This window comes from Rhinoderma darwinii, chromosome 6 (genome assembly GCF_050947455.1).
Source record: "Rhinoderma darwinii isolate aRhiDar2 chromosome 6, aRhiDar2.hap1, whole genome shotgun sequence".
In the NCBI taxonomy this organism is placed as follows: Eukaryota; Metazoa; Chordata; class Amphibia; order Anura; family Rhinodermatidae; genus Rhinoderma; species Rhinoderma darwinii.
The window spans coordinates 124,986,934-125,059,022 of record NC_134692.1 but is presented as its reverse complement, the minus strand read 5'-3'; positions in this window follow the sequence as shown (position 1 = coordinate 125,059,022).

Genomic DNA, 72,089 nt, shown 5'->3' with positions numbered 1-72,089 from the left:
TTTATATCCTCAAGGCCAAAGGATTCAGTAGTTCTGAGTCATAGGAAGACAGATTCCATCTGCAGTGATAAAGTCTCTTTAAACTTCTTTTATGATGTTGGATTTGTATAATGTGAAATGACCAACAAGGTAAGTTTTCTAGACTAATTATCAGGACATGTCCAATATTTCACTAGAGAAAATCGGTCATGAAATGAAACTCGACAAAAGAGGAAGCAAATAGCAATTAGAAACTTGTCGATAGTGTACAGGAAAATCAATTCATCATCTAACCCAGTAATGACCTCACCGGATTGCAAGCTCTTGAGGTCATGAATGATTTAAGAAAGTATCAATCAGTATTATATTGCAGCTTATATGGTAAAGGATTGGGATGGAAACAAAATTACAGGTATTTTACTGCCCTTTATTTCAAAAAGACCTTTTCAAAAAGAACTAATTTTATTGACTAAAACAGAAAACTAGGAATTTTTGAAGGTCAGAGCTTGAATCAAATAAAAGGAGAATTCTGTGTTTCTGTTCAATATGACACCACACTTCCCTGGATGCCAGAAAATAGTCAAGGTAAACATATTCAGTTGCAACCTACTGGATTGTGTGCATGGAAGTTCTTCAATCTACAGATGCGTTCTTCTTTACCTTTTCTCATATCGCAACATATCGTGAGATGTGTGGCCACAAGATGATCAGCTTTAAAAAAACAACATGATTCTCACGATACTCTGTCACGAGATGTCTATGTAGTGACCGGGGGGTAGGGAAACGGACAAGTGAGCCCTAATCTACCCGCCACTCTGTCCCTGCCTACTTGCAACGACCCGCCCTAGGCGACGGGGTACAACTGGGCGGCGGCTGGAGTCAGTCTCAGGGATGTAGATTCAGGTGCTGACTGATTAATTAAGGGAGTTAACCCCGAAGCTGTGCCTGGCAGATCCTTTACAGTACCCCCCCTTTTATGAGGGGCCACCGGACCCTTTCTAAGTGGACCTGGCTTACTGGGGAAACGCAGGTGGAACCTCCTGACCAATACCCCAGCGTGAACATCCCGGGCGGGTACCCAAGTCCTCGGGCCCGTAACCTCTCCAATGGACCAGGTACTGGAGGGAGCCTTGGACCATCTTGCTGTCCACAATCCTGGCCACCTCGAATTCCACCCCCTCAGGGGTGAGGACGGGAACAGGAGGTCTCCTCGAGGGAGCCACGGACGGGGAGCAGCGTTTAAGGAGGGAGGCATGAAACACGTCGTGTATACAAAAAGACGGGGGTAACTCCAGCCGGAAGGAGACAGGATTGAGGACCTCAATGACCTTATACGGCCCAATAAACCGGGGAGCAAACTTCTTGGACGGAACCTTGAGACGCAAGTTCCTAGACGACAACCACACCAGATCCCCGACCATAAACAGGGGGTTAGCAGAACGTTTTCTATCAGCCTGAGTTTTTTGTACGCTCTGGGACGCCTCTAGGTTCTTCTGAACCTGGGCCCAGACTGTGCACAGTTCCCGATGAACGACCTCTACCTCGGGATTGTTGGAACTACCAGGTGAAACGGAGGAGAACCGTGGATTAAACCCAAAATTACAGAAAAAGGGAGAGACCCCTGACGAGTTACTGACCCGGTTATTAAGGGAAAATTCGGCGAGGGGAATGAATGAGACCCAATCATATTGACAGTCAGAGACAAAACACCTTAAGTATTGTTCTAGAGATTGATTAGTCCTCTCCGTTTGACCATTGGTTTCAGGATGGAAGGCAGAGGAGAAGGACAGATCAATCCCCAACTTCATACAGAAGGCTCTCCAAAACAATGAAACAAATTGTACCCCTCTGTCCGAAACAATATTGACAGGGACCCCATGGAGACGCAGGATGTGTTTGACAAACAAGGTAGCCAACGTCTTGGCGTTGGGTAGTTTCTTGGGATGGAGGCAAATCGGTGATAAAATCCATGGAGATATGTGTCCAAGGTCTCTGGGGAATGGGCAACGAACGCAGTAAGCCCGCTGGTCGGGACCTGGGAGTCTTGGACCTAGCACAAACCTCACACGCGGCGACGTAGGCCTTAACGTCTTTAGGCAACCCAGGCCACCAATAATTTCTGGTAATGAGGTGTTTGGTACCCAGGATGCCTGGATGACCAGATAGTGCGGAGTCATGATTTTCCCTAAGTACCCTTAGCCGGAATTGCAGGGCAACAAACAGCTTGTTCTCAGGAAGGTTCCCGGGAGCTGAACCTTGAGCAGCAGCAATTTCAGAGACTAAATCAGAATCGATCGAGGAAATGATTATACCTGGAGGCAAAATACAAGCAGGATCTTCCTCCGAAGGAGGGCTGGCCATGAAGCTACGCGACAGTGCATCAGCCTTAATATTTTTAGACCCAGCCCTATAGGTAACCAAAAAATTGAATCTGGTAAAAAATAACGCCCATCGAGCTTGTCTCGGGTTTAGCCTCCGGGCAGATTCTAGGAAAACCAGATTCTTGTGGTTGGTAAGGACCGTTACCTGGTGTCTAGCCCCCTCCAGGAAGTGGCGCCACTCTTCAAATGCCCATTTAATGGCTAAGAGTTCGCGGTTGCCAATATCATAGTTACTCTCAGTTGGCGAAAACTTCCTGGAGAAGTAGGCACAGGGGCGGAGATGGGTGAGGGACCTGGTACCCTGGGACAAGACAGCCCCCACTCCCACCTCAGATGCGTCAACTTCCACGATAAATGGCTCCATTTGGTTGGGCTGAACCAGCACCGGGGCCGAGATAAAGCACTTCTTAAGGACCTCAAAAGCCTGGACAGCCTCAGGAGGCCAGTGGAGGAGATCAGCACCTTTGCGAGTGAGGTCCGTAAGAGGCTTAGCGATGACCGAGAAGTTAGCAATAAATCTCCTGTAATAATTAGCGAACCCCAAAAAACACTGTAACGCCTTCAGGGAGGCAGGTTGGACCCATTCCGCCACAGCCTGAACCTTGGCGGGGTCCATGCGGAATTCATGAGGAGTGAGGATTTGACCCAAAAATGGTATCTCCTGTACCCCAAACACACATTTTTCGGTTTTGGCAAACAGTTTGTTTTCCCGAAGGACCTGGAGCACCTTCCTGACATGCTCCATGTGGGAGGACCAGTCCTTGGAAAACACCAGTATGTCATCAAGGTACACTACAAGAAATATCCCCAGGTAATTTCTCAAAATCTCATTTATGAAATTCTGGAAGACCGCAGGGGCATTACACAACCCAAAGGGCATGACGAGGTATTCGAAATGGCCTTCGGGCGTGTTAAACGCAGTCTTCCACTCATCCCCCTCTTTGATGCGAATAAGGTTATACGCCCCCCGTAGATCCAATTTAGAGAACCATTGGGCCCCCTGAACCTGATTAAAGAGATCAGGAATCAAAGGAAGGGGATACTGGTTCCTTACCGTGACCTTATTCAGGCTACGGTAGTCAATGCATGGCCTAAGACCACCATCCTTCTTCCCCACGAAGAAGAAGCCAGCACCTACCGGAGAAGAAGAGGGACGAATGTAACCCTTGGCCAGGGATTCCTGGATATACTCTCTCATGGCTTCAAGAAAGATTAAATATCCTACCCTTAGGAAGCTTAGCTCCTGGTACCAATTCAATAGCGCAATCGTATACTCTATGAGGAGGTAACACTTCGGAGGCCTCCCTAGAGAAAACATCAGCGAAGTCCTGAACAAACTCGGGTAGCGTATTCGCCTCCTCAGGGGGAGAAATAGAATTAACAGAAAAACATGACGTACAACATTCAATACCCCATTTGGTTAGCTCCCCAGTATTCCAGTCAAACGTGGGATTATGCAACTGCAACCAGGGAAGGCCTAGAATCAAATCGTACGATAATCCCTGCATCAACAGTACAGAGCATTGCTACAAATGCATGGAGCCAACAAGGAGTTCAAAAACAGGGGTATGCTGTGTAAAATAACCATTAGCAAGAGGAGTGGAGTCGATACCCACTACCGGGACAAGTTTAGGCAAATCAATCAGAGGCATAGCAAGAGACATAGCAAATTCCACAGACATAATATTAGTAGAGGACCCTGAATCCACGAAGGCACTGCCGGTAGCAGACCTACCACCAAAAGAGACCTGAAAGGGAAGCAAGATCTTAGTACGTTTCCTATTTACTGGAAATACCTGTGCGCCCAAGTGACCTCCCCGATGATCACTTAGGCGCGGAAGTTCTCTGGCTGCATTCTTACGCTTAGGACAGTTGTTCACTTGATGCTTGTCATCCCCACAGTAGAAGCAGAGACCATTCTTCCTGTGGAATTCTCTACGTTGTTGGGGGGACACGGAGGCCCCGAGTTGCATAGGTATCTCTGAGTCTTTCCTGGAGGAACGAAGCAACGGAACTTCGGGAGGCATCATGGGGGAGTCGGAGGAGAAAACACATAAACGTTTATGTTGTCGTTCCCTGAGATGTCGGTCAAGTCGTACCGCTAAAGCCATAGCCTGGTCTAGGGAGTCAGAAGAGGGATAGCTAACTAGCAGGTCTTTCAGGGCATTCGACAGACCCAACCTAAACTGGCACCTTAAGGCAGGGTCATTCCACCGAGAAGCTACGCACCACTTCCTAAAGTCAGAGCAATACTCCTCAACAGGTCTCTTACCCTGACGTAAGGTCACCAGCTGACTCTCGGCAAAGGCAGTCCTGTCAGTCTCGTCATAAATAAGTCCGAGAGCAGAAAAGAAACAATCAACGGAGGAAAGTTCAGGGGCGTCAGGAGCCAAGGAGAAGGCCCACTCTTGGGGCCCTTCCTGGAGCCGGGACATAATTATACCCACCCGCTGGCTCTCAGAACCTGAGGAATGAGGCTTTAAACGAAAGTAAAGCCTACAACTCTCCCGAAAGGAGAGAAAAGCCCTCCGGTCCCCTGAGAACCGGTCGGGCAACTTGAGGTGGGGTTCAAGAGGTGCGGTGAGGGGAACTACCAAGGTAGCATCAGGCTCTTTGACCCTCTGAGCCAGGGCCTGGACCTGTAGGGAGAGACCCTGCATTTGCTGAGCCAGGGTCTCACGGGGGTCCATAGTGGTGTCAGGACCAGGGTAGACTAGGTAGGGGCTTGTTATTATGTAGTGACCGGGGGGTAGGGAAACGGACAAGTGAGCCCTAATCTACCCGCCACTCTGTCCCTGCCTACTTGCAACGACCCGCCCTAGACGACGGGGTACAACTGGGCGGCGGTCCCTGCACTCAGTAAGTGCACGACAAACACGACAAACATACAAGGGAATACAAGCAAGGGAAAGGGGCAGTTGCCCACGGCAACACCGTGAGCAACCAGAGTGGTGAACGAGCCGAGTCAAGCCAGGAGTGTGCGAGGTACCAAACGAAGAGCAGAAGAGTAGTCAGTAAGCCAGGGTCAGTATGGAGCAGGATCAAATAGTCAGGAGCTGTAGCTGGGCCAGGAAACCACACGAAAAAGAATAACAAGCAAGGAGGAACAGGAAATGCAGGTATAAATAGACAGAGGGTGGGAGCTAGCTGAGTCTGGCCAGGCTGCGATAGGCTCTCCCACTCCTAAGCCTGCCAGCCTGAGTGGTGGAAGCTGGAGTCAGTCTCAGGGATGTAGATTCAGGTGCTGACTGATTAATTAAGGGAGTTAACCCCGAAGCTGTGCCTGGCAGATCCTTTACAGTCTATGCCATATATCAACTTTTCTATGCCAGCTTGCAACAAGACGCAAACAACACAAAAGTTGCAATTTGAGGTATAAATTGCTACTTTTGTGCCGTTTCTTCCACTCACACTACTTTTTTTAAAACATAGTGGAGCTTAGCAGAAGGGGCGGGCCACACACGGCCTGACAAATTTATTATAATTTATGAGAGAAACTGTCGTCATTTATGACGCAAATCTAACCTAGCTCATGGCTTGTTTAGATTTTACTTGTTTTAGATTTTTTCAATACCTCTTCAATAAAAAAGGGGAATTTTATTTATACTAAGGCTGACATATGAAACACCAGTCTTAATTAATTTTCCCTTGTGTCTATGTGTGGCCACCTAGTTGTTGTCATGTAAGTTGCAGCCTGGCAAGGGTTTTGATAGCATGCTACGATATTGCATTGAATTGGCATCATGAGAAATTGGAGTGCTTAAAGGAGTTGTCCAGTCATAAGAAATTGATAGCCTATCCTCAGTATAGGCCATCAATAGCTGATTATTGGGGGTCCGATTACAGCAACCCGCCGATCAGCTGTTGTGAAGAGGTTGCGGCACTCGTGCAAGTGCTGATCCCCCTTCATTACTGCTCGTACTGTGAAACACCAACACACTTGTAGCGGTGGTTCACAGTATTACATATTTTGAAAGAGCATACAGAGCCCTAAAGCAACTATCATATACACCCACATAATGCTTCTAAAGTCACACAGTGCCTAAATATTTGTGCCATAAGCTATACAATAAGCAGATAAGTGGGCATATGTTGCCCAGATAAACATTGCCATACAGTGCCCATATACTGACAAGCAGTATTTAGATTTATAGGTCCATGTAGCACCAAGACACTAAAGAACATATCAGGAACATGATTTGCAAAAAAATAAAAGTAACGAAATAGAAAAATAGACTTTAGAAATGTGGCAAACAATCAGCAGTAATTGGACAATCACACCAAACATGTCTTCAGTCATCCTAAAAATGATAGGATAAATAACAGCTAATATGTATGTATGTATGTATGTATAAATGTATGTATGTATGTATGAATGTATGTATGTATGTATGAATGTACGTATGACTGTATGTATGTATGAATGTATGTATGTATGTAATACGTATGTATGTATGTATGTATGCATGAACGTATGTATGTATGAATGTATGTATGTATGTATGTATGAATGTATGTATGTATTCATGTATGTATGCATGTATGTATGAATGTATGTATGTATGCATGTATGTATGAATGTATGTATGTATGAATGTATGTATAAATGAATGAATGTATGTATGAATGTATGTATGAATGTATGTATGTATGTATGTATGTATGTATGCATGAACATATGTATGTATGTATGTATGTATGAATGTATGTATGTAGGAATGTATTAATGTATGTATGTACGAATCTATGCATGAATGTTTGTGTATATATATATATATATATGTATGTATGTATGAATCTATGTATGTATGTATGAATGTGTATGTATGAATGTATGTATGTATGTATGTATGTATGTATAAATGAATGTATGTATGAATTTATGTATAAATGTATGTATGTATGTATGAATGTATAAATGAATGTATGTATGTATAAATGTATGTATGTATGTATGAATGAATGAATGTATGTATGCATGTATGTATGTACGGCTAGCTTTATTTATTCTCATCTATACTTTATGATTGTTCTGGATTTCCACATGGAGAAAATTTTGTTTCCAAACAGCCACATTAACACAATTATAAAATATGTTGTCACCATGAAATGGGCTTGAATATAGTTACATAGTTACATAGTTACATAGTTAGTACGGCTGAAAAAAGACACATGTCCATCAAGTTCAACCAAGGGACGGGAAAAGGGAAGGAAAAATTTCTACACATAGGAGCTAATACTTTTTTTAAAGCCATCTACTGTCCCTGCTGTGACGGCTCCTGCGGTGACTATTCCATAGATTCACAGTTCTCACGGTAAAGAAGGCTTGTCGCCTCTGCAGCTTGAACCTTTTTTTCTCCAGACGGAGGGAGTACTCCTTTATTTCTTTTTTAATCCTGTCATTCTAATTATCAGTCATACTTTTATGAGAAATAATGTCCAGTCAAGCATTTGTAATAATTGTGTTCATTTATATTGAGAGCTTATTGCTTTCCGAATCTTAATTAATTTTGATTAACGTTAATGCATTTTAAACACACAGCAAGTCTGAAGGCAAAGTGCTCACATAATGTAAATCAGCATGTTCTATATCTATAGGCAGTAAATGCTGTATATAACAGACTGCATACAGCACAGGATCTATCTATCTATCTATCTATCTATCTATCTATCTATCTATCTATCTATCTATCTATCTATCTATCTATCTATCTATCTATCTATCTATCTATCTATCTATCTATCTATCTATCGCGTAGCTAGGTTCTCCTGCACCCGGGGCAAAGATTCAGATTAGCGCCCCCCCCCCCAGCTTCTTTCCTTCCACCTCGACATGTTTACTTTCTCTACAAATCTATGAAGTGTATTTTTTTTCACTCTTTTTTCTACTGTAACTCGAGCATAAAACCATTTGTACATTTTACAAGCACTGAAAGAGGTCACACACAGTTCCCTTGTAGATAGCGCCACACACAGCCCCCTCTTGTAGATAGCACCACACATTCACCCTTGTAGATAGAGCCACACCCCCCTTGTAGATAATGCCACACACAGTCCCCTTGTAGATAATGCCACACACAGCCTCCCTTGAAGATAGGGCCACACACATTCCACCCTTGTAGATAGTGCCACACCGCCCTTGTATATAATGTCACACACAGTCCCCTTGTAGATAATGCCACACACAGCACCCTTGTAGATATTTCACACAGCCCTCCCTTGTAGATGGTGCCACACAGTCCCCCTATTAGATGGTGCCACACAGCCCCTTTGTAGATGGTGCCACACAGCCATCCCTTCTGGATGGTGCCACACAGCACCCCCTTGTAGATAGTGCCAATAGTGCCACACAGCCCCCCTGCAGATGGTGCCACAAATCCCCCCCTGTAGATGATATCACACAGCTCTCCCTTGTATATGGCTCCATACAGCCCTCATGTAGATGATGCCACACAGCTCTCCCTTGCCGACGGTGCCTAGTAATGGTGGAGCAGGGAGCTGCTCCGCCATCTGTGTCCTGAGGATGCAGACACAATTGAATGTGGTAGTCGCTAGCACCGGGCCCCCCCCCTGCGCTAGCGATGTCACCAGGCATGAGGGGGCCTGTGCTGCCCGGCCCATAAATGTAGCAGCAGGGGCCCTGAGAGGATGGGACCGCTGCAGAGTAACTGCATCAAGATAGCTGATAGGAGCCCTGTATGCCGGTCAGCTGCAGTGCGCCTATCAGCAGCAATCAGCTGTTTTGATATGGCTGCTCACTGTTGCAGCCGCTTGGCATACAGGGTGCCTATCAGCAGTGATCAGCTGTTTTGATACGGCTGCTCTGCGGCACCGCCCCTTCCCTACATCATAGTTGTGCCCAGGGCACATGCCCCATCTGCCACCCCAGCTACGCCCCTGTATCTATCTATCTATCTATCTATCATCTACTTATCTATCTAAATATGTAGACTACGCTATTGTTTCCACTAAAAAAACTGAAGCATTACGGAACAGAAATAAACGGAAACCATTTGCAACGGAAGCATTACCATTGAAATCAATGGTAATGCAAACGGAATCTATGGCTTTTCTTTGGCTTTCCGTTCATCTGTTCCTCTGATGGAATGGATGAACGGAAACCCCAAATGGAACCCCACGCTGATGTGAATGAGGCCTTACTGGGGCTACTCTTGGTTATTAGGCTTAATGTACACGCTATTCCCTATTCTAGTACCAATAACTTTCTTCTGACTGTTTTGTTTTTTTTCATTTTAGTACTATATTTAATTTTGATATTTAACTGTGACATTGATAACATAATGAATGCAGCCTGCAGATACCAATTCTTAGAACCTAATTTCTAGATAAATTATCTCTGGACTTTAAAGAGCTCTTAAAACCCAAGGTAATTTTTGAACACTTTGACTTCTTATAGATATGTTTAAGGGTATGACCTTTTCTTCTGCGTGAACTTTTCTCTTATTATATTAAAACTTCGGCTAACAACATAAAACGCTTACTTATTGAGTTTTCCTTTATACTCGGTTTTTACTACTGAATTGGTCCGAAAGCTTCCAAGCAGAATCTAGCCGGCAGGTCACAGCGTGTTCACTTTGTTCCTCGCTAGTGTTTTGTCTACTATTGCCTTTCTTTTGAGGTGTCATTTTATATTTTTTAGTCACCGAAAGAAGAAATGTTAAGAAAAAGAACTTTTCATATTGAGTGTATAATTGCATTTCTTTCATATTACTCCAATCCCAAAAAATGTTTGATGGAGCCGTCTTCCAAGATTTAGCCATATTTTCTCGTAAATTGCACCCAGGAACTGCACACAATTAGTCACGCGCTATTAATCTCTCCAGCCCATCATAATATAAAAATGGCAGACGCTGTTTAAAGTGACCCTTGGAGCAAAAGCTATAAATCCAATTGCTATGGGGCTGCTGAGTGCTATCTTCGGCAGCCCCATAGAAATGAATGGAGTGGTGGCCGAGCATGCGCACTGCCGCTCTACTCATATGGGGCTACTAGGAATGGCAAGGTAAGCTCGTTCTCGTGATCAGTGAACACCCAGCAGTCGGACCCCCACCGATCAGATTTTTAGCACCTATCCTGGGGTTAGGTGATAAATATTGATTATGGGAAATCCCTTTTAAAGTTATAGTTTTCATACACATTGATCTTCATAGTTTATGATGATATGATGATGAGTACAGGACACACATCTTGCTTTAGTGCCTGTTATATCTGACCATGCAATCTGCCTAGCATTATATATAATATATGAAACTTACTGTATATAGTGTCTATTTTCTGCTGCATAGGGATCAAAACAATTTCATTGGTCAATATAGTGTCTAGTCTCTTTTCAAGTAAATTAAATAACGTTTAATCTAAATAGAAAAGGCCTACTGTGGTTCCTAGTCCCTAGTGGGCAAATAATGCCTTATTCCTGGCATAGTTTGAAACAAAGTTAAGAAATATTAAGGGGTTAAAAATGCTTTTTTTTATTTATATTGTGTAGACAAATTTCTTAATATGTCTTTATAGTAGTCAGAGCTCCTTTTTTTTCTAATGCCGAGCTCCTAATGCCCTGAATAGACGGAGATCTAGATGTTAAAATTCTTGCTCTCTGCAGCCATAATTAGTATGCCGTAAGCTCCTAAGCTCCCCCTACTGGTGGCTGCAGGCAACTAGAACGCTATCATTTAAAGAGGCTCTGTCCCCAGATTTTGCAACCCCTATCTCCTATTGCAGCAGATCGGCGCTGCAATGTAGATAAGAGTAACGTTTTTTGTTTTTTTTAAAACGAGCATTTTTGGCCAAGTTATGACCATTTTTTTATTTATGCAAATTAGGCTTTCTAAAGTACAACTGGGCGTGTTTAAAGTAAAAGTACAACTGGGCGTGTATTGTGTTCGTTACATCTGGGCGTTTTTACTTCTCTTCGTTACCACCCAGCTTCTGGCAGTGCACAGACACACAGCGTGTTCTCGAGAGATCACGCTGTGACGTCACTTCCTGCCCCAGGTCCTGCATCTTATCTACATTGCAGCGCCGATCTGCTGCAATAGGAGATAGGGGTTGCAAAATCTGGTGACAGAGACTCTTTAACACTTTGTCTATGCAATGGATTTGCAGCTCTGTATCAGAAAAACAAAGCTCTGACTGTCATAAATATATATATTAAAAAATTTATGAGATCAGAATTTTGGACTTATCTAGATTAATACCACACAATGGTGGACATTCGCTTTAAGTCGTCCTATACGAAACTTTTCAGGCTAGCATTTTAAATAAAATATTCAGTGTTAAACACATTTTTTTAAAGATTACTTTCCTTCTGACATTAGCCATGGTCTGTGTATCTTATGCAAGAGACAATGATTGCAGCGTGTCTCTATTTGAAAGGATTTTATTCTTGGTTTATTAAGTTTGTAGCTGAAAACACTAGAAACACAGATGTGATCACGCCTAATCAGTAATGGAATAGCTTCAGACAATTGAACATTTATTAATGCTCTCCCTAGTGGCATCAGACCCAGCCAAATAAATGGATTCAGCAGTACATTTTCTACACCAGTTGTGGCGGACAGGAAGAATAACAGGTTTCCAATCCTCTTCTCGGTTTGTGTTGCCAGGACAAATGTGATGTCCAAGAAATCCTGCTGGAAGAGCATAAAATATGTCTTTATATTATCATTCTGTGTTCCTTCATAGGTCCAAAAAGCCAATAACATAAAGGCAGTGCTGGTAAACAGGTACGACGGGTCGAAACAAATTTGGCCAGGAGAAGAGCAATATAAATGTTGGCCCTGCAAATGTTAAATTAAACATAATTGATCTGCTCTTGTTGCTAATGAGGTAATACATTTGTTTAGCTGCTAAATTAAAAGTTTTATAAGAGCATTTTAAAGTGGAATAAAAGGAGCAGTAGCATATAAAAAGTTGGCCAACTTTGCCAATGCTGATCCTGAGTTACAGTTTGTATTATAGTCCAGAGCTGAATTCACAAATCTGCAGGCTTCAGAGCTGAAATATGCCATCCTGCTGGTTCAATGTTTGCATAGAACTTACTATGTTAACTTAATTTCTGGCAAGCGTTATCTACACAATTTGGATGTTGGAAAAAAACAACTGACCTCCTGCATCTTAGAAGATCAGCTAAGAGTTCCTTCGCATATATCAGTTGTATCTGGACAGTTTTGTTTTTTGTTGCCTGATTTTTTTTCCTGATTTTCTGCCTGATGGAAAAATATTCCACTTTGTGTACTTGTCAAGTGTCCATAGCTGGGCAGAAAAATGTGTGTTCCATGTCCAGATGTCATGCGGCTAAATCAGTCCTGCTGGACACAAAACTGATCCCAATTAACAACCAGAATGTCTCACAGGTATGGTAATTTGGCTAGGTATCACCCACAGAGCGGTGTAAAATACCTCCAAAAACGTCACTATAAACTAGCGAAAACTCCGAAATTACATTGAAAACCATGAGAAAAAGGAGTCGTGAACTATAAGTACACAAAAAAATACTTTTATTGTTACATCCAAAATACAAATTATAAAAACACAAATACACAACGAGGTATTAAAACTGAGAGTAAATGCGTGGATCAATTGTCAAAAACCCTCCACACGGGTATGCTATAAATACTAAACGTCAAAGGTACTGTTAGTTATGGGTACATTGGGGGAAAGGTAGCACAATGCTGTCCCATACAGACGATGCTGATTCACTGAAACAGCACTTGTGCTATCCCACCACCAATTGACACATGCATATCAAAATAGCAAGAAATGACATCTATAAGGTAATGACAGGGGAGTTACGTCTAACTCCTCTATTGCATGGTTCCAGAAATAGGGCAAGAAAAAAAGGGGGGTAACCCAAATATAGCCCGATGTAAAGAGGAACCAGGGTCCACATAACAGAAACCAAGGGAATGATTAAATCAGAGCTTACCCATGGAGGTATTTAGAAGTAGAATGATCCACCTGGTAGGTGCCTCAATACCAGGTGGATAATTCTACTTCTAAATACCTCCATGGGTAAGCTCTGATTTAATCATTCCCTTGGTTTCTGTTATGTGGACCCTGGTTCCTCTTTACATCGGGCTATATTTGGGTTACCCCCCTTTTTTTCTTGCCCTATTTCTGGAACCATGCAATAGAGGAGTTAGACGTAACTCCCCTGTCATTACCTTGTAGATGTCATTTCTTCCTATTTTGATATGCATGTGTCAATTGGTGGTGGGATAGCACAAGTGCTGTTTCAGTGAATCAGCATCGTCTGTATGGGACAGCATTGTGCTACCTTTCCCCCAATGTACCCATAACTAACAGTACCTTTGACGGTTAGTACTTATAGCATACCCGTGTGGAGGGTTTTTGACAATTGATCCACGCATTTACTCTCAGTTTTAAAACCTCGTTGTGTATTTGTGTTTTTATAATTTGTATTTTGGATGTAACAATAAAAGTATTTTTTTGTGTACTTATAGTTCACGAGTCCTTTTTCTCATGGTTTTCAACAAAACTGATCCCGTAGGAAACTATGGGATGAGTTCTGTGATCAGTTTCCTTCTGATTTTTTTCTACTATCCCCATTTGAATGACCTAAGCAGGTTTGGCTGACATTGAGCTTGTCGACTGTTTCCAATAGAAACCAGCAGAATTTTGAATGCAGCTCTTGACATACACTTTCATTAAAATAGATATAATGTGGAGTTCTGCAGTGCCTCATTATAGATCTACATATTTTTTGGTAATTTACGGAATACTGGTGCATAGATAGCATTAGAAAGTATAAGGCACTGGCAATGTTGCCTCAAGTTATAATGCAAAAGTAACATCAGAAACAGTAATCCACCACTATAATTAGTAGGATTCTTACAAAATTTTATGCTATTGTATGTTCAAGATGTGATACTTGGGTTTGTCACCTCTTTCTGTTTTTGAATGTGCCTCCATGTAGATGTTTCATGTTAAACCTTGCAATCCTATGGCCAGGGTTGCTATCAGTCAAGGACAGGGGTGCAGCTATGTCCAGTATCCTGGATATCCATCATGATGCTAACCTGATGTGATGTCATCACTTTTACAGAGAAACAAAATTTAATGAGAAAATAGTGTGGTACAGGAGGGGGTAAGTTACCCCTGGACACCAGAGGCTTGGGTTCCTGGACACTTGACACCAAATATAGGGTTACCATTTACTTGAGCATAAAATCTTATTAGACAAAGGCACTTACTGGTCCACTAGACACAAGAAATTGGGTTATGAAATCACTGGACATCAGGGTATACATCAACAAACCACTGGAAACAAGAATTTGTTGTTCGAACCACTTGACATCAAACATCGAGGCATGTAACCACTGTTCACTATTGACTGTAGCATTAGACCTCCTACGTACGGAAGCAGTGGTCCACTGAACCTCAGAAACAGGGTCATGAAATGACTGGACTTTAAAAGGAATGTGTCGCGAATAAAAACATTTTTTTTTAGTAACTTTCTTATTTTTATTATATTTTTTTTAGTTTTTTTGCTGTATTTATTTTTTTCTTTTACAAGGAGGGAAGTATTAAAAATTAAATAATAATTCGACATGTTTTCCTATGTTGGCCACCAGAGGGAGCACTTCACAGAATTACAGCAAGGTGAATTAGGCAAAGCAACCTGACTCACAGCTGCTGTAAATGTGGGAGGGAGACTCACCCTCTCCCTATTTTTGGTTACAAGCCAGGAAGAGGTGTAGTCAAATTGCAAAGCATTGTCAAGCTCCATTTTGGGAGTGATTCTACAATGGTAGGACGTGCTGATCACGGCAGCAGCTATAGGACACACCAAAAGGCTAAGAATGATGAAAGTCAAGAGGGAAGACCCTGTGGTGAACGACTTTTCCGTTGACAGGTTTACATGGCCTGTATTTGCCGCATTTTTTTGTCACATTTTACGCCGTGTGAACATGCCCTAAGGGAATTATTTTGCATTGACTTCTAGTTGCTATTGCAGCACAGGGGAGAAGGCAGAAGACTGCTGTAGGTAAGTATAAGTATTTATATTTTTCATATTACTAACTTTATTTTTTTTTGTTCTGCAGGTTCCGCTGGACCGTTTGGACTACCACATAGATTCATTGGACTACTTCAATGATCTAAATTTATTTTTTTTTTAAAACGAGGGTTGTGTTGGGGAGTTTTCATTTCAATAAAAAACATATTTTCTTAGGTTGTATTCACACAGTTCGGTTTTGCCGTGTTCTTGCGGTGCTGCCGAAGACTGCATAGAGAAAATTGTGGTAAATTGTGTTCAAAACAACTGATAGGCGGCTACGAAGGATCAGTGGCGCTCGTACGCAGCTGCTCCTTCATTCTTTGCTCCTACTGTGAATCACCGTTAAGCGGCAGTTCACAGTATTACAAGCCTTCTCCCATTCACTTGAACGGGAGAAGGCTGTAATACTGTGACCCCCCCCCCCACTACACGCAGATTCACAGTAGGAGCGGAGACTGAAGGGAGCAGCGGCGCTTGCTGCTATTTCTTAAAAACACATGAATTGCCAGGCGGTAATTCATTTGAATTAGCCGCAGCTCCTGCAATGACTTCAGGGGTTCTCGCTCTTCAATAAAATGGCGCCCTTCCCTCTGGAATCTAGGGGCGCGGTGTACTGAGCATGCCACCAAGCATGCGCAGTACACAGTTGGAATGGCACAAACATAGGAGATAGGGTCGGCTCCCGTCCCTAGTCTCCTATGCTATGGGTATGCTGTATGGCACCTGCGTCATGAAGAGACACATACACAGATGCTAATAAAGATAGCTGCCCCCACAAAAATAAATACACACACATAAATAAAGTGACATTAGGGAATACATTAAATAATAAAAAAAAATAGATCCATAGCTTAAAACACATCAAATGAATAAAAAAAAATGTTTTTATATTTTTATTTGCAGATCAAACCACTGGACTACATAAATTTTGGTACCCACTGGTAGGGTGGGCTTTATATCCAAGTTGTCATTTGAACGCTAAAATATGAAATTTGGTCAAATATGTTCTCATCATTCTTGAAACTTGTTTGTTCCTGGCGCTCCATGCAGATCTTCATCCTCAGAAGTAGCGGCAATGTTCATACAATGAAAGGTATGTTTACCCATTATACTTTTAATGGTAGAAAAATACAAAATGTATAAAATGTATAACATAGAACATCAGAAAGACGCATTCATGCTGCAGGCCAACATCTCATGCTTTGCAAATGACCTTTACTGGTTGATTGTTAGGAAGGATCTCACCCGTATGTCTTACAACATCTACAGCTTCCGTCTTACACACAGAGCGCCAATTAAAATATAACCCTCGTTTCTTTCCAAAAGATGCAGCATTGCCTTTAAACAAATGCGATGGGCATGATGAATCTTAGTGGTGCTCTTTAGCCCGTAAAAAAATTAAATATATATTTTTGCCTTTTCTTTTTTTTGTGCTCTAAATTCTACCATGAGATGACACTTGCAAAAGGTCAGGACAAAATATTGTACTGTTTATATGTCTTTTTATTACTAAAAACATGGGCTTCTGTTTTCTTCTATGTTCAATTTGTTTAGTTGCTATAAAATGATCTGTCTTGTGAATTATTCTTTACTTCTCCATAGAAGGTGTGTGTTTAATAATCTATTTTACTGTCATTTACTATAATCTTTTTGCTAGACAGTTTCATGTCTCATTCTTAGCTTTTTCACTAACCCATTCCCAAGTGTTAGGTGTTTTAGCAAAAATCAGCGTTGGCTGCTTTCTGAATAGTACAATAATATTTCTTCCATAGGCTCATCCAGTTGAGATGAAATGATGTGCGAATAGTCACAACTGGCATGACACTTCTGTATATGATAGTGACAGATGCCTATCGCACCTGTCTATTAATAGAAACATCTATAAAGGATCGTTGATCATTTTATTTTATGTTGTTTTAGATACAATGAAGTGCGTTTTGAAAAAAGATTTTTTTTTTACGGCAGTTGTACATCCATGAAAATGGATTATAAAACATGTGAGAATTTATTGTAAGCATTGTATATTAGTGTATGCAGAATATCATACAGAATATTCAAATATATTTTCCAGCAGGTGTAATAAGATTGTGTTGAGTTTTTGTTCAGCTTAAAATGGATATTAAAGGGAATATATCATCTTTTGTTTAACTAAATAATTAAAGAATAGAAACTAAAACATATGTATTCTGAAACATTCTCTTTTCTAATCTGTTTTTATTTGCTGATCGTTTTTTTGATTCAATTTGCTTTACTTTTATGGAGTTGCGACAATAGCAGCCGTAAATATTTGCTTTACAGCCTGGGCATATAAAAACTAGAGGCCCTTTGACACGGGCCAATGATCGGGCAAACAGGCTTTCATATAAATGCTCGTTTCCCGATCATGGCCCTGTGTAAACAGGGCAACGATCAGTCGATGAACAAGCAAACGCTCGTTTGTCGGCTGATCTGCTTGTTTATGCAGCAATAAATATTATCGGTCGGCAGCAGAGAGACGTCCTGCCGACATTTTGGGAATGTATGGGGACGAACGATCACATAACTGAGCATTGCTCTTTGTGAAAGGAGCAAACGAGCACGGATCAATGAGCTGTCTCCTTAATCGGTGCTTGCATTCATGGCCCATATCGGCCCATGTAATAGGACCTTAAGTCAGAATATGAGTTATTGACTACTAAGAAGAGTGTTGTGTTAATTGCTGAGGTCACTGTGCAGGAATGTGGGGGGAGGAAGAGCTGTCTTCATCACCTATTATCTGTCAGGACTATGGGGTATAAGGAGCCACTAGGCCGCTTCGCCGTAGCGGAGTAGCAGCTGGCCAAACAACAATCAACGATAGTCTTTAGGACAAGAGTATCTGGGTAGAAGATTTGGCAGACACTCGGCGTAACAGACACTTGGCGTAGCAGAGATGTGGGTAGCAGATATGTGGCACAGATGACACTTGGCACAGATGACACACTCGACTCCCACACTAGATTTCGCACCAGAACAAACACAATTATTGGATATGGGATATGGGGTTCAGGAAACAGGAACACTGGATAGAACTAGGGGACCATTTGCAATGAAGGATATGGGCACACAACAAGGCTCAGGCATGAGGTGAAAGGGCAGAGCCCTTTTTAAAGTCCAGGGGGTATAGGGATTGGCTAGGGAACTTTGCACTTGTGTGTGAGCTGGCCCTTTAAGGCCGGGAACGAGCGCGTGAACACCCTACAAGAAACAGTGGGGAGCTGCAGCCACGTGTGTCGGCGTCTCTTGGGGGGAGATGCCGGCATGAGGAGAGTATCATGCTGTCGCGGCTACCAGTAAGTAGGACGTGGCGGCGGTCAGAGACTGCGGGCACAACAGTATCACTAATGTGATCCTGTAGTATGTACCTCTAAATAGATGTTACATTTCCTCGTAATTCTACCCTTTGATAATAATGAGATAACTGGTGACCCCGCGCCAGTGTACACAGCTCGAGCTGAAAAGTGATCTCTACAAGAGCAGACGAGTCGACCTATTGTAAGCTCTCAGTAATCCAAAATTTATTTTTATACAGATAATGAAGGTAAAGAACATAAAAAAGTGTCATTTTTCAATGTTTATATATACCGATCTGTCATAACCTTAAAACCACTTGCCTCGTATTGTGTAGGTCGCCCTCGTGCCGCCAACACAGCTCTTATCTGTTGAGACATGGACTGCACTAGACCTCTGAAGTATGTGGTATCTAGAACCAAGTCGTTAGAAGCAGATCCTTTATATCCTGCAATTTGCAAAGTGGAGTCCCCATTGATCGGACTTGTTTCAACCAATCCCACAGATGATCGATCGGATTGAGATCTGGGGAATTTAGAAAACAAGTCAAAACCTTGACATTTTGTCATGTTCCTTAAACCATTCCTGAACAATTTTTGCACTTTGGCCAGGTGCATTATCCTGCTAAGAGAGAAATGGTTATTAGGGTATACCATGAAGGGGTGTACTTGGTCTGCAGCAATGTTTAGGTAGGTAACACATGTCAAAGTAACATCCACATAAATGCCAGGACCCAAGCTTTCCCAGCAGAACATTGCCCAGAGTATCACACTGCCTTCGCTGGCTTATCTTCTTCCCATAGTGCATCATCTTGCCATCTCTTCCCCAGGTAAGCAACGCACATGCACCCGGTCATCCACATGATGTAAAATAAAATGTGATCCATCAGACCAGGCCACTTCTATTGCTTTACTAGAAGAGAGTAAAAGAGTAAAAGAGACACGGCGCCACATGGTGCAAATAAAAGCAGGGTAACAAGGGAGCAACAGAGTAACCAAAATGTGCTCACCTTGAACTGTGGACACTAGTAAGTGTTACAGAGGTATGAAAGCTGCTGCCAGGTCCAAAACACAATCAAACTGAGTTTTTTGTCAGAGGAATAGTTAAGTAGAGTAAAAACGAACCAAAGGCGCTGCTAAAAACATTGATGCAATAAACTTCAGACAGGCATGAGTTTCAAGTATTTAATAACACAGGGGTCTACGCGTTTCAACGCCGGACTGGCGTCTTCATCAGGCCAATACACAATCTGTATTGGCCTGATGAAGACGCCGGTCCGGCGTTGAAACGCGTAGCCCCCCTGTGTTATTAAATACTTGAGACTCATGCCTGTCTGAAGTCTATTGCATCGATGTTTTAAGCAGCGCCTTTGGTTTGTTTTTACTCTACTTAACTACTTATATTGCTTAATAGACCAGTTCTGATGCTCATGTGCTTATTGTAGGGGTTTTTGGAGTGGGACAATGGTCAGCATGGGCACGTTGACTGGTTCATAGCTACGCAGTTCCAAACGCAGCAAGCTTTGATGCCCTGTGTGTTCTGACACCTTTCTGTCATAACAAGCAATAACTTTTTTTTAGAAATGTGTTCTTTAGTAGCTCTTCCATGGGATCGGACAAGACGGGCTAGCCTTTGCTCCCCACACACATTAATGAGCCTCTGGCGCCAATGAACCTGTTGCCAGTTCACCAGTTATCATTCCTTGAACCGCTTTTGGTAGGTACTAACAACTGCATACCGGGAACACCCCACAAGACCTGCCATTCTGAAGTAGCTCTAACCTAGTCGTCTAACTATCACAATTTGTCACTTGTCAAAGTCATTTAGATCCCCCACCTACCATGTACCATATATAACACTGGTGTCTTCTTATGTAGCAGAGCGACATTTGGAACCCCTCGATGACTAGGGCCCGAGTGCAACTCCTACCTCTGCACCCTCTATATCTAAGCCCCTGGTTGGAATCAAGAAAAATGTATCTATTTATTTATATTGATTCCCTTGTAGGGATCACTTTATCCAATAATTTTCCAGAAATAAACATATAGATATGTAGAGGTCACTGTACATTATCCCATAGACTAAAGTCTTCATAATAACTAAAGTATAACTTCTTTGGTTTCTAAAATATTTATTTCCACTTGGACACAAGCTAGAAGATAGTGTGCTAATAACTAATCTATTTCACTTTGATTTATTAGACTTTTCCATCCAGTTCGTGCTTGGATTGCTTCTGTGATTGATATAGGTCATGTTTGTTTGAGGTGATGTAGCTAGTAATGTAAAGAAAGCAGAATAATGGCTTTGTGTGTTATCAACAGCAGGACACCCCAATACATTATAAATGAACGTCCGCCATACAATTTAAAGTCTATTTGTTTGAGAAATGTGTCTTGATAGTTGTAAGATAAAATAGTTTAATATTAGAAGTTGTAACAAATGTGGTAGTCTCAGTTCTGTACTGAAGTCATGCATTTCTATGAGGATTTATACCTCGTTGAGTGGTCTTTTTTAAGGATATAAATAACAACCTTAGAGATATCTTCTTCCTGCGAGCTTCACAGGAGTATATTTTATTAAAGATATTTTTATACTAACAGACATATGAGTTACAGGATCTTAGTAGATACTGCCATGCCTGCCCGAGACAGAAGTTTCAGGTGTGATATATCTCTCCTATGTGAACACTCAATGGGCTACCCAAACCGTTTTCAACCAATATCCCTACCCCATATCAAGCCCTTGAAGAAGGTCACAAGGATGTCTCTCAAACCACCATTTCTGCTCCCAAAGATATGGACAGAACAGAAAGTTGTCACAGACTCCGATTTTGGTATTGGCAATCTACACTTAAAGAATTCATGTTACACCACTGGACCCTTCCACCTCCTGGGCTCAATAACATCGGAATGGCTTGTCTCTATGGTAGGGACCCTCCAGTCAATAGTGTTTCATTTGGTTATAAAGTAAAAAATATTGTTGCAACTTTATCTTATTTATTACTAGGGTATCCTAATCTTACACCAAATGTATCTTGGAACCCTACCTGGCTTTCAGCCCCAGGCAAATTAAATTACCGTTCTGATAAAAACTAATGGTAGCAGAATAAAATTTCTATATGTATTACTGCATGAGTATGAGACTCTTTACATTCACAGTAACATGAGGCACTTAGTGCTTCACACCTTTTCAAACGGGGCTGGCAAACCTGGTCGACGGTAGAAGGCCTCTGGTAATCTGGTTAAACAATTTTTATGCTTGTCAAACTGAGGGTGGAGTAGACAGGGGGCCCACTGTGACTATAAGGGCCTGCATACACCTGGAGCAAAACCTGTTTTTAGATCTGACTCCTACTAATCTTTTAAATGTACAGCAACTTTACAAAGGGGAAACCGAGTCCAAGAACAAAGTTACTCACTTTTCTTTGTTTAAAAGGGGCTCTCCGCTTTGGACAATCTCTACTTGTTAGGAGGATCTCTTGATAACAGTAAGTGTTCATTTTCCCAGCAGCACCACCACAGGGGAAATTAAGCATTACACAGTGTCCATTCAAATCAATGGGATGACTGTGTAATGCAGAACAGAACAAGTCCTCCAGAGTGAGAGAACGCTGTTTGTAACCGCTCAGCACTCTGACAAAAAGGTGACGATCCTAAACCGGAGGCCCCTGTTCGTGCATTCTGTCTTTTTTTTTCTAATTTTTCTGTCTCTTTAATTTCTTTCAAGTTGAAATATAGGTGGTGGTAACAAGAACAATAAACTGCTAAATCAATGGTACAGGCACAGGAGTAATAATGGCAACATTGTCACCAGCCATTGCTTGGTGCTATTGCCATTTGCTTCATCAGGTTTAGAGCATCATCAATGACAGACTGAAGTAATTGGCACCAGGCATGGCAAAGCTTGACTGCAACTTGGCTCCAGGTTAATCACTGTGTGTCTGACACGAGACTCTGTATAGCACCACTAGCACCAGTTATTATAAATGCATATTCAATACAAAGTACAAATACAAAGTCAATGCATAACGGAAAAACTTTTTAAACTTACACATAACTTTTAATTCAAATGTTTTGTTTTACATTAGTCATGAGGACTTGACCCATTTAGCAGTATCCCCCACACACCTTGCACCCTAATACACTTCATGTGCATCATACACGGATACTGGCTGGTGACCGGCTGATGCAGCTTTATGTGTACCACCCCATGTGTATAAAAGATGGCCGGACCATTGTACTTATCGAGCACTTTTTTACATTTTGTGTCTCCCTTATTTCCTCATAGATTGTAAGCTCTTGCGAGCAGGGTCCTCACTCCTCTTGTTTGAATTGTAAATTAGTTTTGTCACTATGTAATGTCTGATATTGTCTGTTTATGTTCCCTCATAATTGTAAAATGCTGCAGAATATGTTGGCACTATCTAAATAAAGATTATTATTATTATTATTATTATTATTATTATTTGTTATGAAAGAATTTTTAGTATTTTTTTTTTACCAATTTTCATGGTCAGACTAAGCTATAAATTCAATGACTAATTGCATTGTCATCCAAAATACCCTGAGTTCTGGTCCTGATTCAGTTTTTTTGGGGTATCTATTGGGGGCAGTGAGCATTTTCATAAGTGTAAGTAAGCAATGGTCATGTCTAAAACTAGAAGCCTCTTCTGTGTGGCCATTACCTGCTTTACATACAAATATGACTTTGTTCCCAGACTGTACAAACATATCTGATAATTCAAAGGACCAACTATCATTGACATTTATTTCTGCTTGAAACATTTGTTTGAGTGTAATCCTCATATGATAAAGATTCATCATAAAACAAGGGCTTCTGTTCATTCGCTGGAAATTCAATGTCAAGTTCTAACCTGGTGAATTAGAAAACTCTTCAAACTACAAAATAGGTTTGGTTATTAGTTTTTTTCATTCCGGTCATCGTGACACGTTGTGTTCTCTACTCGATTTCACTTTTAACTCAAACATTTTGCCAGGTACACTTATTAAGCTAGTCGTCAATGGAGGAACATTTGTCAAATTTGAGGTATTGACAATGAAAATAACATGGCATTGAGATGTGTCTGTCACTGATACATATTACAAAGTACCATAATTTGATCTGATCTAATATCGTGAGACTGTCATGCTAAGAACTATCGATATATTAATATTCGGTGACGTCCTTGTGATTTAATTCACTGTTTATTGAATACCTCTTAAACATCCTGTTTTTTTTTTCCTTGTAAAATTGTCCTGTGAAATAGACATTACAGGAGGTGGAGCTTATGCATAGTGGGCATTTCTGTCAAATGGGGCGGAGCTTAAATCCACAATTTCGGTTCAATTGTTGGGAGGTATTATATTAGTTCAACATAACACCACTGACTTTGGGTCTTATTATTATAATATTTTAATTATTATTGGTATTTCGGGGGGAAACAACAGAGAAAAAGTGTGGTCAGGATCTGCAATATAGAGGTCCATGAGATGTAGCCCCTGAGCCACACAGTGGCCAACTCTAGCACATACCACCCTGAGACAATCATATCAGTTAAAGAAGAGTATTACATGCCCCTTTCTGTAGTAGGATTATTGTGTAGATTTGATTTTTATAGCTATGACATTTTTGTGTGCATTTCAGGAACAGTTGACTCTGGGTTCTCAATTGCAGGTGGTATATTTAGAACAGATGGCATAAGTTCTGTTATATGTCACAAATTGTTATGAATGTTGAGAACTCCATGCACCAGTGCCGTTAATTTCCAGGGACAGCTCTAGACATGAAGATTTGTCCTATTTTTTTATTTGTACATTTTATGCTTTCATACAGGCTTCACAACACAGCCAGTGTCATGTTCACTAAATCAGCGAGAGGTACCAGAGGTCTGACCCCCATCTATCATAATGTTATGTATGGAGTATCATAACAATGTGCTATACCATTACAAGATGAGAACACCTCAGACTTTTTATTTTTTTAAACCACAGAATTGTGTTATTTTTGTGCAGGGCTCCTTCATATGTCAGCAGCAACATTTATATATATATATATATATAAACATGGGCTAACACTTTTTGATCAAAATGTGCACTAAGAACCTCCCTATTTGTAAGTAGATTTAGCTTTAGTGCATCTTTATTTATATTTAGTGGTTTAGGTGGCATTAGTGTTGCAGGGTGCTGTCGCCATTTTTTGTCTGCTGTATTTCTGCAGTCATAGGTGTTCTTGCACCTGCATACATTTTGTATCATTTAGTTGGATTGTGCTGTTCAATTTTTGTTGTGTTTATGGGATCCATATATGTGGGGTTAGTGACTGCCTCCACTTGTTGTTCTTGCACTCCTCCCATTCTGCCCTGGGTGATTTTAATCAGTTCAATGCTGGATCCTACCATCCCCAGGTATATATGTAGGCTTAGTCCCAGTTCTGGGTGTATGTGCAGCGTAGGTTCCCACCTAACAGAGGTTGCCTTGTCGTGGCAGGTGGGCTAACACTTTTTGATCAAAATGTGCACTAAGAACCTCCCTATTTGTAAGTAGATTTAGCTTTAGTGCATATTTATTTATATTTAGTGGTTTAGGTGGCATTAGTGTCGCAGGGTGCTGTCGCCATTTTTTGTCTGCTATATATATATATATATATATATATACACATATATATATATATATATTACATTCATGTTATGTAAGAGGGTCTGTTTTAATAGAGACAAAATAGAGAAAAGGAAGAAAAAAAAGGGAGGGGTTTACCACAAGAGGGGAGGAGATTCCCAAGAGAGGGGGTCATGTGTTCTACAGTTTATTTTAAAATGCTTTCCACATACAACTGCTACTTGTATCTCACAATAATTCAGTATGTGATCATGGTGTTTTAGATAGATTAAACTTTGCAGAATCGACTGGCATTAATGTTTTGGGTTTTTTATTGATTTTTAAAATAAGTAATATTTTACAACAAAGTAAGGTGATTTTATGGCCACCCACACACACACAGGCACACACACACTTATACATATTGTGATGGGTTTAACCTTTGCACTGCCAAGGACATACAGTTAGGTCCAGAATTATTTGGACAGTGACACAATCTTCAGGATTTGGGCTCTGCTGCCACCACATTTCATTTGAAATGAAACAACTGAGAAGCAATTGAAGTTTAGACTTTCAGGTTTAATTCATGGGGTTGAACAAAAATATCCTGTGAAACGTTTAGGAATTGCCACCATTTTTCTACACAGCCTCATTTCAGTGGCTCAAAAGTAATTGGACAAATTAACATTACCATAAATAAAATGTGTGTTTTTTTTAAATACTTTGTAGAGAATCCTTTGCAGGCAATGATGGGCTGAAGTCTGGAACCCATGGACATCACCAGACGCTGGGTTTCCTCCTTTGTGATGTTTTGCCCGGCCTTTACTGCAGCGTCTTCACTTGTTGCTTGTTTATGGGTCTTTCTGCCTTAAGTTTTGTCTTAAGAAAGTGAAATGCAGCTCGATCGGGATGAGATCTGATGATTGACTTCGCCATTGCAGAATATTCCACTTCTTTGCCTTATAAACTCCTGGGTTGCTTTCGCAGTATGTTTTGGTTCATTGTCCATCTGTACTGTGAAGTGACGGCCAATCAACCTTGCTGCATTTGGTTGAATCTGAGCAGAAAGTAAATCCCTGAACACTTCAGAATTCATCCGGCTGCTTCTGTCTTCAGTCACATTATCAATAAATACTAGTGACCCAGTGCCTTTGGCAGCCATTCAGGGGCATAGCTAAGGGCTCATGGGCCCCGATGCAAAAGTTCTTATTGGGCCCCCCCCCCCCCGCAAACTTTTCATGTCCGACGGGTCGCAGCTTTCAGCTGCATCACTGGGTCTCCTAAGTGACCCAACAATGCAGCACTAGCAGCCAGGGGCGTCACTAAGGGCTTAAAATGTCAGGGGAAATAGCCCCAATACATATGTGTCCGCCCCAAAAAAAATGTGTGTATAGGAGACAGCATAGCATATCTATACCACTACGACCCTATAAACTATGGATAGGATTAGATACATTGGCTCAGCAGGCAGTATCACACATGATAGGATTAGATACAGTGGCTGAGCAGACAGTATCACACATGATAGGATTAGATACAGTGGCTGAGCAGACAGTATCACACATGATAGGATTAGATACAATGACTCAGCAGACAGTATCACACATTATAGGATTAGTCGTCCAAAGACAGGCAGCACTCCAAGTTTTAGTGAAAAAATGGCTTTAATTTAGCCCTTGTGCAACGTTTCAGCTCAGCGTATGGAGCCTTTTTCAAGCTGAAACGTTGCACAAGGGCTAAATTAAAGCCATTTTTTACTAAAACTTGGAGTGCTGCCTATCTTTGGACGACTATACTTGGATTTGGAGCAGTGATCAAGCGCCTAGGGCGTGCACCCATCCACAACTTTGACTGGTGCTGCTGGATTGTGGACTTTCTACATTACAGGATTAGATATAAGGCCCAGCAGACAGTATCACACATGATAGGATTAGATACAGTGGCTCAGCAGACAGTATCACACATGATAGGATTAGATACAGTGGCTCAGCAGACAGTATCACACATGATAGGATTAGATACAGTGGCTCAGCAGACAGTATCACACATGATAGGATTAGATACAGTGGCTCAGCAGACAGTATTACAGATGATAGGATTAGATACAGTGGCTCAGCAGACAGTATCACACATGATAGGATTAGATACAGTGGCTCAGAAGGCAGTATCACACATGATAGGATTAGATACAGTGGCTCAGCAGATAGTATCACACATGATCGGATTAGATACAGGACTCAGCTCGCTGACATTGCGGCTCCAGTGCTGGACCCAAGAAAGGTAAGAATAATAATTTTGCTTCTTTATGTGTTACTGATTATTTTTGTGTGTTTGTGTTTTTTTACAGGTTCAGTTGTTGGACTTCGGATACGAGGACTTCATTGACAGCTTGTTTTTATTCTCAATAAAATGGTTAATGAGGGTTGTGTTTTTTTATTTCAAAATATTTTTTCTGTGCTTTTTAAACTCTATTATCACCGCCTTAGTAATGACCGCTGGCTGATTGACAACCTCCATAACTAAGGCGGGGCTTAATGTTAGCCGGTGCAAAGGCCAACACTAACCCCCTAGATTACCCCGGTACCCACCGCCACGAGGGGTACTGGAAAGAGCCGGGTACGAACCAGTACCCGACCATCTGTAGTGACGGGCAGGCACCGGGGTGGCCGCAGGCTGGTAGTATTAGGCCGGGGAAGGCCAAAAACAGTGGCACCTACCACCCTGGTAATGCTGCCTGCTGCTGCTGTGTTGTATCTGGCTGGTTATGAAAATTGGGGGGGGGACCCCACATCGTTCTTTCCAATTATTTTTTATTTTTATTTTTTTTAAATGACGTGGGGTCCCCCACATTTTTCATAACCAGCCAGATACAATAAAGTAGCAGCAGCCTAGCATTAGCAGGGTGGGAAGGGCCACTGTTTTTGGCCTTTCCCCTCCTGATAATACCAGCCTACGGCCACCCCAGTGGCCGACCATCACTACAGATGGTCAAGTACTGGATGGTACCCGGCTCTTGCCAGCACCCCTGGTGGCGGTGGGTACCGGGGTAATAAAGGGGGTTAGTGTATGCCTCTGCACCGGCTAACACTAAGCCTCGCCTTAGCAATGGATGCTGTCAATCAGCCGGCGGACATTACTAAGGCGGTAGTAATATAGATTAAAAAAAAACACAAAGATATAGAAAAAATATTTTATTGAAATAAAAAAAACCCACACAACCCTTATTAATTATTTTATTGATAATAAAAAAAAAGCCGTCATCGAAGTAGTCCTGGAATCCGATGTAGTCCAACGATCGAACCTGTAAGAAAACACACAAAAAAAACGATTAGTAACACATGTGTTAGGCTTAGCTACAGGGCCCATGTGTGATACTGTCTGTGGGACCCTGTATCTAAGCCTACCACAAGGTAGGCTTAGATACATGGTCCAGCAGACAGTAATCTTATACAGTATAAGATTACTGTGTGCTGGGGCCCTGTATCTAAACCTACAGTGTGGTAGGCTTATATACAGGGCCCATCAGACAGGATCACACATGGGCCATGTATCTAAGCCTACCATGTGATTGGCTTAGATACAGGGCCCAGCAGACAGCATCACACAATCTGTGATCCTGTCTAATGGGCCCTCTAAGCCTGCAACATCGTAGGCTTAAAGGGGTTGTGCAGTCCCTAAACATTGATGGCCTATCCTCAGGATAGGCCATCAATAGCTGATGTGTCGGGGTCCGCCTCCCGGGACCCGCCAATCAGCTGTTTTGAAGGGGCCGCAGCACTCGTACGACAGCTGCTTCCCCTTTTTTTCACTACTCGCTCACACTGCGAATCGACGACACCGATTCACAGTGTGACCGGAATGAAGGGGAAGCAGCTCTCGTACGAGTGCTGCTGCCCCTTCAAAACAGCTGATTGGCGGGTCCCGGGAGTCGGACCCCGCCAAGTCAGGGCTACTAATCTTACCTTCCTCTTCAGCCGCGGCGGAAGTTCTGTCCTCTCGATGTTGTGCGCGGCGCATAGCGCTGTGACGTCATGCGCTGCGCACAGCGCTTCACTTCAGGACCTCCGCTGCGATCCGGAACCAGGAAGGTAAGTACAGTCCGCGGCCCGAGTTACTATAGTGACTTTTTATTGATGTGGTGCGGGGGAGTGTGGGCCCCCCTGGATTCGGGGCCCAGTCGCAATTGCGACCGCTGCGACCCCTATAGCTATGCCAGTGCAGCCATTCCTTCCCATGCCATCACACTGCCTCCACCATGTGTTACAGAGGATGTGGTGGCTTTGGATCATGAGATGTTCCAAGCCTTCTCCATAATTTCTCCCTCCCATCATTCTGGTACAGGTTGGTCTTAGTTTCTTGCTGTTCCAAAACTGGGCGGCTTCTTTAGATGTTGTTTGGCAAAGTTTAATCTGGTCTTTCTATTTTTGAGGCTGATTAATGGTTTGCAGCTTGTGGTAAACCCTCTGTATTTGCTCTCATGAAGTCTTCTCTTTATGGTAGACTTAGATACTGATAACCTACTTCCAGGAGAGTGTTCTTCACTTGTGTAGATGTTGTGAAGGGATTTTTCTTCACCATGGAAAGGATTCTGCGATTATCCACCACTGTTGTCTTCCGTGTACGTCCGGGCCTTTTGGAATTCACAAGATCACCAGTGTGCTATTTTTTTCCATGAATGTACCAAACTGTTGATTTGGCCACTCATAACATTTGTGCTACCTCCCTGAAGGATTTCTTAATTTTTTTTTAGCCTAACGATGGTCTGTTTCACTTGCATTGAGAGCTCCTTTGACCTCATGTTGTGGGTTCACAGCAACAGCTTCCAAATGCAAATGCCACACCTAGAATCAACTCCAGACCTTTTACCTGCTTAATTGATGGATAACGAGGGAATAGCCCATGCAGCCCATTAAATAGCTTTTGAGATAATTGTCCAATTACCGTTGGTCCCTTGAAAAAGAGGCAGCTACACATTAAAGAGCTGTAATTCCTAAACCCTTCATCAATTTAGGATGTGAATACCCTCAAATTAAAGCTGAGAGTCTGCACTTTAAGCCCATATTGATTATATAACTGTATATTCAATATATTTTGGTAAACCGCAAAAATGCCAAAACTTGTGTCACTGTCCAAATAATTCTGGACCTAACTGTATGTCATACATCATACTAACCAAGGACTTGCTCAGAAGCAGATCCCCATAGGTCCGTTTAGGGCGGCTGCCCGGGGCCCGAGGTGCTCATGGTCACACAAAGAATAAAGCCACAATAGAACTCAATTGTATACACGTCCTTTGGATGCAGATACAATTGACAGTGCTGGCAAGACAAGGGAAACATTTGTTCCCTTTCTCACCAGTCGGTGCTTTTTTGTGATGCAGGCAAGACGATGGCGTCATTTATCCGCCTGAGTCACTCCGCTGGATGAGGCCTAGTCAGAGGAGACCAGGTGTGCATCGCTTGAGGAGAGGATGGCACAGGAATGGGGACAGGTAAGTTTGGTGCTATCTATGCTGTGTGGCTCTATATTCAGAGGGTGGCACTATATACTGTGAGTACTGTGGCACCACCTACAGGGAAGTGTGTGGCACTATCTTCAGGGGGCTGTGTGGCACTATCTACAGGAGTCGGTATAGCACTATCTACATTGGCTGTGGCACTATCTACAAGGGAGGTTTGGCACTATCTACAGGGATGTGTGTGGCACTATCTACAGAGGGTACTCTCGCACTATCTACAGGAGAGTGTGTGGCACTACCTACAAAGGGGTGTGTGGCACTTTCTACAGGGGGGTGTATGGCACTATTCTACAAAAAGTCTTTGTGTAGTCCAGGACTAATAGACAAATGGCTGTTATCATTCCTATTGTCAGGAGGATGTGTCCTTACACAGTGTGATACTGTCAGCGATGGTTTGAGACTGCCAATACGTAGGGACACCGCCCTCTGACAAGGGGAATCGTAACACACATTTGTCAATGCTCACGCATAAAGGTGTGGTTGCCTAAAGACACGGCGTGGCAGGGCGGCGGTGGAGAAGGGGGGCCCAAGTTTAGGGAACAGCCTAGGGCCTATGGTCTACTTAATCTGCCACTGGATGTGCCTTATATGTCCTTGCTACTAACAGCTCTAACTCGAACAGCTCTAAGTGATCCAGGGCTTGTTTGAAAGCTAAGAATTTTTGCTAGAGCAGTTTGAAGTGAGAGTTGAATATACTCTCAGCTGTCACTACCACTCATGCTCCAAACGGAGATAACTCAGACTAGATTGTTGCCTGAGTTATAGCAGGTTGAATATTTTTGCAGCTCCCATTTAAGCCTGTGTGGAGGAGGAGAAGGGGTCCGGAGTAGGGACGTGCAGGAAGTTTGCTGAAAGAAGAGGATAAGTTGTGCTCCTGCCCATGTCCCTGTATGACTGTGACCCGGGGGAGGGATAACATGAACTTTTCTTCATGTCATCACCTCCACTTATCAATCAGAGAGCATACTTGCTCTCTGATTGTCACACATGGGGGTCTTTTTTTCAGAAACGGAGTGAGAAGATGAGCACTAGCTCCTGTAATCACCCCTTCATCATGATTAGGACATTTACCAGTGTCTGTATATCGTGGCCTCAAAAAAATTTGCACCAAGAACTTGCACCACATATACAAACATCAATAAAGTTTTTGCATAATACACTGTCCCTATTTTTAGAGTAAAATCTGCCATTTTTTTTAGCTACAGGAATTTCTGATACATTTCTGATGGATGGAAATTATTTCCGTCAGTAAGAAAAGACCTTTTCATCTACTGACGGTTACCATAATTAATTGTTTCCAACTAGTGCCACTAAAAAATTCAGTATTAGTTAAAGCATTAGTTTACCTTGAGGGAATTTTGATTATTGATCACGGTTTTGCTGTGTTCACATGCTTCGGGAAATTTTTTGCTTCCTGCGATTTTCATAGAATCACAACAAAATGGAAAGGTTTATCTGCACATTTTTATATTTAAATCGCAGAAAAATAATGTGATTTGATCGCAACGTGTGAACACCGTAGAGTTGGTATAGGGGGATGGAAAATGATATACCTATAAAATCCCCAATTTTATTTTCATGCAAAATTGGTAGGTGCGTTTCTTCGGTTTTGGCGTTCTTGCACACACGCAATGGTAAATATAGACATGTGTGGTTTGTATTTACTCCTCACATCTTACAGTACATTTTTTTGTATAAAGGATATACACATTTTTGTGACAAAGTTGAATTTTCATGCAATTTTTCTATATAATCACTGTTTAATGCAAAGTTGCATTAGGAGGGTTGTGTGTGTAAATTATTACGTTTAATTTTTATACATGATAAAAATGTAGATTTTGGTCTCATATAAGCTGTTTGCCGTGTGCAGTATATATTTTTAACACATTCGTAGATGACGGATATTGCATGACCTCTCTTTTAGCGTTTTTGAGATTACAAGCTCTTGTTGATCTAGACGTATGTGGTATATATAAAATTTTGTATATCTTCGTCTATTATTTTTACCTTGTTGTTGATGTGGAATATTAAAGCAGGAGGAGATGACATCAAAAGGGCAAACCCCAGAGGAGGGACATATAATATGGTTATGGTATTTTACACCTGGTTTGGCCCAATCCTATCTACTATCATGGTCATAAAAATAGGAATGATTGGGAAATATGCATAAAATTTTCAATTAGATTTTCATGAATGATGAATAAAAAGGATATGACATTCTCTTTTATTGAAATTGAAAATAAAAATCTGCACAATTTTTTATTTTATTTTTTTGTCCCTATACTGTTAAGAATAATTTTAGAATTAAATGGTTTACATTATTTTATTGTTAGTACTTTTTCTTGGTTGTACGCAGCAGCAAATTTTGAGCGGGTTTTGGCTTTGAATTATTCCACCTATGTATAGTATCAAGCAGCTTACTCCTTTACAATATATCATATTTTTCCCTGAGTACTGGCTCTTAGTTTATCTAGGGATCAATTCAGTTGGGTTTATGTGGGTGATGTGCAGGTTATTGAAAGAATATATTCTACTCACAAGACCACATGATTCAACAGCAAAGTCACTGGACCGTGTTAACGTGAAAAACCTTCTATAATGGAACCTTATCCCTCAGCACCCTGTGGCTCTGATTACAGAGGTAAAAAAAAAGGCCAAAATACATCTAAAGTCTTCAGAATGAAAAGCCAAATTCTGTAAACTCATTTCAGCAAATGTGTCTGAGAGATTGCTGTTTTGATTCGAGTTTGACTGCAAATGGTAAAAAATTAGCAAAAAATAAAAAATAAATCCTAGAAATAAAGGTTTGTTTTAATGTAAGACCTCAAATACACATTTTTTTAACCCCTTAATGACCGGGCCTGAATTCATGACCAGCAACATTTTTTTGTTTTTTTTTCCTCTCTGCCTTTCAGCAGCCATAACTGAAAAAAACGTTTACAGACATATACCTGCCCAAAGGAAGTCAAAAAGGACACTTTTTGGCATTTATAAAGTCTAGAGGGGTCTATGGGCCCATTCAGTATATGCACCAGGAGTATCTCATTGAGAATATGAATGTGCACACCGAACGTGGTGTGAACAGAGCCATATTTAATTTTTATTTATTTATTTGACTTAATAAATAAAGTACAAACAAAATAAAATAAATAAATATAACACAAAAAACTTTTTGACATTTTTGGGGAGGGGGATTATAAAAAGCTGACTTTATCAAGCAGAATTTTATACTATTTTCTTCTTACTCTTTATGATATTGCTCAAGAATATTTATTACAAATTTGGGAATCATTGTGGACATATGCAATAGATAACATTGCTACTGCTAATGATGGGAACATATGGATTACTTAATATTTTCCAACTAAATGAGCTCAATCTGCTTCCTTAAAAAAAACTGAAAACCGTTTAACCATGTTCTGTGTTCAGTTTCATTAACCAAGAAATGTCCCAATTACATAATGCCTGCTGTTTAAACATCCCGTTTAATGCCTGTTTCAAGCTACTGCTTTCCAGTAGTCACGTTCAATCAGCTCAAAGGAAGCGTTCACATAAAACACACACACAAAATTTTTTTTAGCAGTGATAAGAATACAAATAGAGTATATAGAACAGAATACAAGTTCAGAAAATGCACATAGAATTTTTTATTTCACTAATTTTCTATTGAGTATGAGAGGGCGGGTCTCTGGTACTTTTCTATCTATATGGGCACAGAACACCTCACAGCCAATCAATGTGGTAAACTTTTGCGATGTCCTTTTATCCTGGCCAACACCGCCGATCTGCTCTGCCAAACAGCACAAGTACTGATGCAATTACACTAGAGGGCGCTCTAATTAAAAACCTTGCTTCAGTTGCTTGACTTCTTGCCATTTAGGGCACGGCCAGACGTGGCAGAATTGTTCTGGAATTCCGCTGCGTCCAGTCCGCTGCGAAAATCCGCAGCGGACATTTTCTCCATTGGTTTCCACACCTTTTTAGTTAGGTTCGTGCAGACGTGGAGGAAAACTCTGCTGCGAACCATAGGCTGCGGTGCGGAATTTGGTGTCCACAGCATACACTGGCTGTTGCGGACGTGTAGCGGACTTGTTGTGGACTTATTGCGGAATTTCTCCATTGACTTCAATGGAGATTCAAAATTCCGCAATGAAATCCGCAGTTGTTATGTGTGTTACGTTGCGGATTGGTTTTATGAACATAATATTTCTTCATTCTGGCTGGACCTATGTGTTTCGAGGTCTATAGCCAGACTGAGATGAAATGTTTTAAAAGACAGCAGGAAGTACTCTTCACCTGAATACGCAACGGCTAATCCGCAGCAATTTACTGCACATTTTAGGCAAAGGCGCAACGGAATCTGCAACGCAGATTATGTGCGGCATTGATGCGGACAGTGTCTACAGAAATACGCCACGTCTGGCCATGCCCTAAGAGTGGTTATTACCCTCTTCCTAGTGAACTACCTTGATTTACATACTGTTGTTCTATTACCAGTGCTTGATTTGGGTTGACTGACATTGCTTCTCGACTGTGCCCCTAATGTCCATCGTTACTTTTTAGGTTTTCTGACCACAGCAAGTTTTTCTGACTGTATTGTTTTTGCTCCCGTTGTTTTGGTTGCAGACTACCCTTGGTTGACCTTAGCTAGCCTTGAGACCATGTATCTGCTCTCCCTTTTTGCACTGCACTTTTCATTATGGTTTCTATCCTGCTAGTAAATTTTCAAGACCCTCTTTTGAAACTGGCATCCAACTGCTACTCTACACCCTCCACCCGGGTTTCTAATACGCTGTTCAGAAAATTTACTTTTTGGGCAACCAACACGCACAGAAGTCCTCGGACCTAGTGTAAGTCGAGCCTAGGTGGTGACCGGCCCCGTGGACAGCTGTGTCGTTACAAAGATAGTATGAAAAAAAGGGCTGCAAACTCAAATTGACCATGCTGGAGTTCTCCGCACAATCGGCCACAAAAACAAACAAAGTTAATTTCTCAATATGAGAGGCGCAGTCTACAGTCTAATATCTACCCATGTGAACCGGGGGGGGGGGGGGGCTGCTGCCGACAATGATACAAACTGTACGGGGACATGTCATGTTTCTCATGCCCATACAGTACAGCGATTGCTATTTCTTTTTACATCTTTTTTATTGGTTATATTTTTATTTGATGTCGCTTTGATAAATCGCTGTCTATAGGAATGCATTGAGTAGCTTCAAAATCTGTTTACATTTGCTCCAGTCAAGCGATTTGCTAGCAATTTTTTTTATTCCCTACATGATGGGATTTCAGAGCTACATACTTGTCAGGAGCGATTTTGAAGTGATTTTCAAGCAACTTAATGCTTTCCTATGGACAGCGATTTATCTCAGCGATATCACAGTGATTGTTTTTTGTAGTGAGATAAATTCTGTGTGTAGCCCTAGTGTAATGCATTCATACAGACAACGATTTATTGCTCACCACAAAAATAAAGTCTAGGTCTAGCCTCAGCCTAAGGCCGGATTCACATGAGTGTGTCAGTTTTGCGCGAGCAAAAATGCTGAATTTTGCGCGCGCAAAATTTCAGTGTGGCATCTGTATATGGTGAGGGGCTGCGTGATTTTCGCGCAGCCGGCATCATTATGACACTCTGTTTTTATGTTACGAAACAGTAAAGAAGGAGGGGCTTTTATATTTCTCTTCCCTTCAAATGTAGCGCGAATCACGTGCGTCACCCAAAAGTGCTTCCGTGTGCCGCGCGCGATTTGCACGAAACACGGGCAAGTATAGGACATGTCGTGAGTTTTACGCAGCGGACATATGCTGCGTGAAAATCACAACCTGTCAGAATGGCTCCATTGACTTACATAAGTCCGTGCGACACGCGTGATTTAAGCCCTTACTATGGACATCAGTTTTCTTGCCATATATAATATATAATGCCATATATAGTTTATGGGGCTCCATACTTTCTCGTCATGGTCAGGGTGATCTTATGCAAGTTTCCCTAGCTCCACAGACACCTCACCCACCACAGAGCCGCCATCTGGGCAGTACAGATGGTAAAAAGCAAATGTAATGGAAATAAGAGGCCCAAACTCATCTGTAGGTTGCCACCCAGCAGTCACTGCATTGGAGCTACAAAATTTCTCTAAAAGTGAAAGAACCCTAAAGGCAATAATGTTAAACCTGGTTTGCAATATGGTGTCCTTCATTTCTCATAAGAATCCTGTATTATTAGTATTTTGTTTCCCTTCCCCTATGTAATTACTAAATATATAGTCTGGGTCTAAGATGCTGCATAAAGATCAAATAATTTCCTTTCATTTCAGAATCAGTGGGTAACTGTCCTTAAGAAGAAGTTTAAGGCCCTGTTCAGACCTCATGCACACGAACATATTTTTTCCCTCCGGTAAATACTGGCGTAAATACGGGTCCTTGGTCACACGTATTCGACCTGTATTGCACCAGTATTTACGGACCCGTGCCCGTAAATACGGGTCTGGTGTCACCAGTATTCCATCTGTATTTACGGGCACGTTTTCGCTGCAAATTTGCACTGCACTAATCGGCAGCCCCTTCTTTCTATCAGTGCAGGATAGAGAGAAGGGGCAGCCCTTTCCGAGGTAAAAGTAAAAGAAATTCATACTTACCCGGCCGTTGCCTTGGTGACGCGTCCCTCTCTTGACATCCAGCCCGACCTCCCTGGATGACGCGGCAGTCCATGTGACCGCTGAAGCCTGTAATTGGCTGCAGTGGTCACATGGGCTGAAACGTCATCCCGGGAGGCCAGACTGGAGGAAGAAGCAGGGAGTTCTGGGTAAGTATGAACATCTTTTTTTTTTTTCACAGGTTGATTTTTTGTCAGGCAGAAAAAACCTGCCTCAAAATTCCTTTAGGGATTTTGAGGCTGATTTTTAAATGCCAATTTCTTTTGACGCTTTATTTTTTCACGTTTTTTGCTCAGTTTTTTTAAAGTGTTCTTTTTTTTAATGAAGCAAATGCAAAAAAAAGTGGCAAAAATGCTTTTAACGAGTGCTAAGTTTTTTTTCTCCCTCCCATTGGAAGCTGCTCCAAGGAAAAGCATGCTGCTTTTTTTTTTTTTCGTGGCCTGTCAAAAGCAACTTTGGAAAAAAACGCCTCTGCCTCCCATTGAAATTAATGGGGGGTGATTTGGGGAGTTTTCTGGTGCTGATTTCCATGCAGTTTCTGCATCAACATCAGCGACAAATAATGCTGTTTGAACTGACCGTAAGGGCAGATACAGACGGACGTTGCGTTTTTGCGCGCGCAAACAACGCGCCGTTTTGCACGCGCAAAAACCATTTGACAGCTGCGTGTGTCATCCGTGTATGATGCGCGGCTGCGTGATTTTCGCGCAGCCGCCATCATAGAGATGAGGCTAGTCGACGCCCGTCACTGTCCAAGGTGCTGAAAGAGCTAACTCTTTCAGCACCCTCGACAGTGAATGCCGAACACAATATCGAAAAACCTGTTGAAAAAAAAGATAAAGTTCGTACTTACCGAGAACTTCCCGGCCGTTGCCTTGGTGACGCGTCCTTGGTGACGCGCCTCTCGACATCGGGCCCCACCTCCCTGGATGACGCGCCAGTCCATGTGACCCCTGCAGCCTGTGCTTGGCCTGTGATTGGCTGGAGCTGTCACTTGGACTGAATTGTCATCCCGGGAGGTCAGACTGGAGGAAGAAGCCGGGAGTTATCGGTAAGTCAGAACTTCGTTTTTTTTTCTACAGGTTCATGTATATTTGGATCGGAAGTCACTGTCCATGGTGCTGAAACAGTTTAACTCTTTCAGCACCATGGACAGTGACTATCTCCTGACGTCGCGTACCGATAATTTTTTTGCCGGGTTCGGCCAAAACGAGTTCGGCCGAACCCGGTGAAGTTCAGTTCGCTTGTCCGGCTTCGCTCATCGCAAAGACACTCCGTTTGGATGTTCGGAAACAGAAAAGCACATGGTGCTTTTCTGTTTACATTCATCCTTTTGACAGCTGGTGCGCTGTTTCAGTCGGTTCGCACGGAAGTGCTTCCGTGCAACCTGCGTGGTTTTCACGCACCCATTGACTTCAATGGGTGCGTGATGTGCGAAATACGCAGAGTTATTGAACCTGCCGCGCTTTTTGCGCAGCAGACAAACTCTGCGCAAAAAGCACGGACTGTCTGTACTGCCCCATAGACTTGTATTGGTCCATGCGTGCCGCGTGAAAACCACGCGGCCCGCACGGACCGAATACACGCTCGTGTGAATCCCCCCTAAGGGTAGGAATACACACAACGTAAACACTGCGGATTTTCCGCAACGGATTCATTGCGGAAATTCCGCAGCGTTTTACAGTACCAACAGTGTGGGTACAAGAGATAAAATGGATGAGGGAGGGGGTGCATACAAGTATAGACCCTTGATAAGGGAATATGTTTTGTGAAGAAGCCAGTTTAGCATTTGACATTGGGTATTTACCTGGTAAGAAATCTAATATTTCCTGACAATGGGATTTATTGGATTTTATGGGCTTACTATGTCACTGTGTAGTATTATATTTTGTATTTAGTTATTATTTTTATGATGTTGATTATTAATATGATTATTATTATTATTGATTTTATTTTTATTAATAATTTACATTCTAAGAATATTTTTGAAAATGCTGCTTTTGGTGAATATCATATTTCATTTTGCAAAATAAAATCCTATAACATAGAGCATATTTTGCAGCACTATTGCAATCTCTAATACCACAATAAATAGTGTTTCAAATATACAGGCAAACATTCCAGTGACTCCTTTACCCAGAAATTAGAACATCTGCATTAATGTGGTGTTTTGTATCGAAGCGTCTAGTCAGTTTATGTTCCCAATACTATTAAGCGGATCCCCTACGGTGATACTTCTCACACAGGTACCAAAATAAATTCTAAAAGTAGATCGTTCCTCAAAATCTAAAAGCATTTATATTTTCGTTTTGTTTTAGTACATTGAAAGCCTGGGGAAATCTAAAGGATTTTGCTGGTAAAATGATTGACTTAATTGTCCATGAAAACTTTCACCAAGTACAGGTGTACTCAATTAACATCTCATTAAAGAAAAACCTCTTGAACTTCTAATAAGCCGTCAGCTTTGTATAGTGTAAATGGAGGATATAATTGATAGCTAGAGCGTTGCAGGGTTAAGTGCTTTTAATAACATTTACTCTCTTGAGAAAGTTCACCTTGCGCCATCAAAAGTTCAAAAAGTGAAAAAGAAAATTCTTTAAAAATGTATTATAATAAAACAAATTTAAACTAAATCTTAAGTTTAGATTTTTTGGGGGATTTGTGTGTACAGTATATGTTATCACACAAACCATTTAAATTAAGTATGTAGCTGATGGTCTCATGATTCTAAGCTAAGCTAAAATCACCATGAATTTAGTATGGACATTGTAGTCAGTGGCAAGGCCATATTAATTAACATAATTTCTGTTAATTAAAGTATGTACACCTTATTATTATTATTATTATTATTATTATTACTTCTAAAATAAACAAATAAGCAATTATGTAAATAGTTTTGATTAAAAAATATCCTACCATTATGTGTTACACCTTCTAGGCAGGACAATGTGTCTCCATGGTTACTACAAGCAAACCCTGTGTAGTCTACTTCTGCAGTCATGCTCCCATTCTTTCTGTCTCATAGTTCTTGTTAATATATATTCGGAAGGTTATGAATTAGGGGATATATGGAAGGGAGTAGGATTGTCAGATCAGACTACACAAGGTTTGTTTGTAGTCTGTTACCATAGATACACATAGGTTTTTCAACAATTTGTGCAAATACATTACCCTTATTAATGCTTCTAGAAGTCAAAAATAAATCTGTGGCCATATGTAAGGGAAGTATTCAAGGGTATATGTAGAGTTCTGGGGGGTCCATATCAAAAATTACTTCTGGTGCTAGTTAATACCACCACACCCCTAAACACCTGAAGCAGAAGGACTTAGTACTTGTCTGACCCCTCTCCTTTCCATGGTTTTTAGGTTATTTCCCCACACCATTGTTTGCTAACGTTGAAGGGCCTGTGGACAAGGGTGTACATACCATAGAGGCAGACTAGGCAACTGATATGGGGCCCATGGAAAATGGCGGCCACAGCTCCGGTTGGTCTTATCCTGATTGTCAATGGGTGATAAGAGATTAAGCAAGGCTCCACTTCCCCATGGGCACTGCAATTATGCAAAATAAAGAGGAAGAACAGTCAAATGGTCATGCTGGCCTTTTCTCTGTGAAGGGATGGGGCAAAACAAGAAACATGTACTCAATGCAGTGTGCATATTAGAGTGTGGACCAGCTTCAAAGGGGGGACCCTGTTGGGATGTTAACTATGGGACCCTCTCTTCTTTGTACATATCTCCCTGTGGAAATCTTTGCACAGGTTCTCACCACCCAGTAAAATATGGGATGCAGCCAACGAGGGCCCCCACTTGCATGGACTGCCTCTATAGTATGTACGTCCTTGGAAAAGTGCCGGATTTGGGTTTCTTATTCTGTCTTTTTAGTTTTATTTCATGAAATGTTTGATATGACCTCATAAAGTATAATTTTATCCAGAAAAATCACCACGTAACTAATGTATGAAGAGAATGTGGTTATTTGTTTTCTGAAGCAACTGTATATTAATCTTAATAATCTACCCGCCTGCATAAAAAAAGGAGAAAATAAATGAAATATGGAGGAATTTTAATCTTCTAATTAAATTGATAGAGAAATGCATCTGCATAACAGAATTGAAAAGCTGGAGGTCATACGCTTTAATAAAGCAAAAATGAGCTCAATGATGAGTATCATCTAACTGAATGACAGGTCTCCCCGAGGTAATTAGAAGGTGCGGTTACTGATACCAAAATGAAGTGAACACTTGAACACCTGCGGAGCTGTGAACTCTTAAAATCTTCACTTATTCCATGTGAGATCTCCGTCTTGGCATTAGACGCGACTGCAAACAATTAGGCTTGTTTTAACGACAATGAATCTCATTATTCTAGTTGAAATAAATGTCCCTGATCTTGAAAGTCCCATATACTTAGCTGACGCCGCGTTGAAATGAAAAATGATCCTTCTTTTCCACTTTGTCAGTTTATCAGCACTATCAGGCTAATGGATAGTCCTGTACTTTTATCTACCTCTCATTCTGGAACAGATTGCTGAATTTACTGCAGTAAACGGACGGCTTCTATGCTGCTGGAAGCCATTTTGTAGGCTACAGTTATATCATCCGCTCTGAAATATCACAACAGCCAAGGAGATGGGAAGATTGAGCAACCGAGCGTTATATGCACATAAACATAATCCTGGAAGCTCCCGAAAGATTAATGAAAATTAATCTGTTTATCCTTTTTGGAAATAAATTCTTAAAAAAAAAAAATATGTTGCCGTATACAGTTGCAATTAAATATCATTGACCTTAGCTGTTTCCTAGAACTGGATCTGCCAATTTATTGTACTGTAGGGTGTTTGAAATGTATTGTTATCTATTACACATTCTTAAAATAATTCTATGTCATAGTAACAAAAATTCTGTTGTTTTTATGTTCCCTAAGGTGGAATCTCTAGTACAATCTGTTTGGCGCTGACTAAAGTGGGAGTATATGGACACAGTCCTGACCTTTACCATTGTATGTACACGATTGGAAAAACATGGCTGTTTTCTTTCAAAAACAGCACCACACCTGTTCATGGGTTGTGTCTGGTATTGCAGCGGAGCACAATTGAAATGAATGGGACTGAGCTGCAATACTGTACACAACCTGTGAACAGGTGTGGCGTTATTTTTGTAAACCAGCAATGTCTTCTAATCCTTTAACTCTCTCTTGGTGGCATGGACTTTCCTAGTTAGATCCACAGCCTCCAGAGTAGTCACCATTTGGTGGCAGATGCAGCGCTGAAGGAGCCAGGAAAGGATGCGATAAGTAATACAAATGTGTAGGTCACACGACAGCCAGTGGCTTAGCTGTAGGATTTGCAGCAGTCGCAGTTGCGACTGGGCCCCAAAGCCAGGAAGGTCCATTGTCCCTTCACCACGTCTATCCACAGTTACTGTAGCAACTGGGGCCTATGTAAGTTACTACAGTAAAAGTTTACTTACCCCCTCGCGTGAGGACCCGAGCTGCTCCCAGAGCTGAAGAGGACCCGACTTAGGAGCGAGGAGGGAAAGTATATGAATACTGTTTGCTAGTCCCTGTATCTAAGCCTACCATGTGTGATACTGTCTGCTGGGCAATGTATCTAAGCCCACCATGTGTGATACTCTCTGCTGGAGCCCTGCATTTGAGCCTACCATGTGTGATACTGTCTGCTCGGCCCTGTATCTAAGCCTATCACATGTGATACTACCTGATGAGCATCTGTATCTAATCCTATCAGGGCCGGCCTTAGGTTGGATGGCGCCCTCTGCGGGACTCTCTATTGCCGCCCCCAAACACAAACCAAAAATTAACCACATATATAGACATGCACATACTGGAACATATATACTTTATATACATAAAGACAGATATTTAGACATACAGGCAAATATACATACACACATCTGGAATATATACATACAGGTAAATATATAGATGTATAGACACATATACACACACACACACACACACACACACACACACATCGGCAGATAAATACACAGACAGGAACATATGCAAATACATAAAAGGCACATATATATAAGCACAAAGACACATTCACAAACAGACCCATATATACCCACACAGGCACATATATACACAGTACAGATAATGTAGTAGATTTCACGTGCAGCCCTATGTAACACCACAGATAACACACAGTAATAACTGAGTACAGATAATGTCGTATATTTTACATGCAGTCCTATGTAACACCACAGATATAACAGTGATAATTCTCTGAGTACAGATAATGTAGTAGATGTTACCTGCAGTCCTATGTAACACCGCTGATAACACAGTGATAGCTCGCTGAGTACAGATAATGTAGTAGATGTTACCTGCAGTCCTATGTAACACCACAGATAACACAGTGATAACTCTCTGAGTACAGATAATGTAGTAGATGTTAGCTGCAGTCCTATGTAACACCACAGATAACACAGTGATAACTCTCTGAGTACAGATAATGTAGTAGTGTTACTTGCAGTCCTATGTAACACAACAAATAACAGCGATAACTTTCTGAATACAGATAATGTAGTAGACGTTACCTGCAGTCCTATTTAACACCGCTGATAACACAGTGATAACTCTTTGAGTACAGATAATGTAATAAATGTTACCTGCAGTCCTACGTAACACTGTTGATAACACAGGCCATACTTACAAAAGGACACAGACAGGTCAGAAACGCTGATGAAGGAGAGTGAACAGGTGCATTAAATAATTGTAACAACTCCCACTAGTCTTGAGAGGAGTGGCGTGTGGTGCATGGGATGTGTAGTAAAAAATAATAAATTAATAGTGTATGTGCAAGTGGTAATAATATGAGTGAAATATAGGGGTCAGCAATGAGTAAAGTGCCTAAATAAAAGAATAATGGGGTGCAGGTGTGTGAAACATGGAGGGATAGTGTGTAAGTCATGAGGCGCACGTGTATAGCCAGGTAGAAGCCTCTTTGTGACGTCTTGATAATTCATAGAGCGGGCTACCCTGCTTGCTATGCCAGATAACAACACACCATACTCTCCCAGCATCAAAGACCCGGCTGTGTCCAAAATAAGCAAATATAATGCAAGTAAGCATGAAAAATACCTGGGGTATTAGTAATCATTTTGGCCAAAAGGACGCAAGCTCGCATGCACCACATGCCACTCCCCTCAAGACTAGTGGGAGTGGCTATTATTATTTAATGCAACTCTTCACTCTCCTTCATCAGCGTTTCTGACCTGTCTGTGTCCTTTTATAAGTATGGCCTTTTTTTGTGGTTTTGTGTATATATGTTCCCTTGTTTTTAACTGTTGATAACACAGTGATAACTCTCTGAGTACAGATAATGTCGTAGAAGATAACTATTCCCACAGCCACATATAAACAAACACACAGAGGCATATATATATAATGGCAGCAGAGTATACAAGGGGTAGCAGTGTTTATAAGGGGCATCAGGATTTATAAGGGGCAGCAAGGTATATAAGGGGCAGCAGGGTATATAAGGGGCATGTTATATAAGGGGCAGCAGGGTGTATAGGGGCAGCAGGGTATATAGGGGCAGAAGGGTATATAGGGGACAGCAGGGTACATAGGGGTCAGCAGGGTATACAGGAGGCAGCACAGATATCTTCGTTGTATCTGTTCTACTTTAATATTGAACACAAACTCTTACAAAGAGACAAACACACAAACACACACACTAACATATACACATAAAAACACAGAGACACATACTGTATACACACGGACACATACTGTACACACACACATATACACACAGAGACACACAGACACATACTGTATACACACAGACACATACTGTATACACACATATACACACACAGACACATACTGTATAGGATAACAACATTGGACTGTGGCAAGGTGCGTAACAGTTTAATTCTAAAACTTTAAGCATTCATGTGAAGTTACACCTTTTCTGCTTACAAAGAATTAATTCCTCTAGAAAAGCTTATATTAGATTTTCGAATAAACTGATGCTCAGGGAAAAGGTCTAATTTGCAATTGGTGTTTCAATTCATCCCAAAAGTGTTTGATGGGTTCAGTGTTGGACTGGTGCCTTGGACCCACCAGAAGGTCTACGGTCCGGATCCTCTTTGCTATGTTTTCATCAGAGAAGTAGATCCTTTAAACCGCAATTGGTTTGGCTCTGGATAGACCGGAGTGCAGGTCTAAGGAAACTTGCGTTTTTTTTACCCTTAAACCCCGCAGGGAGGTATGGACTTTTCTGATCAGATCCTCAGGCCCCTATTAAAATAATCGAATAACAGCAGGTGCATTGTAGCCAAGTCAGGAATGCAGCCAGCGGTCATCAATAGATTAGTAATAAGGCCGGAAATCAATACCATGAGTAGAACCAAAGAAACCATGAGACATATCCAAAGGACGATACAGAAGCGTGATCCTGGAACAAGGTCAGGGTCAGGATCAGGAATAGAGTCAAATAGCAATAGGAACTATAGCCGAACGAAGGATATAGATCCGAAGAATCAGGCAGCACTCCAAAGTTATAAGCAAAAAAGTGGTGCTGCTTTATTAGTCCATAAGTAAATACAACATTTCAGCTCAGCACAAGAGCCTTTCTCAAACAAAGGATATACCTTGATCGGCAGGCAAGGCATGGCAGGTTAATTCCGCTTTAAATAAGCCGCCAGGTCTGACGTCATCAGCGGGAGTCATTGCCTCGGCAACACGATGCTGCCAGCTGTGGTGAAGAGGAGAGCCGCGACCGGTTCCAGCAGGATCACAGCTGAAGACAGGACCCGGAGGAGTTTGAAGTCAAGGTTTTTTGTAGGCCATTCAAGTTCTTCCACACCTTGCCTATTGCCAAATCCAAATTTGCCTGTTAGGCTGGATTCACACGAGCGTGGTGGTTTTGCGGACGCAAAAACGCAGCGTTTTGCGCGCGCAAAAACCACTTGACAGCTCCGTGTGTCATCAGTGTATGATGCGCGGCTGCGTGATTTTCGCGCAGCCACCATCATAGAGAGGAGGCTAGTCGACGTCAGTAAATAGTCACTGTCCAGGGTGCTGAAAGAGTTAACTGATCGGCAGTAACTCTTTCAGCACCCTCGACAGTGAGTTCCGATCACAATATCGAGCAACCTGTTAAAAAAAAAAAAGAAGACGTTCGTACTTACCGAGAACTTCCCTCCCGGCCGTTGCCTTGGTGACGCGTCCTTGGTGATGCGCCTCTCTTGACATCTGGCCCTACCTCCCTGGATGACGCAGCAGTCAATGTGACCGCTGCAGCCTGTGCTTGGCCTGTGATTGGCTGGAGCTGTCAGTTGGACTGAATTGTCATCCCGGGAGGTCAGACTGGAGGAAGAAGCAGGGAGTTATCGGTAAGTCAGAACTTCTTTTTTTTTTACACGTTCATATATATTGTGATCGGAAGTCACTGTCCAGGGTGCTGAAACAGTTTAACTCTTTCAGCACCCTGGACAGTAACTATCTCCTGACGTCGCGTACCGGAAATTTTTTTGCCGGGTTCGGTCAAAACGAGTTCGGCCGAACCCGGTGAAGTTCGGTTCGGTTGTCCGGGTTCGCTCATCTCAAAGACACTCCGTTTGGATGTTTGTAAAAAGAAAAGCACGTGGTGCTTTTCTGTTTTCATTCATCCTTTTGACAGCTCTTGCGCGAATCACGCAGTTCGCATGGAAGTGCTTCCGTGCGGCATGCATGGTTTTCACGCACCCATTGACTTCAATGGGTGCGTGATGCGCGAAAAACGCAGAAAGAACGGACATGTCGTGACTGTTTTTCAGCGGACTCACTCTGAGTAAAAATCACGCACATGTCCGCACGGCCCCATAGACTAATATAGGTCCGTGCAACGCGCGTGCAAATCACGTGCGTTGCACAGACGTTTTTCCCGTTCGTCTGAATAAAGCCTTAGACTAACATTTGGTAAAGCGTGATTATCCATTGCAGGGAATACTTTATCACAACTACGAAGACCAGTGTCCTTGTGTTCTAAACCCCTCCAGTCAATGCCTGGCATTGAGATTAATATTCCCCAGTTTATATGTAGTTGCTTGTCAATGGGGCCCCAAAATATAAGGCTTCCTGTGAACATTTCTTCGAGTGATCTTGTACAATATGTTTCAGCAGTTTGGAACCGAGTAGTGAGTATTGCCAACTAGGATAGATGATTATTACACATATCAGCACTCAGCAGTCCTACTGTGGGAACTTGTGTGGTGACATGTTGGTGGTCTTGGATGTTTAGACTTCACAATAATAGCACTTACAGTTGTAGAGTCAGCTCTAACAAGGGAAAAATATATGATGCTGGAAAGGAGGGACCATAACACCCCTCAGTGCAGATACTGGAGTTATCTTTTTCTGGAGATAATTTTTGCATTACTTCTGGTTATAAGAATTTGGTGGTGTGAGATCAGCTTTAAGTAGATTTTTTTTCCTGTAGATTCACTTAAGGGTTTTTCCAGTCTTAGACATTAATAGTATATTCACAGGATGCCATAAATGTCTGATAGAGACAGATCCCAGCTCTGGTACCCGCACTACTTTCGAGATCGGAGGTCCCCCAACGTTTATTTTGACTGTTGTGGTGGCCGCTAACTGCAAATTCCAGGCGGGGATTAGGGGAGAGAAGGCATCATGTGCTTGCGGCTCTCTCCTTCATGGAAGTTTCCATATCTTCCGTTGAACAGACTGGAGAGAGCAAACTTTTTATATTGCCCCTTAGTTTTTAAATGGGTTATTCAATGATTCAGTAACAAATTGATGTGGGATAACCCCTTTAAACTAAAAGTGTATCTTGATCACAGAGGATGCTCATATGCTTGACTAAGGCAACCCTCTTAGTCTGGCCGTAAAAAGGTATGAATATGAGCTCAGAGGTAAGGTTGTGAAATGACGTCATAAAGGACGGGAATTTTGCAAAATAAATTTTACACCCTTTATTTTATTTTATTTAGTGTTCCTCATTTCCTAAATACTTATAGAGCAAGCATTGATTTGTTCCATTGTCGTGTCATTGTGATGTAGACATATATTATGTAAAATGATAATACATATGAAATATGAATCTGACGCATATTGTGACTGATGTCTATAATAATTGTTTGTAGCAGATTACTTTTAGGTACATAAATGCCCATAAATCATTGCCATAGGGTAATGTGATCTCTTTGCAGCCTTTCATAATTACAATGCCCCTATACTGGTACGGATGTAGCCATCTTTATCTTTACTGTGATAACATATCACACAACAAAAGCCATTGAAAAGTCAAGATAAAGGATCGTGCCACTGTGTATTTAATGCGTTAAAAGTCAAGATAAAGATGGCTGCATCTGTACCTAAACAACACAAAAGTTTGAACAGGCCATTCCAACAAAATGAAACAAAACTTATATATGCAGGGGCAAGAACTACTGTGACTGCTAATATAAAGCACACAAGAAAATGGCGACCGCACACTGCGAACACCAATGCAACCTAAACCACTAAATATAAATAAATATGCATTACTGCTAAATCTACTTACAATATTGAGGTTCTTAGCGCGCATTGTGTTTGCCCACCTGCCACGACAAGGCGTCCTCCATAGGTGGGGACCTACTTTGCACATACACCCAGAACTAAGACTAAGCCTACGTATATCTGGGGATGGTAGGAACCTGCATTAAACTAATTAAAATCACCCAGGGCAGAATGGGAGGAGTGCAAGATCAAAAAATGGAGGCAGTCACTAACCCCACATATATGAATCACACAAACACAAAAGTTTGATCAGCACATCCCACAAAATGAAACAAAACGTGTATACAGGTGCAATTTTTGCAGGTCCATTTTTTGTTTTTGCACTCCTCCCATTCTGCCCTGGGTCCTTCTCCTACCATCCCCAGATATATGTAATCTTAGGCCTCATGAAAACGGCCGTGCCTGTAATCACGGCCTGAGATTGCGGACACGGCCGGCCGCCGACGGCCGCGGGTCACATTTTCAGGCCGTGCTCCCATACAAAGTATGGGAGCACGGCCCATAAAAAATGAAAAGTAGAACATGCTCCATAATTCCCGGCACGGTTCTACGGCACGGACACCTATCCGTAGCGATACGGAAAGGTGTCCGAGGCGAATAGAACCGGGCGGGTCCGTAATTGCGGACCATATTACAGTCTGCAATTACAGAGTTTTTGACGGTCGCGTGCGTGGGGCCTTAGTCCCAGTTTTGGGTATATGTGCAGAGCAGGTCCCCACCTATGGAGGACGTCTTGTCGTGGCAGGTGGGCAAACAATTTTTGATCATAAATGTGCACTAAGAACCTCCCTATTGTAAGTAGATTTATCAGTAATGCATATTTATTTATATTTAGCAGTTTAGGTGACATTAGTGTTCGCAGTGTGCTGTCACCATTTTTTTGTGTGCTACGTCTGTACCAATATAGAAGTACCACTCAGTAGATCACTCTCATGATCACAACACTTTATTCACGGTCTGTATTTTTCATTATATTGGGTTTGACCTCAGCTTCCATATCAGTGATTTGGGAAAACGTTTTCATGACAAAATTATTTTAGAATCCATATTACAGGACTAACCCCCTGCTCCACCTCCATACTTCTGCTGAACTGAATTTAGATGACTATAGGATTCCATATAAACTAATTTTGGTTCTGTCTTGGGGCCATAACATGGATTTTATAATGCGGAATGAAGACTGGAAGCAAAGTTTGAGAAACAAAATCGAGCCTGGCATTGATAAGTCCTCAACCCCCTATGTCAATGCGTGCCAACCTGTGTTTGGACATAGATTTCAAAACCACATACCTTTCAGAACCAAAACGACTTCATGTTCTTCTTGGTATTCTATACTTTTAAATAACATTTTGTGGCTTTTAAATATAAAAGTCAGTATGCAAAATTCTTTCTAGAATATAATTAGTAATTAGTTTGCAGGCTCTATAAAATCACTAGTATTTATACGGCTTGCAAAATGAATTAGCATATGCAAGAAATAAACATATGCAAATGTAATTCCCTGTGAGCAGCAACCCAAATAAACAAAAAGAAGCAATTCAGCATCTGTAAAACAAAGTTATGCTACTATACTGTAGTCTATAATGTGGGGTTATACCTAATGGGTCATCTTCACAATAGAACTGTAGCTTCAAATAATACTTATGTTCCTCAGCGACAATACCGTGACACTATCAAGTCTATTCCAATGGAAAAATAGTACAGTGAGTTATGCTAGTGCCTAAAGGGGTGGAGCATGACACAGGGATTCTCTCTATGGTGTTAAATCCCTGTGTTGCTTTCTGATTAGTTTTGCCTGGAGTGTTCCTCTTATTCTCCTCTTGCACTGTAAAAATAGAGGATATTAAAAGGGGTTATCCAGGTTGGGGGCTTTTTTTTTTATAGTGATGACCTATCCACAGGATTATCAGTATATGATCGGGGGGGGGGGTGCGACACATGCACCAATCAGCTGTTTCCAGTGCCTCCTGGCGCTGGAAGGTATGTAGGTTTGGTGCCGAAAGCAGAAGGCTCCAAATAACAAGCAGTCATGCTGGGTTATTGCAGCTCTGCTTCTATTCATTTGAATAGGAGCAGAGCATAGCTCCAATCTGGCTAGTTTATGATCTACCAGTTGCCCAATCTATCTATTAGTCCTGATAAGCTGTACCCTTCATAACAAGTATATGTCTTACATCTACAGAACACTTCCAGCGGGATAATAAGCCAACAAACCAACCTCTTATTGAATGGCTATGTTTAAGGACCATGAAAATGAATCCCGAATACTTGAAGTTTGAATTAGCAAAAAACATTGAATGACTTAACGCCTTTTTACAGGGGCCAATGATCAGCAGAACGAGCGGTCCTACAAACACTTGTTCCCAATCATTGGCATCAGGTGCAGACACAGACAGCTGAGGACCCCTGTGCGAGAACAGTATATGGGCCCCTTGCTCTCCAATTTCTCATCATTAAATACCCTCTTATGCCTCCCTTAAAATCCATCAGTAATTGTCAGCCATAAAATTCATTATTTAATTTACATGCACAGAAGAAGGCTGCTCTAAACTGACAGAGGGCCCCCTTACCTGCCGGGCCCCTGTGCAGTTGCACACGTTGCACTGATTGGCATGTCCGCCCCTGATTGGCATGTGTAAACAGAGCAACGATCAGCTGACGAGGAATCAAATGCTCATTCATCGACTAATTGCATTTTTTATACAGCCATAATAATGGCCGCATGTTGGCAGAACATCTCCCTGCCGACAAGCTGCAAATGTATGGGGATGAACGATCGTTTTGATGATCACTCGTCCCCATATTCCCAATCATTGCTGTTTAAATGGTGCAAACAAACGCCGATCAACATAGAAATACCATAATCATTGCCCATAGGATATATTTCATACATTTCACGGTAACACTGTCAGGGATCATTACCATGTATATTGTTTGCAAAAATATTATCCTCACACATATGTATATACATTTCAGTTATTTGTGTAATATACTGATATATAACAAGTTCTTTGTTCATGACGGACACGCCTATGGAGACACCGCCCCTGGAATGCAAGAGGAGTGTACAGAAGAACTTACAGCTGAGGAGCCAAGGGGGGCTTAAACACGTCCCACATCTCTAGGGAGGAGACATGTGTCTTTTTGTGTTCTTTGTTCTAAAATAAAGTTCAGTTGACTTCCTGTCCTACCTGAGGAAAACTGTGTACCAACATCTCTCTGGCTGGTTTACTTCTTTCCAGGCATGCATTCAGGTTTCAATTTACAGAGGTGGTTATTCGGTGTGAAATAACAGGGAGAAGGAAGCTACCCTGAAATACGGACCTGACAACACATTATAATTGACAGTGTTGTACTGGGGTTCCTTGGGCTCACCAGGGGCAATACCCATCCTTCAGCTATAAATACACATCCATGTTTACTCGCATCATAAAATTTGCTGTTATCATTGCACAAATGCAATGACAGCAAATCGATGAGGTCTAATAGGTTATTGGTGGATCAGTGGTGAGTGATTGGCTTCACAGTCTGCTCCGACAAGTGTCGTCTTCTGCTGGACCTTTGTAGCCCATTCTTGTCACCGAGCCTGGGTCAGCTGGAGGATCCTTTGGTACTCTAGTAGGCCAGTCTGACCCTGATATTTGATGGATAATCGGATTATGGACTTCTTTTGATTTTTTTATCACAGTAACATATGCTAACAATAAATAACCACCCAACATTTGCATGGCAATCACTAACAACTATGAAACTTTAGGATTTCATGAAATGTATGGAAATAATGCCTGCAGAAATGATAAATAATATCCCGAAAGGGAACATATGGCAAATGGTGATCTATCCCTGGCATCATGCAGTGATTAGAGAAAACCAATAGAACCCTCTGTATAATTTGTTTCTTATACTGTATTAATTAAAAAGATTTATGCTGCAGGTCTGGTTTTGATCTCAGGAAAAACAGTAAAAATACCTCATTCTGTATGCCGTTTTGCGAATTCCTAAAATAATCAATCTCTCTGCTATTGTTTGTTGCGTTGTGCATGAAAGATCTTTTCTAGGGTAACATATATCCCAGTCCTTTGAAAAGCTTAAAAACTCATTTATAGCTTCCAACCACTAGAATATTTATGTTGACGCTTCAGCTTCTTGTGTTCTAATGTGTGTACATATTAAAATATCAATGCATTTCGATTCAATGCAACGATTAAATGTTCTGAAACAAGCAAAATGTCAGCTGTTATGGAAAGGTATAGCACAGTGCACACAGAAGGTAGACGTTCTCAAGGTCATTTAAGGTTGTCTTGCCTTTATCTTTTTTGTTTCTGGAGAAGACTTATCTTGGGTTGAATCTTTAATTGCTTGGAAATATATATTGTATTTGCTGCATAGATTCTTTAGAAAGGGTATAAGTAACTAAATAACATTGCACTACCAGCTGACTCAGCCATAAACAATTTATAGGATGTCGGGCGTGATAGTTATCCATTAACCTGGTGTGTTTCAACAAGCCTTACATTGTATGATCTCTATAACTCCCTTTTGCCATGTTCATGCCATCATTATTGAATGCTTTTAGTCAACGGACTTGCAACAATTTAATTCACTACACATTATTTTCTATTCTATATATATAGCACTACTACCAGGTTATAAAATTAAGCTAAATGTAAGGTTATGCACTTGGGGCGAGGAAACAAATCTTACAATTATGCATTAAATGGTAAAACTGCTACTGAAAAAGATCTGGGGATATTGGTAGACAGTACATTTACATTTAGCAACCAGTGTCAGGCAGCTGCTGCCAAGGCAAATAAAATCATGGGATGCATCAAAAGAGGCATAGATGCTCATGACAAGAACAAAGTTTTGCCTCTATACAAATCACTAGTCAGACCACACATGGAATGTTGTGTTCAGTTTTGGGTACCTGTGTATAAGACGGACATTGAGGAATGGGTGCAAAGAAGGGCGACCAAGGTAATTAAGGGAATGGGCGGATTGCAGTACCCAGAAAGGTTATCAAACTAGGGGCTATTATGTTTAGAAAAAAAGATGACTTAGGAGCGATCTATACAATGTACAAATATATAATTGGACAGTACAGAGATCTTTCTAATGATCTTTATACACCCAGGCCTGTAACAAGGATAAGGGGGCATTTTCTACATCTAGAGGAAAAAAGGTTTCACCATCATCACAGATGAGGATTCTTTTATGTGACTATGGAACTCTCTGCCACAGGATGTTGTGATGGTTCATCCTTTGAACAAGTTCAAGGATGGCCTTGATGCCTTTCTTGAAAAATATAATATTACAGGTTATGATTGTTACTAGATTCCGGAAATGGGACTTTTATCCAGAGATTTGTTCTGATTTCCATATCAGGGAGGAATTTTTCCCCAAATAAGTCGTTTGGCATCCACCTCATGGGGTTTTTGCCTTTCTCGGGATTAACACAGTAGGATTATAGGTTGGACTTGATGGACCTGTGTCTTTTTTCCACCTTATCAACTATGTAACTGTCCTAGACCAGTAATCTTCTACATGTCTCCCCTGTATACAATGGTATTTTCTTTTCTGCATCTGAATCTTTGCACCAGGTGAAGACAAATCGAACCACAGCTCTAAAGTAAAAAATACTATTCATCCTATCCACGTCATGATGAAATCCCTCTTGTTAGGTGCACGGCTACGGGAACCGCTGCCTAGAAACCAGGACACCCTCCATAGGCGTAGATCTCCCTCTTCCCGAGCCTAACCATCTATAATGGTGGTGGGCACTAGTCTGCACACCTATGAACCACTACAAATCACACAACAGAGAGGGCAGACAGATGTCACAAATGGGGTAACACACACCCACACAAGGGACAACAATAAAGTATACCATGGAAGGAATGAAATCTCTCTAATTCTTTCTACTTGCAATCATGCTGCTGTCATATTTGCAGAACCACAAAATAACTACAAAGGTCCGGCAGCATTCTGCATAAGCTCCCAGAACATGAGATTGTGAATTTTCACAGGAGGGCTTTGAAAAAAATCTAGAGTTGAGCAATGTGGGCTGGATAGATGCAATATATTTTTCTGTAACAGGTACTTTAAATGGAAATTTCATTCAACGTCCAAAATAGTTTATTTATGCATTTTTAACACCCTCTTTTATATAGAGAAATCTTGTAGTGTAGAGATTTACAAAAACAAGAGCAAAACCACAAGGGAACATGAACTCCCTACATATTTGTGTGTACATACCATGAATGTTTTATTTGTCATTCCACATAGCAGGGTTAGATCAGCCTGAAAAATATGGTAAGTGATAAGAGTAAACTCTTTAATATAATTGATTTAAAGTGGATCTGCCCCTTGTAAGGGCAGCATAGTATAGGGACATGTCTGCTCTCCTATTAGCCAAAACGGCACAAACAAATATTGTGCCATTTAGCTAATAGGAGCTATCAAAAAAAATTCAGTGGACTCAATTACTAGTCCATTGTATTCATAAAGGGACCTCCCCTCGCCTCTCCCACCAGCGACTGACGGGCTGCTGCGTATCTGGCTACATGCATGGCAACCATCAATCATTGTTGAGAGGGGCTGAGGGAGTTACAAAAAAATATATTTGTGCCATTTGTACTAATAGAAGGTGGACATGTCCTCACACTATCCTCACACTATGCTGCCCTTAAAGGGATTCTGCGAGGGACCAAAAATTATTAGCAGTGTACTCACTGCAGTATGTGAGTACACTCGCTAATATACATTCCGGTCCCCCGTTGCGCTGATTCTGAGATTTTCATAGCTTTTTATAGCGCTGCCAGGGTACCGGAAGTCTAGTTGCACATCCTTCTTTGATGACGACACGGCGGAGAAATGAGCACTCATCCCCATCGTAGCTTCTTGTGAAAGGAGCAAACGAGCGCCGATCAACGAGTTGTCTTGTTGATCGGCGCTCGTTGTACTGGCCAAAATGTAAAAGGACCTTAAGTAATGTAAGACAATATGAATAAATAGATCCATACTGTGAGACAGAACTGCGTTGTAAGTCTTCAGACTCCCACACACAGCAATAATACAAAGATAATTCCCATCTAAATCCACATTTCCTATGATATTATCCCTGCTGAAGGTTTGACAAAACATGCCTTGCAACTAGACAATGTATGATATATAATTTACTATATAAGCCTTTTAAGTAGCTGTTTATATTCTTATGTAATACAGAAAGAAAATGCCTTTATCTTCAATAATACTATGATAGAATTCCAATAATCTGTCACACAGGACCAATTATTCTGACCCAGTGCTGGATTATAGGGAGGAAAAAAACAGACAATTGTCCAGGGGCCTCCACCACCCAGTTCTTGACAGACACTCCTGGCAGCAAGACATTGATGTAAAAATATTGAAAGAGTACCTTCAAAAACAAGGGGGAATTTATTAAGACGGGGGTTTCATACACCAGTCTTAGTAGTAAGAAAAGTTGGTGTCAATTTTGACACATGTATTAAATGTGTCGCATGTTTCAGCCAGGATCGTGCGCAACGATAGTAGCTTTGTGCTATATATTCCCCCCCCCCCATCGGACAGAAAATAAAAATAATAAAAACACATACCTCAGCACTCCTCTTCTCCGCCTCCCTCATCATTTCAGCACGGCCTGTTCAAGGTCCTGCACATTAGGACCTTATATGCGATGCAGGACTTAAACACCATCAGTGCTGCATTGCATACAACGTCCTGGCGCAGCCTGGTGTCATTACGTTGTATTTGCAGCAATAAAGTGATGAGGGACCCAGAGGGGAAAAGGGGAGCGCTGAGGTGAGCATTATTTTTATTTTTTTTTAAATTTCCACTATAAGGTACGCCAGTTTTCTGTCGTGAATTGTAATACATTTGTCGGCATTCAGTGACCACGCCCCTTTCCCGAGGCTATGCCGCTTCCCACACAAGTGTCGAGGATGATGGAAAAGGGCAAAAGTTTTTTTTTGCCCCTTTTGCGACTTTTCTGTGCCAGAAAAATTGCGTAGAAAGGTTGGTAAATTACCCCCATAAAAGGGGTCGGAGCTCCATTCTTCTGCCTGAACTAATAACTAGAGGAAATCCAGTGGTCAAGCATACAGACTTATGTCTGACCTTGTTGGGATCAGTGAGATCTGTAACAAATATCTAATGTTTATGTACGCAATATATGGTTGGCTACTGGGGATGGGTCCCTCCAACAAATATTTTGCCCAGGGACCTCCACCAACCTTGAACTGGCCCCAGAGGTGTAGCTCTAGGGGGTGCTATCTCACCTGGCCCTGATGCCTGAGGATGCCTAATGGCCTCTGCCATATAAGAAGACCCCAGTATAATAAATGGGACATGGTAGGGGACGACGACCCTGTTACAGATTATGCATTGGGGCCCAAGATATTCAATTTATGCCTCTGTCAGGCCATGTCCTGACCCAATGCATATACACTATGGAGAGGAGAACACAGTGGTTTATGAGGGTCTACTATAAGAAGTACATTTCTTGCTTAGGGTATGTTCACACGAGGGCGTCCGTTACGGCTGAAATTACGGGGATGTTTCAGCCTGAAAACATCCCCGTAATTTCAGCCGTACCGGCATGTGCAGGTGGTTGAACGCCGCGTCCATTACGGCCGTAATTAGCGCTGCTATTCATTGGAGTGAATGAATAACGGCTCCAATTACGGCCAAAGAAGTGACAGGTCACTTCTTTGACGCGGGCGTCTATTTACGCGCCGTCATTTGACAGCGGCGCGTAAATATACGCCTCGTGTGAACAGACAAACGTCTGCCCATTGCTTTCAATGGGCAGATGTTTGTCAGCGCTATTGAGGCGCTATTTTCGGACGTAATTCGGGGCAAAAACGCCCGAATTACGTCCGTAAATAGGCCGTGTGAACATACCCTAACATACAACAATCTAAGTTACACTTAATTTTATTTGCACATTATTAAAGCATAAATGACAATTCCTATATTTCCATGTAACTGTCACTAAAACAAATGTAGACATCAGTGGATTTTACGGTCCGTTCAGTCCTTATTGTTTGCATTATAAATTGGATACGTGATCGTCCAGATCATTACTGCATAAAGCAAATATATAATTGTTATCCCATCGCCATCTGCTGACAATCAGTCTTAAGCTAACAGTCATGTAAAGTGTGTGCTCTCTCATCATTGTATGAATTACATTGCACCAATAAATACTACCTATCACCGAATATGTGAAATGGCAATAAATGGTAATGGCGGGTGGTTGATTTATCAATAGTGCAGCAGTGTCTTTACATAGGACTTCTCAGGGAATCCAGAAGAGACAAATGTCCTTTAGAATAATATTCATTTCCCCAGTAATGTAATTTAGCTATAAAGCTAATGTATGAATAATATAGTGCTGAACATTTATTTGACTTGATCTACAAGGAGTATTTTAGAGCCTTTTGGCTGCCCTCATTTCGGTGTAAGTCTCACGTATATTGATAATGGCCACAATTTCTAACTCTTTCCTAATGAACGTAAAGGGGATGGTTAAAACATTTATGAGGGGAAAATGTGAATAAAATATTAAAGCTTCTAGAAGTAAAATGGTAATGCAGTTATGTGACATTAGTATATGGGATATCAAGGACTACACCCAACTGAATCAAATAATATATTTCATTAATTCCAACATGTTCTTTTTTACCCTTCTGTTATAGATCACTGTTTGAGTATGTAGGTTATTCTGCATTTCTATCCGCATAATATGATAGGAGTTCTGAATTTCTCACTAAAAGAGAACTCAGTGAAGTAAATATAAAAGTAAATGACATCCACTACCAGAGGAGGGGAAAGTGTAATGTAAGCTAGCAGGCTTGTAGAAAGAGTGACCGAGACTGGGATTCAGCTCTACTGTATATCTAACATGGCAGAAAATGATAACAACTTTAAATCAGGAAGGAGAGGTCTGCAGAACAAATGGTTAAGCTTTACAGAAAGACTCTGCAAATGTACTGCACATGAGGAACGAAGAGCACTGTGACGTTTTAATTTACTGAAGGTACATACAGTATATTGTGCCTGCTTGAAAATAGAGTCTGCAATATACTTAACTGAGCTTTAATCATCACTACACTATACAGTATTTCATTCTGAGGGATCAGTTAGTGGAATCGGAATGAAATCTGGGCTAATAGACTTCACCAATGTGAACTTCCTACAGTACATGTGTCACGTTCTGTGGGTATGTGGACCCACTGGGCCGTACCGCCGTAGGAGGATAGCAGCTGGCCAAACAGAGTACAAAGTCAATGTCTATAATTCGAGTAAGGGTACCTGTGGTAGCTCAGATAGCAGCAATGGTTAGGCTCGGATGGGACCTTGGCAGCAGACACCAGGCGTGGTGTAATACAGCAGAAGTGATCGGTGACACAACACGACACCAACTCTCTAAGGCACAGGAACAAGGTAGCACGGGATACAGGTAGCAGGTACGGGAACTCTGGGAACTGGAAAACACTAAGTGACCATTTGCAAAGACGGGGCAGGGCCCTTTTTATAGTCCAGGGTAAGTATGGGCTAATTACAGATTTTCTACATGTGCCTTTAAGGCCGGGCACGAGTGTGTGCGCGCGCACCCTTCGTGAAACCGCAGAATGAAGCGGAAATTAGCGCTGGCGACTCCTGAGGAGGAGCGCTCACAGATCCATGGCTGCGACCGTTGGGAGGTGAGTAATCCCGACGGTCCATGGCCATGGGCGTTACAACATGTATCTATGACAGTAAGTCCAGACCAGGGTTCCATGGTTAGGTGTTCCGCAGAAGACAGCATCAGGAAAAGCAGACACTATTTCAGTTTGTTCTCAAGGGGGTTTCTCAAGAGAAGAAATATTTTGGTTGGAAATGACTATCTATGAAATAACAGAAGACCATTTTGACTGGATATTTCTTTGAAGTGAGCTCACTAAGCCAGACAATGGGTCATCATTAATCATAACCCAGGAGATCAAAGCAGTGTCAGACACCCCCTACCCCCATCCAAATGATACATTTGATAAATTTTTTTACACATCAGGTCATGAAAATGCTGAGGTTCTCTTCCCCCCACCGTTGCTAGTAGACCCTCTTGAAGAAACAAGGACATTTTTCCATTGGATTTTGATGCTTCAAACCCGATAAACATGTATCTAATAAAATGAAGAAATATAGATTTAGAATTTTTTTTTTTTTAGCCTCATTCATCTTTGAAATGGAGATGCATTCATTGGGCCTTATGAATTATACTTTACATATATTCATTTTCTTTGCCTAAATAGCAAGCAGTCGCACTGTCCACCCATGTCAAGTTTATCTCGATTGCCAGAGTAGTAATGATGAAGGCGTTGAGTACCTCACATCTCAAGTTCAGTTGTATTATAATTGATTTCTCTGTACTACTTCAGAACTGCAGATCAAAGACTGTTTATTTGTTTTCATCTCTATCTTTAAGTGCACTTAAAGAACAGCCTTCTGAGAAACCAATATATGTCGAATGCTCTTGTTATAAAACCACCATAGAAGTAATGGTTCTATAATATGTGTCGACCTTCTATGGGGAACTAGATTGCTTTTACGACATTATATGTCTTATACGCTTCACATAAATTTTGTGTTGTAAATGAACACTTTCTTATTCATTGAAACAGTCTATCAACCTGATTTGTATGCAACTCATTTTATCTATTGTAAAACGTAAATATTTATCCATGCAAGTAATACGGTTACACCAAAAATATTACTAGTACTAAGCAGAATCTGAATGGGATCTAGAGGGTGGGATCTATTAGAGCATATGGACATTATAGATGAGAGACCCACACGCAGGATCCCCCTTTATTACCCAGTGGAGACAGGGCTGTATTTGGAGTTGGTGCTGCCCTAGGCACTTTTAGTGCTGACGCCCCCGATAACGCAGCTTTTCAGGCACAAAAATCACAACAAGTACTAACTGTTGTGTGTTTTACCTCCCCAATGAATTCAACGAGGAAAGCCTGCAACAGAAACCAGCAATCCCGCAGCATAGATTGACATGCTGCAGATTTAAAAAAAAACGCACTGCAGGTCACTTTATGAACGGTTTTTCAGTGGGTTATTTATGCAGCGTGTGGATGAGATTTGTTCAAATTTCATGCACTTTGCTGCTACTGTATTACACCGATTATTTACAGTGAAATCCTTTGCCGAAAATCTGCAGTGTTTACTCTACGTGTGAACGTACCCTAATAGAAATGCTCAGTGCTACCCCATTAACATCCCCTCCACTGCCCCCACATGAACACTAGGGCCCATTTCCCCTATTATTGATCAGGTCACAGTTTATTATTAACGGCAGTTCCCGACTGGAGCAAATTACACCCGTCGGTTACATCAGTACATTGTCCTTCTTTTAAAAGTAGGCTAATGAACAGAGGTAACCTCGGACCATTTGATGTAAACTAACCAATGACAGCTTAGAGCTGTCACTGCATAGTTTATCGTCATAGACCCAGGAAGGTAAATATGATAATGTTTTTTTACAGGTTCAGTTGCTGGACTACGTCGGATTCGAGGACTACTTTGATCACAGTGTTTTTATTTTCAACAAAATGGTTAACGAGGGTTGTGTGGGAGGTTTTATTTCAATAACATATTTTTTTTGTGTTGGTGTTTTTTTTAACTTCAATACTACTGCCTTTGTAATGGCGGCTGTCTGACAGACAGCGTCTATCACTAAGGCGGGGCTTATTGTTAACCGGTGAAGTGGCTAACACTAACCCCCCCATTATTACCCCGGTACTCACTGCCACCAGGGGTGCTGGGAATATCCAGGTACAATCTGGTACATCTGAAGTGTTGGTCAGGTACTGGGGCGACTGCAGGCTGGTATTTTATAAGCTGGGAATGCCCAAAATCTGGCTGGTTATGAAAATGGGGGATCCCAGGTTGTTTTTTCCAATTACTTATTTAAAAAAAAATAATTATGTGGGGTCGCCCACATTTTTCATAACCAGCCAGATACAATAAAGCAACCACAGCCTAGCATTACCAGGGTGGGAAGGGCCACTGTGTTTGGCCTTTCCCAGCCTAATAATACCAGCCTGCAGCCGCCCCAGTGGCCAACCATCACTACAGATGGTCGGGTACTGGATTGTACCCGGCTCTTCCCGGCACCCCTGGTGGCGGTGGGTATCGGGTTAATAATGGGGGGTATGGGCTAGCTTCTTCACAGGCGAACACTAAGCCCCGCCTTAGCAATGGACGCTGTCTACCAGACAGCCGCCAGTACTAAGGCAGTAGTAATAAAGCAAAAAAAAAACAGACACAAAGATATAAACTCCCCCACACAACCCTTGTTAACCAATTTATTGAAAATAAAAACGCTGTCATCAAAGTAGTCCTTAAATCCGACATGGTCCAACGACCGAACCTGTAAAAAAAACACAAAAAACATTAGTAACACTAAAAAGTAAAAAAGAAAAACCATTATCATACTTACCTTCTTGGGTCTGTGACAGTAAACTAAGCAGTGACAGCTCTAAGCTGTCATTGGTTAGTTTACATCACACGGTCCCAGGTTACCTCAGTTTATTGGCCTACTTTTAAAACCGGCAAAGGAACCGGCCACCACGTGATGTAAACTAACCAATGACAGCTTAGAGCTGTCACTGCTTAGTTTACTGTCACAGACCCAGGAAGGTAAGTATGATAATGGTTTTTCTTTTTTACTCTTTAGTGTTACTAATGTTTTTTGTATTTTTTTTACAGGTTCGCTTCCTAAGGATGCGTATACAATTGAAGACAGTACACTACATTAGACTGAAAATTTACTTACCTGACCTCCTGCGGTGCCCTCCTGTCCTGCTCTGCCGTCTGTCCCCCACAGCGCTTCTTAGACAGACTGAGTCTAATACATGCCCACTGTTCTTGGATTGGCCACAGCTGCCCAAGTGAGCAGTTCTGACCAATCAATTAACAGGGGGCGTGTCTTACAGCCTGAGGAGCGCTGTTTCCATAATTCATGGTCGGAAATCTCAATTTTCAGCTACAACAAATAGCAGTAGAACGGGGTTTAGGGGGCCCCGTTCTAGAGATAGGTGCAGGTCCCAGAGTTGGGACCTGCATCTATCTGACATTTATAACATATCCTGTGGAATGTCTCTGATGGGAAAACCTAAGCACTGCACTCCCAGTGCTGAGTAGCAAATACGGCTCTGAGTAGAGAGTCACTAGGAAAGAGCGGCCTCTTCTCTGTCAGACTTGAATTAGTAATTTCAGTGGTGCCATGTAATACTACATTACTTGTCAAGCGAGAGAACAGCAGGGTCATGCCGTATACCAGGCAAAAACTTTTAACAGTTTGACCAAGTGATAAGTATACGGCTGGTAATCCCAGCGGGCAAAGAGAGTGATGTCACCAGTCATGTGCCGCATGGCAGCATCGGGAAACACTGCCAATTTTGATACAGTAAGTGCATTACAAATGTAATCACATTCGAGGCACTAAAGTTTTAACTGGGAAAACCCCTTTAAGCTTCGTTAGTGTTCGTTACATTGTCCATAAATAAAGAATGTCTGATAGAGGCAAAATTAAACCGAATGGTCAGCAAACTGCATACTATTGCGATGAAAAACAATCTATATGTTTTCAGCTACACAATTAAATGCTTATGTACATAAGGAATAATTTGTGTTGGCTCTAATGAACCTTCAAATAAAAAATTAATCCCATACTTGTTTGCGGAAAATGAATGGTGTTATCTGGGAAGTGATATTTTTTTAGTAGGGGCTGCAAATAAAATAAATGAACCAAAAAAGCAATAATTACCTGTCCTTGCCCCCGGCGATCCGGCGCTGATGCTCTGGTGGCAATCCCAATGGTTGTTTACATGCACGTAGCATGTGACCACTGCAGCCAATCAGAGGGCTCAGCGGTGCTCAGCAGCCATATGTTGTATTTCTGGCATTATGCCAGAAATACAATTCATCACCACAGAGCCCCGCTGAGCTCTCTGATTGGCTGCAGTGGTTACATGGTACGTTCTTGTAAACAACCACCGGACTGCCGCTGGAGCCTCAGCGCTGGATTGCTGGGACAAGGCTAGGTAAGTATTGCTTTTTTGGTTTATTTATTTCATTTGTAGCCCCTACTAAAAAAAATTTACTTCCCGGATAACACCTTTAATAGGATTTCTACTGAAGACTAAACTGCTAGCCAGATATACAGTGAAGGAAATAAGTATTTGATCCCTTGCTGATTTTGTAAGTTTGCCCACTGTCAAAGTCATGAACAGTCTAGAATTTTTAGGCTAGGTTAATTTTACCAGTGAGAGATAGATTATCTAAAAAAAAAAACAGAAAATCACATAGTCAAAATTATATATATTTATTTGCATTGTGCACAGAGAAATAAGTATTTGATCCCCTACCAACCATTAAGAGTTCAGCCTCCTCCAGACCAGTTACACGCTCCAAATCAACTTGGTGCCTGCATTATAGACAGCTGTCTTACATGGTCACCTGTATAAAAGACTCCTGTCCACAGACTCAATTAATCAGTCTGACTCTAACCTCTACAACATGGGCAAGACCAAAGAGCTTTCTAAGGATGTCAGGGACAAGATCATAGACCTGCACAAGGCTGGAATGGGCTACAAAACCATAAGTAAGACGCTGGGTGAGAAGGAGACAACTGTTGGTGCAATAGTAAGAAAATGGAAGACATACAAAATGACTGTCAATCGACATCGATCTGGGGCTCCACGCAAAATCTCACCTCGTGGGGTATCCTTGATCCTGAGGAAGGTGAGAGCTCAGCCGAAAACTACACAGGGGGAACTTGTTAATGATCTCAAGGCAGCTGGGACCACAGTCACCAAGAAAACCATTGGTAACACATTACGCCGTAATGGATTAAAATCCTGCAGTGCCCGCAAGGTCCCCCTGCTCAAGAAGGCACATGTACAGGCCCGTCTAAAATTGGCAAATGAACATCTGGATGATTCTGAGAGTGATTGGGAGAAGGTGATGTGGTCAGATGAGACTAAATTGAGCTCTTTGGCATTAACTCAACTCGCCGTGTTTGGAGGAAGAGAAATGCTGCCTATGACCCAAAGAACACCGTCCCCACGGTCAAGCATGGAGGTGGAAACATTATGTTTTGGGGTGTTTCTCTGCTAAGGGCACAGGACTACTTCACCGCATCAATGGGAGAATGGATGGAGCCATGTACCGTCAAATCCTAAGTGACAACCTCCTTCCCTCCACAGGATATTAAAAATGGCTCGTGGCTGGGACTTCCAGCACGACAATGACCCGAAACATACAGCCAAGGCAACAAAGGAGTGGCTCAAAAAGAAACACATTAAGGTCATGGAGAGGCCTAGCCAGTCTCCAGACCTTAATCCCATCGAAAACTTATGGAGGGAGCTGTAGCAGCCATAGCAGCTGCTAGAGGAGCCTCCGGCCATGGGGGGGCCATGCCAGTGGGTGGCACGGGCCCCCTCATGCTGCGGGCCCCGTAGCAGCCACCACAGCTGCGATAGCGGTAGTTATGCCACTGCGTACAGTAACATGTTCAAACCTTAACAGTAGTGACTGGGGAGACAGTGACCACGTACGGAAAGTGTTGATAAGACAGTGCGACCAACAGAAATTTTAATATAACCTAAATGCGGATAATTTTTGACTCACTCGTGTATATATACATATATGCCTATTAACCCACTGACCATTTACAGGCTGCTCAATATACCGTATTTCCTACCCCTAGGGAATGGACCAAATCCTTTGTATGGGAAACATCATTCTAGAGCTTGATAGTAACCCCATTGGTCAGATTCTCACCTTTTATAACATATCTGTTTTATAGGCCATAAACATGGTGGGAAAACCCTTTGAGCTATTCAAATATTTATTTACGTAAGAGCCCCAATCAATTTTTTAAATAACAAAAACATGTTAATAAACAGTTAAATCCCATTTCAGCCCAGAAATGCCACCAAATTAGCCAGAAACAGCCCTTTTGTGGTCTGGTTCACGTGACAGTTCATAAATTACATGAGATTGTTGGCAGGTATACAAAAATATTTTTACCATATATTTTTTTTTCATCTCATTTATGTGGACTGATTATTGTTATGAGAGTAAATTGCCACTCTGGGCCAATAATGACTAGTAAGTAGACCTTTTATTACATTATATTTCCCTCAAATCTAATTCAAAGAGGTCTACAGGGAAAAAAAACATTGATGGCTTATCCTAAAATAGGCCATCAGTGCGTGATCGGTGGGAGTCTGACCATTGGGATCTATATTGACCAGCAGTATGAAGCTCAATGAAGTGCCGCGGCTCTTTCTATGTTTTCTAGGCACAGCGGTTCATCTGTACGTACCAGGTACTGCAGCTCAGACCCTTCATCCTGCTGATTGGTCAGACCACCACCGATCACACACCCTAAGACTATGTCGTCAATATTTTTTTCTCAGAAAATCCCTTGAAAACCATAAGGATTTTTATTGTTTAAATATTCTTTGATTTGAGTGATGTCATGTGCAGCTGGTAATTTTCTCGCTGCTCTTGGCACTATAATCCATTTACATATGATTTATATAAAAAGAGGCATAGGCCTGGTACTACCCTGTTGATAAACACATTTCTTACATTATATTATGGCTTTTTGTCATCCAGTGTACTATAAAATATACTGGAAAGTAGTGATTTTGGAATCACAATAATTACCAGTTATCATGGCAGATATAAGTGAGAGTTTGAAGACATAAGTACAGTGTTTGAGAAACAGTTACGTAACTTCAAATGTACTACAGTGAAAATTTACTTTCACCGGCAAGAAATAAGCAAATGTATTATGTACGCTTCATAGAAAAAAAATGTGGAGAATAGAAGTCATTGTGTTAATGCATCAGCATGATTATTATGTGAATTTCCTGGCGTTGGGACGGGCAGTAATATGTTCCAAGTATAAGATCATGTTTCTTAACCCCTTCAGAACCAAGCCTATTTTGGTCTTCAGAAACGCAGGATTTGTTTTGTTGTGTTTTTTTCGTCGCTGCATCCCAAAATACAAAACCATTTTTGTTTTTCCGCCACCGTAACTGTATGAGGGCTTGCTTTTTGCAGGATAAGTTGTGTTTTTTAATGCCACCATTTAGGAGTACATATAACTTATTGATTAACTTTTATTTACTCTTTCTGGGACGGAAATGGAAAAAAAACAATTCTGCGAATGTTTTTTTGCGTTATAAATTTTGCGCCTTTTACCATACAGGAAAAAAAGTATGTTACCTTTACTCTATGGATCGTACGAAGGCTGCAGTACCACATATATAGCTGATGCTCAGCTCGGGGACTCCAGTACTGCTCTGCCAACGTCATTGTCCATATATGGACAGTGATAATGACATGGCCGGAAGTGCTGGAGTGCCCGGGCAGAGCATCAGCTGATGCTCTGCTCAGGAACTCCAGCGATAGACATCGGGAGCAGTGCTGGATGCCGGGGAGAAAATCGCTAGCTGATGCTCTGCTCGGGACTCAAACAATAGGAAATGTGACAGCCCCTTGCGGTCATGATCACAAATAGCTCATGAAGCAAGAGCTCAGTCATGTGGGGCCATGTCGGAGCGTCATCATGATTAGAAAAGCTCTGGCACTTCCTGAATAATTAATGCGATTTGAACTTCACCATTTAGTACAGAATTTTTAATTAAAGTATATTAGTAAGTTACTTAGTTTCACATAAATATATTATTGCAATTCAATTTTTGGTCCCCAGATAACCCCTTTAAATTCAATCAGACTAAAGTGAGGCTGGCCAGAGAGGAGAGTAACCACTGGTATGAATTAATTTCTTAGGTAAAGGCTTTTTTTTAAATTTACCTGCAGTTTTCCTCTGCGGACATTATGACCGAAAAACTGCACCACAATTTGGTGCATTTTTTTTAGCTGGAATTCAGTGTGGGCTCCAGGGTGTAATTTTACGCAGCGTATCCGCCCTGCGTGAACATACCCTAAAGGGTGAGGACGCAATCAGCGTAGGTACACTGGGGATGGTGCTTTATTGATAAAAAAGGCGGCTGTTCTCACCTATCAGAGTCAATGTATTTGATCCTGGAGCAAAAGTTGTATAAATGGCGGGAGGAGATGCCAGAGAGCTTCCCCACAAGCAGAGAGAAGTGATATAGCTGGGTTGAGTTGCCAGGGAGCCTCCCAGCTACTGAGTTTACTAAAGGCCAGGGATAGAAAGGACCTTGAGAGAAGAAGACATACCCTGAATCAATGAGACGTATAAAGCTTTGTCTGCAAGTGTAGTTGGTGAGCCACCATTGCATGCATTTCTGCCATTATCGGCTTTAACGTTAAAGAGACTGTGCCTCTCAATTGTACGGTCATCGCGACTAACCCTGCTGTCTTTACATACTCTTGCTTACACCAACATTATGATAAAGTACAAAGTGATATGACAAGGGGAGTTAGTTGAAATTAGAGTGAGGTGGATTTATCTGTGACCTGGTCAAGTTGGGTATGGACCATGGGCTATGGTTATGTAACATAGGCCTTCTTAAAGAAATCATTTTTCAGGACATGCTTTATATTTGTAATGTCAGGAGCAAATTTGATAGGCTGGGACGGCGAGTTCCACACATCAGGTGCAGCACGGGAGAAGTCCTGCAGACGGGAGTGAGAGGATGTACTGCAGTAAGGGAGGATGAGAGTCACAGGTCATTGATGATGGAGAGGAGTGGTATGACATTGTGTATGTGAAGGTCTTTATCCAATATAGCGTAGTAATAATATTTTTGGATGGCAGCTGCAATAACAGCAAACACAGAACCAGGCTTTAAGAGGGTGCAACCTTATTCCTCCGGCAAAGTAAAACAGAGTGAGAGCTTTGTATAGGAAAGCAACAGGTGCTGAAGTTGACCAATAATTGCATTCTGCTACTCCAGAGCCAAGGACAGCAGGTGCAGAGAGTTAAGTAACTAGTAGTGTGGGTTGTACTCAGTAGTACCAGGAATATAAGGGTATGTGCACACGACCATTTTTCAGGCGTAATTTAGGCGTTTTACACCTCGAATTACGCCTGAAAAGACGGCTCCAATACATCTGCAAACATCTGCACATTGCTTGCAATGGGTCTTACGATGTTCTGTGCAGACGAGCTGTCATTTTACGCGTCGCTGTCAAAAGACGACGCGTAAAATTACGGCCGCATCAAAGAAGTGCAGGACACTTCTTGGGACGTAATTGGAGCCATTTTTCATTGACTCCAATGAAGAACAGCTCCAATTACGTCCGTAAAAGACGCCTCGAAAAACGAGAGTACATGCAATTATGTCTGATATTCAGGAGCGGTTTTCTCCTGAAAACAGCTCTGTAATTTCAGACGTATTTGCCGTTGTCGTGTGCACATACCCTTAGATGTAGCAGAGTTGGCACTTCGTGGACGGAGGCCAGACCACACCCTGAAGTGAATGTACCGGCACCGTGAAGATGTGAGTATGAGTGGAGGAGAGAGAGAGAGGTAACCCCCCCCTCCCCCGTACGGCCCCTCTTCTTTGGCTTGTCAGGGAATTTCCGGTAGAAAGCCCTGAGGAGAGAAGGAACATCAATATTCTCTTCAGGTTCCCACAACCTCTCCTCAGGACCAAAACCCCTCTAGTAAACTAAAAACAACAGTTTACTTCTGGACCGTTTACCATTGAGGATCTCATTGACTTCAAACTCAGGGTTAGCAGTGGAAAAATTAGGAGGAGGGTAATTCTTCTTAGAATAACGGTTGAAAACCAGAGGTTTGAGTAGTGATATATGAAAGGAATTTGGAATCCTTGATGAAGTAGGCAGTTGTAGTTTATATGCAACAGAGTTAATTTATTTTAGGATGGGGTAAGAACCCAGAAAACGTGGAGCCAATTTATAGGAAGGAACTCTAAGGTGAATGAACTTAGAGGATAACCATACTAGTACTTTGTCTCCAGGTAAAAAATTTGGGGAATCCTGCGTCTCTTGTCAGAAAACTCTTTGAACCAAGAGACTGCTAGGGAAATAGATTTTTTAGCAAGCTGCTAGTTTTTAAGAAACTGAGTGTGGTTAGACATGCTGGTACCTCAGAATCAATTGGTATATTAAGCGGTAGTCTAGGATGTTGCCCATAGACCAAGAAAAAAGGTAAAGTTTGGGTAGACTTCCAGACGTGATTGGGGAGAAATGTTAGATGGAGAGATAGTTTTCTAGAATCTGATTAATCCTCTCTACTTGGCCGTTGAATTGCGGGTGGTAAGCCGGGGAGAAATCCAATTTGATTTGTAAGAGACTGCAGAGGGCCCTCCAGAATTTAGCGGTAAATTGCACTCCCCTGTCAGAAACAATGTTGGTAGGAAGTCCATGAAGATGAAAAATGTGTCTTATGAAAAGAGTAGTGAGTTGTGCTGCTGAAGAAAGGCCAGGAAGAGGAGTAAAATGCGCCGTTTTACAGAACCGGTCTACTACGACCAAGATAACCGTACATTTGACTGATTTTGGAAGGTCCTTAATTACGTCCATGGATATGTGAGTCCATGGGGAGTCCAGTATGGGTAGCGGAAGTAGTAAACATGAAGGTTTTAAGCGAGGAAGTTTGTTTTGAGCACAAGTGGAGCAAGCAGTGAGAAAATCTTTTACGTCCCTGGACAAACTTGGCCACCAGTAGTGCCGTAAAATTAGCTCTAGAGTCTTATGGATGCCTGGATGACTGGAGATTTTAGAGGCCCCAACAGAGGATTTATTTCCTGGAAGAAAGCGGAATGAAAGTCTTACCCGGAGGGGTGTTCAGGATGTCGACCGGAGACACTGAGAGGAAGAGTTTAGGGTCTATAATGAACTGAGGTTCCGGAACCTGGTCCTCAGAATCAAAAGACCGGGATAGAGCATTTTGCTTTAATATTCTTCTCTGCAGGACGGAAGTGTAACAAAACATTAAAGCTTGAAAAAAAACAAAGACCAGCGTGTCTGTCGATGATTAAACCTATGAGCAGTCTGAAGATATAACAGATTTTTGTGGTCTGTAAAAATAGTAACCGGGTGAAAATGTCTCCACTCCTCAAGAGCAAGTTTAATCACTAAGGGTTCACGATCTCCTATGCTATAATTCCTCTCAGCAGAAGAAAAGGCCCTAAAAAAAAAAAAAAAAAAAAAAAGCATGTTTGATTCTTAGGCCCTGTTCACACAGAGTTTATTGCAGGCGGAAAAATCTGCCTCCAAATTTCTTCAGGAATTTTAAGGCATATCTTGACCTGCCGGCAGAACATTTGCCGCGTTTTCTCTGTCTCCCATTGAAGTCAATGGGAGGTCAGAGACGGAAACGCAGAAGAAAAGGCATGACGCTTCTTTTTTCCCGCTTTTTTTCTGCTCACGGGAAACAAATGCCTTCGATTAAAATCAATGGGAGCCGTTTTTGGCCACCGTTTCCAATGCGGTCGATGCATCAAAGAATGCGCCAAAAACCTCTGTGTGAACCGGGCCTTACCGTTCTCTCTTTTCTGGAAAAGAACAGCACCTACCCCAAATGATGAGGCATCCACTTCCAAGAAAAAGGTTTTTGAAGGGTCCGGCTGATGGAGGACACAAGCAAAAGCCAGTTTTAGTTCCAGAAAGGCAGAATCAGCCTCAGGGGTCCATTCTTTGGCATTGAATTCCTTTTTTGTGAGGGAAGAGATAGGTGCTGTAGCGGAAGAAAAATGAGAGATGAATTGCCTGTAATAATATGCGAAACCCCGAAACCGCTGGATGGCTTTAACGAGGTTTTCCCACGAGGGATATTTATGACATATCTAAAACAAAAAAGAAAAAAAGGAAAAATTGCAGAAACATCAAAGGCAATCTTGGGATTATAAAAATTATAGAACAATATTTTATTGAGTTTCTAAGTAAATTTCAGAATATAAATATATAGAAAGGGAAAGGGGGAAATGGACACAAAATGTAATAAAAATCTCCTGGCCAGGAAACCACATGAAATTCATTATTGCATTCCTCCCATACATACATTCTATATCATACAAAATTAAT